The sequence below is a fragment of the Macaca fascicularis genome, chromosome 9 (assembly GCF_037993035.2).
Source record: "Macaca fascicularis isolate 582-1 chromosome 9, T2T-MFA8v1.1".
Classification (NCBI taxonomy): Eukaryota; Metazoa; Chordata; class Mammalia; order Primates; family Cercopithecidae; genus Macaca; species Macaca fascicularis.
Genome location: NC_088383.1, coordinates 139,432,171 through 139,504,259, shown reverse-complemented (window position 1 = coordinate 139,504,259; position 72,089 = coordinate 139,432,171). Strand labels below are relative to the sequence as shown.

Genomic DNA, 72,089 nt, shown 5'->3' with positions numbered 1-72,089 from the left:
GATACTTTCTTGTCATTATTCCCTAAACAATACAGTACAACAGCTATTTATATAGCACTTACATTATATTAGGGATTATACATAATCTAGAGATTATTTAAAGTATATGGGAGGATGTGTATAGGTTACATGCATAGGATGTGCCATTTAACATAAGAGACACAAGCATCCATGGATTTTGGTATCCGTGAGGGCTCCTGGAAACAATCACCCATAAACACTGAGACAACTGTTGTGTGTTCAGCAGTTATTTGGTTAGTTCTCCACCGCCTCCCCCCCCACTTCAGTATGCTCATTTTATTCATTGTGGAAAACAAGTCACTTCATTTATTTTCTTTTTGTATTCCATCGTAGATTGTTTACACACCCATTCTTGTTGATTTCGTTGATTTTCTTTTTGGAGTAAGTAAAATATTAACATGGTTCCAGAAGTCAGACGGCACAATAGGACTGACACTAAGAAGTGTCACCACCTACACCCCTTGTTTTCTATTTTTCATCTTTCCGCTCAATCCAACCCACCCCAAGTAGGCGCCAATTTTATTGTATGGGTCTCTGGTTCATCCTTCTTTGTGTGTAATTGCATTTTCCATTTTTTCATAAATGAACAAATGGATGTAAATTTTTAGTTCCCCTTTTTCTTACACAAAAATGTAACATACTGCATTCTTCTGCACTTTGCTTACTTTTTCCTACGTAATAATATATCCTCATGAATCACTCCCTATTCTTCCCAGAAGTCTTCCTCATTACTTCTTTTTTGTTTTTTTTTTGAGACAGAATCTTGCTCTGTCACCTAGGCTGGAGTGCAGTAGCACAATCTCAGTTCACTGCAGCCTCCGCCTCCCAGGTTCCTGCGATTCTTCTGCCTCAGCTTCCTGGGTAGCTGGGATTACAGGCACATACCACCATACCTGGCTAATTTTTGTATTTTTTTAGTAGAGGCAGGGTTTCACCATGTTGGCCAGGCTGGTTTTGAACTCCTGACCTCAAGTCATCTGCCTGCCTCAACCTCCCAAAGTGCTGGGATTACAGGTGTGAACCACCACACCCAGCCATGGGTTTCCTTTTTAGATGCACATAGACTGCATTGTATTAATGGTTTCCCTAATATTAAACGACATTTGCACTAAGAGAGAAAAAACCTACAGCCCTAGCATTAGACTCTGCTGGCTTATTTCTGTTTTTATCTTTAATATTTTAATGTTTCCTTACTTGTGATGTCTTTTGGTTTGCTTGGTGATTTTTTTCTAACTCTTTGAAAAGGAAAATTAACTCAGTTCTTTTCTTTCACTTTTGTTTATAAAACATATTTAAGGCTATACATTTTCCTCTTTCTGAATATATACTACAAATTCTGATATGTAGTGTTTTCATTACTATTGTTTATGAATTCTTTAATTTTGGTTTGTATTCCTCTTTTATTCAAGTGTAATAGGATTTTAAAATTTTTTTTTGGGGGGGGGACGGAGTCTCACTCTGTCCCCCAGGCTGGAGTGCAGTGGCATGGTCTCGGCTCACTGCAAGCTCCGCCTCCCAGGTTCACGCCATTCTTCTGCCTCAGCCTCCTGAGTAGCTGGGACTACAGGCGTCCACCACCGCGCCCAGCTAATTTTTTTGTATTTTTTAGTAGAGACAGGGTTTCACAGTGTTAGCCAGGATGGTCTTGATCTCCTGACCTCGTGATCTGCCTGCCTTGGCCTCCCAAAGTGCTAAATTACAGGTGTGAGCCACCGCGCCCGGCCTAGGATTTTAAATTTTCTAATGAAAAGGCCATTTTAATTTTGGTTAATACTTTCTACTTGTATTATAATCAGAGAGTGTTGTTTATAGAATTCTTACTCCATGAATCTTACTGTTTTGTGACCTAATGTGTGATCAGTCCTTATTAATGTTTCATGTGTGTTGTATGTAAATATGCATTGACAATTATCAGGTTGTAGAATATGATACGTACAGAAATCTACCTTAAGGCTTGTATTTTTTAGGTCTTCTATATTCTAATTTATTGTTTGTGCCTTTGTCTGTCTTGTACTGAGAGTGATGTCTTAAAGTCTTCCTGTCCTATTTAGGATTCTTTGCATTTCTTCTAAATTCTGCCTTTTCAAGTTGGTTGTTATTTGGTAAATAAATATTTATAATTATTATTACTTCATTATAAATTATGGCTTTCAGCAGTAAAATGTGTCCTTTATTATTTGCATTTTTTGTCAATTTCTAAATGCTTTGTTATTTCCAAAAGCTTTGCATTTGGAATTTTACTAGGTCTGAAGCAAGTATTGCTACTCTGATTTTCCTGTCTCCAATTGTATAGCACATCTTTGTAAATTTCTTTATTTTCATCATTCTCAAATAATTTTATTCTAGATGAGTCTCTTGCATATAGCATACATGTGGGACTTTCTCTCTGAAGTGAATTGGAAAACATTTTCTTTTATGCAATAAGTTAAACCCATTTACCTGTATTGACAAAACTGGTATGTTTGGTTTCAACCCTGTCAGATTCTTATTTTTTAATGGCTTTATGGAGGTATAATTAACATTTCATAAAATTGACCTACATTATATACAAATTTCAACAATTTTTAAATAAATTTATGGAGCAGTGGAACCCTTACCACAATCTAATTTTAGAAATTGTAATCACCCCCAAAAAATAACCTCCGGCCCATTTGACCTCATTCTTATTTCCATTCCCAGCTCAGGGAACTACTAATCTACTATCTGTCTATAGATTACCTTTTCTGGATATTTCATATAGGTAGGCTCACATAAAATGTATTTTTTGTCTTGTTTCTTTCTCTTAAAATAGTGTTTCTGAGGTTCTTCCATGTTGTAGTACATATCAATATTTCTTATGTCTTGATTTATGAATAACATTCCATTGTAAGGATATGCCGCATTTTATTTGTCCACTCACCAGCTGATGACATTCTGTGTTGTTTCCACTTTCTAGCTGGTATTAGTAACACTGCTATAGACATTCACATGCAATATTTTATGTGGGCATGGGTTTTTCTTTCTCCTAGCTAGGTACCTAGTAGGATCTCTGGGTCTTATGGTGAATAAATGTTTAACTTTTTCAGGAACTGCCAAGCTATATTCTAAAGTCACGGTATGATTGGCCTTCCTACCACAGCCCAGGAGTTCCCTGTGTCCCACCTCCTTGCCAGTAGGAGTTATTGTCTATTCAGTTAGAGCCATGTAGGGTATGGGGGAAGGGGTATCCTCACTGTGATTAGAATTTGCATTTCCCTGATGGTTAATGGTGTTCCTCATCTTTTCATGTACTTATTCAGCATTCATGTATCTACTTAGGTGAAATGTCTGTTCAAATTTTGCACCCATTTTAATCATGCGTGTGTGTGTGTGTGTGTGTTAGAGAGAGACAGAGCGAAAGAGAGAGAGAGATGGCATTGTAAGAGCTCTTTATACACTCTGGATACAAAGCTTTAGTCAAGTACATGATTTGCAAATACTTTCTCCCAGCTTGCAGATTGTCTTTTTATTTTCTTGACAGTGTCTTTTGACGTGCCAAAGTTTTTAATTTTGATGATGCCTAAGTTATTGTTTTTTTCTTTCATGGATTGTTTCTGTAATAGTTCATCTAAGAAATCTGTGCCTAACCCAAGGTCATAAAGACCTTCTCTTTAAAAATTTCTTCCAACAAGTTTAATTTTTACATTTAGATTTATGGTACATTTTGAGTTAACTTTTGTGAATGATATAGAAAGAAACCTAAGTGTCTTTCTGCATGTCAATGTCCAATTGTACCGGGATATTTGTTGAAATGTGTATTATGTATTTATTCATTAAAATTGTACTTGTGTATATTGTATTCATCCTTTTGTTTAACCGATGCATTCTATTAGCTCTTTTATTTATAATTTATGTCTTTTGGTATTTACAACACTTTTTATTTTTGTTCTAGAGGTTACTTTTGTACTCATATCTTTTTAAATGTCTTATTCAGATTTTCTTATACAAATTTTCACAATTTGTTTTGGTGTTTGTTTGGGGGTTTTTTTGTTTTTGTTTTTTTTGGGGGGGGGGTTTCTTTGGTGGTGGTAGGTTGTTTTTTTTTTTGTTTTTTTTTTTTGTTGTTTTTTTTTTTTGAGAGATAGGGGTTTCGCCGTGTTAGCCAGGCTGTCTCGAACTCCTGATCTCAGGTGATCCGCCCACCTCAGCCTCCCAAAGTGCTGGGATTATAGGCATGAGCCACAGCCCTCGTTTTGTTTTAAGAGTATTCTACCTATCACTTATTGCCCATATGGCAATCAATGATCAATGGGTGTGTTCTTCTTTCTTCTGTCTTTTTTATCTCTCCACTTCATTTGCATCACACACACACACACACACACACACACACACACACGAGAAAGAGAGAGCCCTAGATCCATCTTTGCAACATCATTTAAGCTTCTATCTACCTACAACTACTAGATACAAATATTCAATATATAAAATACCAATAGTCTTTGTTCTGAAGTCTCCACAGTCATCTCTTGGCAATATAAATTTACTTTTGGTGTATTATTTATGAAAGCTCCTGCATGCTGCATGTTAAAACTACTGTTTGAATAGTCTGGACATTGGAGGGACTGCTTAGCCAGATATCAAGTCCTTGGTTCACATTTTCTTACTTGGAGTACTTTGAAAATTCTGCTACATTGTTGCTTTCATTTGTATGTGTTTTGAAATGTCTAAGTTTAGTCTATTTTTTTGTCCATTTTAAGTTGGTTTATCCAGTCATTTTGCTAGGGGGTGTACTGAAGTTAATGCTTCCAAGTCAGTTTTCCCCGGTACCCAGGGGTCCTTTTCAATATGTAAATTCAGATATTACTTCATTACTAAGCATCTTCCCCTAGATTACAATTTTAAATAGTAGCTCTGCCCACTGTTTTTGTTTTGTTTTGTTGTATCTGTCTTTATAGGTAAATCGAGTATTTTTCCCAATAATCCATTTCATCCACTTTCTCTTTGTATTTACTTTCTTGCTTTTTTCCTCATTTTCATTGTCTTGGTCTGTTTTCACCTTTTTTTCAATGTATTTTCATTGAAAATGTATATTTTCATTCTAATCTATTTTTATTGGATGCCTTGTAATTTGGACTTCATTGTTGATATGATTTTGTCTTTATTTTCCAGCTTCATCTCTCATTTCATTTTTCTTTTGTCTTTTTATACCCATTTCTGTTCTTAGTTTTTGAACTTCTGGTTGAGGATGTTCTGCAGACCTCTCCAGGCTGTTTAAGTGGGTCTAATTTTGAGTATAACATAATAGTTTTCTTCTGCTTTGTTACTGATTTTGTAAGGGGGATTTTACCAGCTAAATTGTTTGGAATCCCACCTTTTGTTTTCCTTTTTGGTAGATTTGTGTAGAGAAAGACTGTCTGTGCCTCTGCATTTATGTGGACCGGGCGAGCAATCTAGTTTGGTTCATGAGATATTTACTTCAAGACTATCCTTGCCTACTTTCCGTCAGTGCAATAAAGTGTAGTTTCTTTACTGAATAGATAATTCTTTCTCTCTGTCTTCTTTGTCAATATTTTTGGAGGTGGCAGTGAGAAGAGGGAGTGCGTGTCCTTTGATTCTTTTTCTTACAGGACTCCCCGCTCCTTCTTTTGCTCTTCTCTGCGCAGCGTTCAGCACGCCGCCCCTTTTTGTTAACCCTTTCCACCTCCCAAGCATGACCTTTTCCAGGTTACGTCCTCACGTCCACCACACAGTTAAAGGCTCTTCTTTATAGTCAGTGCTTTGATCTGCCAGGAATGGCATTTTCATGCTTAAGGCGACTTCCTCTTTCCAGGGGTGGATTCAGATCCGTTTCCGACCTGAACCTGCTCTCCCTGTTCTGTGAGCTGCACTTACCCTGCAAACACCTGCAGAATGTGGGGACAGCACCTGCATTGTGCTGGAGGAATTTCTCATATTTGATCATTCTCTGTCTTTGAGTTACGCTGAAGATGCTGGTTTTGCATAGCTTTGTTATTCTCCCTCTTTATTTTATTTAGAAGAGATGTGCAAAGTTTCATATTTATGTAGTTGCCATTACCTCGACTACCCAAAATTCCCCAGTGAATTTATTCTTTAAACTCCAACTTACATTAGAAAAGACATATACGTACTTATTCAGTATGTATAAATGAATGCAAAACAATTAGAATAAATATTGCTGTATCATGTATCACCTACAGTCCCCCAACAGAACCCCCCTGTTGCATCCTCTTGGGGAGACACTGGCCGCACTTGTTCATTCCCATCCCTGACAACCTCCACCACTGCACTCACAGTTGATAAACCCAACATGTCTTTCCAGGCCTCTTCAGTGGCCACATCTTCCGTGAGCCTCTCCTGTGAGCCAACTGTGGCATCCTCCCCCCGCCCTTCAGTGGGGTTATCCTCAGAGGAGTTACTTCCCTTCTTCCTTGGTTACCACCATTTACCTGGTAGCCATAACTTTTCTTATCTATTTTTATTCTCATAGCACTGAGCACATAATAGGTACTCAATAAGTGCCCACTAAATCATTTTATTTCCTGCTGCTCTGGGCCATCAGGAAGAAGTGAATACTGGTAAATGCTCAAGATGACAAGTATAAATGATGTCACCATCCTAAGAGGATGATATCACTTCTACCAGCGGTTCTGGATTTTTTCAAACTTCTAGCACATTAATCTTAGTAGAAACTCAATAACTGTTTTTCAGATAAGGTGATAGAATGACAGAGAAGATAGGGAAGAAGATGGGAAGTCCTTCCCACTGCTGGAAATGTCCCCGATGCTGAAGGCAAGGGCTGCCACAGGCCATGCCACACACGTCAGCCTGGCCAGGACCTCCTATCCACAGACAACCTGGAAATGGAGTCATCTTTGACTCATGGTGGGCTGACCTACTGTGAGCTCTGGCAGGTTTGTGAGCATTAGGGATGGACTGAGTGAAAGCAAAAAGGTTCCTTGCAATGCAAGTTCCCCTGTGCTTACCAGAATCTGATCATGGGGAGATATTTCAAAGCCCCTTTTGAGAACACCCATGGGCAGCTGACTTTGGGGCCCAGTGCAGACATTCTGGCCAGAGAGACACCTTATGTTGTGCAGGGAGAACCCCAGAATTGCAGAGCTGGATGTGGTCTGAGTCAGCCTGTGCTCAGTCCCTCACCCTGGGGGTGATGGAGAGGAAGCCTGGACTAGGCTGTGCCCCCAAATCAGTCTTAAAGGCCAGCAGGTGCAAATCCCCACCTGCCTCTGTGAGGCCTTCAGCTTCTTCCCTTTGCCAGGTCCCTGTGCCTGTGACTCTGCTGTTTATGGGGCACTACCATCTTCCCATCAGGGAGCCAGGTGCGCCTGGTACACCTGCAGAGGTGTGCAAATGGAGCCAGGTGGGCAGGCATGAGGGCCATGGATAGGCAGCATCACCTCCTGCGCCAGCATCCTACACCTGGGGTCCCCAGGGTGAGGGACCCAACTCACTTGATGCCACAGACACTTCTTATCCAGAAGTTTCTGATGACTTGAGAGATGGCTTGGCAAGGGAGAAGAGGCAGGGACAGAAGAAATGGGACTTCCACTGGAAAGAAAAAAACAGGACTCATTTTGGTTCCTTCTTCCATTTCAGTGGTTGATGTGGGGGTTTTCCCTGTAACTGGCACCATACTTTAAGTATAGAATAAGATGCAAGATCACCTAACTTATAATAATACATGTATTTCACATATTTACAGAACCCTTTTCGTAGAAACGAGAGGGATTTGCACTGAGGCTTAACACCTTCAGGGATACCCTGTAAGGATAACAGGACCTAAGGAAAAAATGGAAATTACCTAGAACCTGTTACCCTCCCCACAAAGAGGCTTCCAGGCACTGCTCTGAAGGGCACTTGTGACCAGTATAGTCACTCATGCGATGGTCAAGAGGGGTTGATTAAACTAAAAACAGGAAAAAACAAAAGAGCCGAAGCATCGTTAAATTCATGAAGTCCCATTTGCCTCTTAAGCTTTAGGTTGCATGTTTCCAACCCAACTCACGTGAATTCAAATCCAATCATCACTGCCATCAAATAGGGTTTACGAGCTGCCACCTGTGCTTCCCAGACACAGAGCCCAATGCTCAGGTGGTGCCTCCTCCCGGAGCCTGAGCCTTCACTTACCTTTTTGAGGATCTGTTCCATGTACTTGTGCTCCTCTTGAATGCCATCTCTGGATCTCACGAAACAGGGCACAGGCAAGCTGTTCATGGGCTTGACATAGGTAATTCCTTCATTGTTCCCTCTGGGGTTCCACTTGTCAACCTTAAACCCTCACAGAGGTCCAGGATCTGGCATCCAAGCTGGGGCCAAAGATGAACTTGAAGGGGTCATGGCCTGGGTGTGTTTGACAAGACACCATCAGGGTGCCGCAGGATGTCAGATCAATGGGGGTCCAGAAGGGCTCTCAAAACAAGAAACAGACTCTCTGAAGCAGGCACGTGTGGGTGACAGCACTCACGCCATCTCACGTGGACGGCTGGCTCCTGTGAGGCTGCCAAGCCAGGGGGCACCCACCATGCTGCCAGGGGCATCCTCAGTAAGACTCATGTGGACGTCCCCTGTAATTGGGCAAAGAAATGGAGCTGAGTGTCCCTCACCAAGCTGAAGGATTGAGGGCAAAGGTTAGCTCAATCATCCATAAAAGACAAAGGTTGGCATGACAACCAGCTGGTATCTGGGGAACCTCGCGGGCATCTCACCTCCGCAGACAAACAGTGGTTTCACTCCTCATGCATTGCACTGAAAGTGTTCAAAGAAAGGGGGACAGAGGAGGTCCCAGCAGGCGCCACCATCACCTAGGAGAGCTCCACTCCAGCAGGGGATCTGCGTGCACCTAATCGAGGGAGCTGCGCCCTGCTCACAAGCTTAGCAAGGTGCACAGCGAAAGCCAGGGTGCAGACTCGGGGGTGTCAAATCTGAGCCTGTCTATAGATTACGGTGGATTTTGATAGCATACCACCAAAAAAAAAAAAAAAAAAAAAGGCAAGAATCACCATAGTTGGACTGAGATTTTAGCATCTCTCTCTTTCAATAGAGACTCTTCACAGGAGCCATATGTATACGATTTGTGTCGCTAACACCTTCTCCTACTCTGGGGCTTGCATTTTACCCTCATAGTGGTCTCCTTTCATGACCAGAAGTTCTCAGTTATGACATAATCTAACTGGCAAATCTTGTCCTTGATGGATAGAACTTTATTTTTTTTTTTTCCTTTTGCCTTTCATGTTGAAGCTCACTGTGTGGCTGGCATTTGTTTATGTGGTGAGGCAAGGCTGACTTTTTCCCACATAGATATTCAGAGAACCCAGTGTTGTTTGATGGAAAAAAAAAATCTGTACCTGCTCCACCATTAAAATCAAATGTCCACATATGTATGGATTTATTCCTGGATTTCATTATGTTCCTTTTGTCTATCTAACACTATTGTAAATGGCAAAGACTTTTTCATTTTATTTTCTAATATTTGTTGGTAGTATCCAGAAAACAATTAACACTCAATTCAGTGTCCTTACTGAACCACTATCTGTATTAGTCAAGGTTCTCTAGAGGAACAGGACAAACAGTATGGATGAATATATGAAGGGGAGTTCATTAAGGAGTATTGACTCACATGATCACAAAGTGAAGTCCCACAATGGGCTGTCTGCAAGTTGAAGATCCAGGAAGCCAGTTCGCCCCAAAACCTCACAAGTAGGGAAGCTGACAGTGCAGCCTTCAGTCTGTGGCCGAAGGCCTGAGAGCATCTGCCAGATCACTGGCGTAAGTCGAAGAGTCCAAAAGCTGAAGAACTTGGAGCTGATGTTCAAGGGCATGAAACATCCAACATGGGAGAAAGATGAAACCCGGAAGACTCAGCACATCTGTTCTTTCCAGCTTCTCCTGCCTGCTTTATTCCAGCCATGCTGGCAGCTGATTAGGTGGTGCCCACCCAGACTGAGGGTGTGTCTGCCTCTCCCAGTCCACTGACTCAAATATTAATCTCCTCTGGCAACACCCTCACAGACACACCCAGGAACAATACTTGGCATCCTTCAATCCAATCAAGTTGACACTCACATTAACCATCCCACTATCTTAAATCTAATAATTTCCCCATCGATTACTTGAAGTGTTTTGTATACACTCCAGATAATATTCATATAATGACAGTTTTATTTCTTGCAACTATGATGTTATTTTTAAGTTTTTCCCTATTGCACTGGTTATGAATTCTAGCATAATGTTAAATGGAAATGGTATTTTAAAAAAGAACATTCTTGTTTGCTTCCAGTCTTAGGGGAAAATATTTGAATATTTCACTATTTAATATGATGTTCTATGTGACCATCAGGTTAAATTCTATATCTTTACTTCCTTATTTTCTAAGAGTTTTTATCAAAGGCTTTTCCCTCATCTACTGAAATGTCGTGAGTTGTCTTTTTTGTTCTGGTCCCTTGGTGACTTACACTGATTGACTTTCAAATGTTAAATCAATCCTGTATTCCAAAATAAATGTGAGTTGGATGTCATGTATGATCACTTTATTCATTGCTAGACTTGGTTAGCTAATGTTTTGCTGAGGATTTTAAAATCTACATTTGTGAGTGACATCAAACTCAATTTTTATTTTCTTGTAATGTCTTTGTCAAATTTCCACTTACACGTTATTTGACTCTTATGAAAGAAATTGGAATCTGTAGCTTCTTTTTTTGTTCTCTTGGGTGGGATTGGAATAATTTATTCCATCAGAGTTTGATAGGATCTGCTGCTGAAACCTTTTGAACATGAAGTGTATTGTGTGTGTGTGTGTGTGTGTATAAAAATATAAATTTGTCATATTTAATTCTGCAAAGAATACTCAAAGATTTTATTTTCCCATGGGTCTGTTTTTCTATTTGTTTCCAGGAATTTAATAATTTTATCCCAATGTTCAAATTTATCTCTGTGAAATTTCTCCCAGGGATTGGTCACCTGTGATCCGTGTGGTGGCTACAGGGTCCGTGACACTAACCCCTTTGCAGTCCTGAATTCTCGTGGTACCAGGCAGGGATTTGCCCCTTTTCAAAGATTCCACTTTTGCTTCATTAAATCTCTGTACTGTATATTTATTTTATATTACACTAATTTATACTCATAATTATTTCCAGCCTTCTACTTTCTTAGGGTTTAATTTGCTTCTGTAGGTGGATTTTTTAATGATTAATTATTAGCTTTTTTCCTAATATGTGCATTTATTTCCTTCTAATTAGGACACATTAGCTCCATTAGTCACCCTCCAACTTGTATACTATTGAGTTTATGTATTTTAGGACTCTATACTTGTTAAAACCCATTAAACATTATTATTATATTCTTTTAAATATACCCACATAGTTACTTTTCTCTTTGTTCTTAGTTCCTCTCTGTATCACTCAACTTCCATCTGGGATCATTGCTCTTCTGCCTGCATAATAACTGTTTCTATTACTGTTATCTGTGCTGATATTTTTCTTTGTCTCAAAAATCTTAATTTGTCTTCATTTTTGAAAAATATTGTTACAGCATGCAGAATTCTAGATAAGCAGTTATTTTCCTTCAACACTTTAAACATATATTTTTGTTGCTGCCTGTGTTTCACCATTTTCGTTAAAATGTCAGCTATCAATCTTGTTTTTCTGAACGTAAGAAGTGGGTTGTTTTTGTTTGTTGTTTTGTCTCCTTTTAAGAATTTCTCTTTGTCTTTGATTTCAGCAGTTTTGCTATACTTTGCTTACTGCAGTTTTCTTAGTATTTACCCCAGGTTTTATAGTACTCCTTACACTGTCTGACCCACGGTAGTTTGAGTGACTACTTTGGGAAAATTATACCCCAGTCCTGATGTTTGTTCTTGTACAAACACCCATAGTTATCCCGGATACACATGTAAAACTCGGAGGTTCGAGGGAGCTCAGCCATTTGAATTGCTAATAGTTCCTATGCCTCTGTTCCTACCGTGGCGGGCAGGGTTATTCCACCACCTGCTGTGTGCTGCCCTCAGCTAAGAACAGAACGTGGTGCTGCTGTTCAAATAAAAGAAGTGCTGCATTGAAACCAAAAATGAGAATAATCAGCATAGGAGTCTGGATTTAAGCAAACGCTGGTGTGTTTTTTATCCTCCAATGCAGTCAAGCAAGATCGCCAACACAATTAAGCAGCTGTTTAAGAGAAAGCAACAAAAAAGAAATCCACTTGCAACCAGAAAATAAAATGGGCCGTTCTTCACACTTTATTCCTGTTATAATTGTTCATTTTCAGCAGGCCCTTAGAAGACTATTTTAAGAAGAGATTTCATCCAGTATGGTCAGAGAGCAGTGCTTCTCCACCGCTTTCCAGGCTAAAAGTTGGCTTTTATTTTAAACAACACTCAGGGAAACTGCTATGTGACTAGGACGATGGTGGCCAATGCAAGTGGTGGCACCCACCTCCCCTGTGTGCAGTGGGAAGAGCTGCTCTCCTTTCTCTGAGGGCACACAAGGACACAAGGGCTCAATTTCATAGGAGGAGGGTCTGTAAGGTGCTCCCCTTGTTTCTAAGAAGCCAACTTCCAAGGGGGAGGGAGCGGATGCCTGGGAACTGCAGATACGGCGACCTGCAGTCCTGGGTGCCACCCAGTCCCCAGAGCTGAGCTCCCAGACTATGCCAAGAGATATCAGAAGGCTTTGGTCCGGAAAGTCCTGCTTCTCTTTGTGCCACCTCCTGTCCCTCCCACGTCGTCTGCCTCCCTTCCCCCACTCTGTCCTCTGGATCCTTCCCTTCCTTCTTTAATGGAGGAGAGGAAGGAGAGCCCTGCTGGCTTCCTGGAGGGAACGCTGACTCCTCCCGCCATTGGAATGAATTTGCTCCTCACCCTTGGACACTCTCCCCACCCCGCTCACGGAGAAAACTGCGGGCTGCTCCTGATCCGTGGGCCCAATTTGGTGCACAAGCCTTGTCAACTCACTTTTAACCCCACAGGTGTACAAGTCTGTGTTTATTAGCAATGCCCATAGCTTCCACAAAAATAGCAGGGAACTTAGGGCAATCTAAATGTGAATGTGGCCTGGGAGCTAAGTAGGATTTCACCTTCATCTTCCTCAGCCCAGAGAGTCCAATTTGTACCCATGGACCAGGCTGGCACCCACTCAATGCCAGCCAGCGAGAGAACCCACAACTGCAACTTGGCACCAGCCTCTCTCCAGGACAAGCACCTGAGCAGCTGGTTCCTGATGCAGGACAAGTTCCTGCATCCTGGATGCCGTGTCCTCCTCCTAGAAAGTGCAGTCCCGGGAGGAAGAGGAGAAGCCGCAGGTCAGGGGTTTGTAGGACAGGAGAGGCCGTGATCATCCCCATGCTGGTCCAGTCTCCACACCCCAAGCCTACTCTCGGGGGAGCCGCTTCTGGGATGAATGCATGAACACGGCCTCCACAGTGCCAGCCTGAACCCCCACCTCTTTAGACACAACTTTGCGTCCTGGTGAACATCTTCCCAGGGATCTGATCAGAAGCAATTATTTGGTTTTCCAGTTTTCCCAGGAGGAAGGTGGCCTACCAGGTTGGGACAGATAGATAGCATTCAAACACCAAGGACGATGAGCTCACTGCCCTCCAGGTCCTATCGCGTTCTGGGGACCTGAGCGGCTCGGGACGTGGAGCACACCTCCAGAACAGGAGAGTACATTCCAAACCCTTTACTAACTGGCACTGAAGAGAGTGCGAGCCATTGCCAGCATTCTCTGTTCTGACATTCTCCGAAGTTTTTAGTAGTTACAAGATTCTTAATTTCATATAAAATATTTCAGAAAAATCAAATTGGCCCTTGTCAAGTGAATTTTGACTTTTAAAAAGGAGTCATATAATTATTCAAACCCTAAGTATCAGTACAGAGCTAGGAAAAATAACTTTAAAATACATACTGAATTTTTGGAAGGGCTGCTTACTCTCACCAGTATTTTAAAGTTATTTCTCCCCGAAGCATGAACAGAAATTTTATAAAATGCAAATGTCAGGACATCTGAACTCAATGAATTCTTTTCTATTACCCTAACATTCTCCACTTCTTTCCCTCAGCCTAGCCATCACTCTAATTAATAATTAAATAAAGTAGGACTCATCACTTGCTAAATGCAAGCTTTCACCTTGGCAGGAAGCTTATGTTACATCTAATGCATTAGAAGTTGAAAAAAAAATTCTTACAAAAAGCAGCAAATCATAACAGTTGCTAAATTTTCCCTGACAGGAAAAAATGCATTTTAAAGTAAGTGGGGCCAAATGCGGTGGCTCACACCTGTAATCCCAGCACTCAGGGAGGCCGAGGCGGGCAGATCACTTGAGATCAGGAGTTCGAGACCAACCTGGCCAACATGGCAAAAACCCATCTCTACTAAAAATACAAAAATTAGCCTGGTATGGTGGCAGATGCCTGTAATCCTAGCTACTGGGGAGGCTGAGGCAGGAGAATCACTTGAACCCGGGAAGCAGAGGTTTCCGTGAGCCAAGATAGTGCCACTGCACTCCAGCCTGGGTGACAAAGCAAGACTCCATCTCAACAAAATAAAAAATAGAAAATAAAATAAAGTAAGTGGTATATTTCCTTCCTTCTCCTTAACTTGAAATTTCCCTTGGTAAAACTCAGGAGAACAGAGCCCAATATGCCCATCCATCACAGATCAATCGACTTTCTGGAGGCATTTTTCTCCATGAGAAAAGACCCCCATTTGCTCTACTCATTTTGGATTTTTTTGCCTGACATAACACTCGTTTCCCAGGGACAAACTAAATAACCAAGTTCCATGAAGGCAGCGCACTGCCTTGACAAGGCAACAGAAAACGTTTTTGCACCAAAAGGCTGGCTTCATCCCTCAACAAGTGACATCTTAAAAGCAAAACTGGAGGACTCAGAAAGCTGTGTTTGCTCAAGAAAGAAAACCCAGTTCACTTATTCTATTAAGGTAATGAAGGAGGCATTTTATAATACAGAACTCTTGTTAGTTTTAACACCTGGTAAAACCTGACCCAACATGTCTGTGAGGAGAGGCTAGGGAGCAACGTGGAGACAAATAAGCTCGAAAGCACAGCGGCTTCCAACAGTGCAGTGTGCTCCTCACTCACCGCACACCCAGTGTGGTCAGCAGAGCAGCAGGAGCCGTGGGCGTGGGGCCTGGACGTCACTTTTACCAAACCGGTGGCCAGAGTTGGTCTCCTGGCCAAATCAACTTCACGGGCTGAGGAAGCTCAGTTCTGCTGGGCACCCCAAAGAAGGGCACCCTGGTGATATTGGGGAGCACTCATAATTGCACCTGAGTTGCTGCCATCTTTCCCAATTATGAGTCATAAAAACCTGACATTTAAGACATTTGAGTTATCAATGCTAACCACTCAATAATAGCATGGGGGAAGCTTTCACGAAACACCTGCCCAGACCCCTCCCAGGTCAACAAATTCCAAATCTCAGGGTGGAACCCAGCCATCTTTATCGTTTCAAAGCTCCAACGCTTTGATTTCAATACATAGTGGGTTTAAGAATCCCAGCAAGTGTCTTACAGCCTCCCCCATCCCGCACATGGCGTAGGAGTGTCCATTCCTCCTTGTGATGACACCACCAAGCACAGCATCTCTGCAAGCTTCAGCTTGAAGCAGAGAGTGAACCAGCCAGCATCAGTGTCTCCAAACTCCAGTGTACAGAGAATCACCTGAAGTGTTGCTTAGAACCCCATGCTAGAGTGCCCCAGCACCCCCAGTTCCGATCCGTGGCAGCCAGTGGAATCCCCCAGCCCAGAAATCCACATTTTGGCAGATGCCCCACTTAAATACAGAGCTAAGGAGTTTTCGACCTCCCTGTGCTGACTCTGGACAGAATGCTTCTGTTCTAGTGGGTGGAAACTGCCTGAGAACAGCACCCAGCCTGAGGACTTCCAGTGGGTGCCCTGGCTCACACCGTCATTCATTCAGCCGTGCACACCTGGACTTAGCAGGTACCAGCCAGGTGCCAGGTCGTAGACCAGGGAGGAGTCCCGGTGGCTTTTCTCCCCCAGCAGCCTCGTGGGTGCTGTGAGCCGTTGCTCATACCAGGGTGCCAGCTAGTTCAGACCAAGGGGCTCAGTGGCAGCAGGGGTCCACTAGTCACCGGTTGTAGGCTTGGCCTCACTGCTGCCGTCAACTCCCCACTGTGACAGAGAACTCAGGACAGCAGAACCTCAGAGTCCACGGAGCTGTGCTCTGGCACAGGGACAACAAGTGGCATTTGCAGACAAAGAGTCTCTGCTCTTCTCACTGGCCATACCCCACTTTTTCCTTCCCACCTCAACACTGGGCACCAGCAAGCAGAGAGAAGAACAGCAGGTATTTCTGAGCCAAAGCCTGTCTGCACCGCACGCAGCACACAGTAGACCCTGAACTCTGTCAGCAGCATCACTGCTGTGCTGTGGTCTGTAGGTGTGTCTTGAGCTGAGAGTTGCCAGAGGTGCCGAGGATACACTGAGTACTGTCATTAAGCAGCCCCACCTCCTACCTCTTCCCAACAGGATGGCATTGCCCTCCTCAAGCCAGACTCTGGGCCCTAGTGCCACCAGGAGCCATGCGAGCAGCTGTAGCTCTAGTCCAAAGGACAGCTTGCACCAAGCCTGCATCCACACTTGCCTGCTCAGGGCATCTGCAATTAGGGATGGGGCCTGGATTGGCAGAGTGTGTGCCCGTTCCCACAGACCGCTGGGTGGCCCAGCCCGGACAGTGCACGGGAGCTCATTGGGCAGCAGGAACCCCTGAGAGACAGTCTCACTTTATACTTCAGGGAATCAGTGGGGCTTCTGCCCTAACTCCACCTGTGCCCACAAAGTCAAGTCCACAGCAGGATCCCAATGTCATGCTAAGTCCATTTCCACACATCCCTTCTCCAGTCCCAACAACAGCTCTGCCAGGGAGCACCACACATCCAATGTGGACAGAGGAGGAGGCCAGGACTCAGACAGGCTGCCCAGCCCCGGGTCACATGGCTGAGCAGCACCCAAGCCAAGATGTGAATGCTGGCCCAAAGCTGCCCTCTTCCCACAGTACTTCGTGGCCCCAGGAGCAGGTGCAAGGGGCTGAATGTCTGTGTCCCCAGCAGATTGATATGTTGAAACCTAACCCCTAAGGGGATGGCGTTACATGGTGGGGTTTTTAGGAGGTGATTAGGTCATGAGGGTGGGGCCTCAGGGATGGGACAGCGCCTTATAAAAGGGGCCCCAGGGAGCTCTCGCCCCAGCCTGTGAGGACGCAGCAAGAAGGTGGCTGCCTGCAACCCAGAAGAGCCCTCCCCAGAACCCAACCATGCTGGCATCCTGACCACAGACCTGCCTCCAGAACTGTGAGAAATACATCTCTGATGTTGAAACCACCCAGTCAGCAGGACTTCGTTACGGCAGCCCACGTGAACTGAGAAACCGCACTGATATTTTCCAGCTGGGTCTGCGTCTGCCTCTGCTTGGCACAGGCTGCTGTTCATCCGTCTCTGGCTAGATGGAATCACACTCAGACACACAGCAGCTGCCCTCACTCACAGCACTATGGTTAAAGTTGGCTCACAAGTATCATTTCTTTTCTTTTACCCATGCATTATTCCCCTCCTCAACCTCTTCTTCCCCAAAATAATGCAAAGTAATTCAATCAGATAATATACTGACAGTAATGCAGAATTGAGGAGGTCATAATTTGAAAGAGGAGAGAGATACCACCGTCCTAACCAGGGATGCCCAGTCTCTCTCCATGATTGTGAATCCAGCTGGACTCCGAATGTCCTGAAGGCCAGAGCAAGGAGGGAAATGAGTGAGGAGCAGAAAGCGCTTCAGAAAATAATCACAGGTGCGATGGCTCATGCCTATAATCCCAGCACTTTGGAAGGCCAAGGCAGGGGGATCAGCTGAGGTCAGGAGTCTTAGACCAGCCTGGCCACCATGGCAAAACCCTGTCTCTACTAAAAATACAAAAATTAGCTGGGCATGGTGGTGGGATCCTGTAGTCACAGCTATTTGGGAGGCTGAGACAGGAGGATCACTTGAACCCAGGAGGCGGAGGTTGCGGTGAGCTGAGATTATGCCACTGCACTCCAGCCTGGGCAACAGAGTGAGACTCTGTCTCCAAAAAGAAAAGAACCACAGGGAAAGCGTGTCTTCCTGGTGCCTGCAGATGGTGAGTGAGCCCTGGAACAACTGCTTTTCTTCCTGTCGAAGGCATTTGCCCCTCCAGACATGAACGTGATTTGTCCCCAGTGACTGACGGATAAGGAAATAAAAGTGACCTGCAAAGACTCAGTTCTTCAAGCCTATTAGCACACTGTGGGTCACAGAGGGAACCGAACACAAAGGGGAACATGGGGAACCCAGAGCGTGGACAAACCGGCCCTGGCCCAGCATTCACACGAAGAGTCCACTCATTCCTGCCTGAATCACTGTCCGAGCACCTGTCAACAGGCACACACAGGCCTGAATCACTGTCTCCGAACACCTGTCAACAGGCACACACCGGGAGGGACACAACCTCTCTCTGTGCTTGTCTCCGCTCCCGCTGCGAGGGCAGGACACTAAAACATGACTGAGGAGACTCAAATCTGAGGCTTCAGGAAAATGGAGCAAACGGCTCCCTCTCTGATAGAAAATGCTGTTTTGGCCACAGAATCCAAGTAGTTTTTCCACATTTCATAGAGACCTGGGAACTGATTCCCTCAGTGACTTTGAAAATGACCCGTTATTGTGAAATGTTAGCCAAAATCTTGAGTGGAAATGTGTCCCCAGCATCCACCATTCCAGGAAGGAAGCGAAGTAGAGGGGACGTTGTCTGGGAACGGGGTCTGCTGAGCTGTCACTGTGGTGTGGGCAGCTGCTGCGGTCCCAGTCAGCTACTGCCTCGCAGACGCCCACATGGCCTGATGGATAAACACACATGGACAGCGGGGAGCTGGATTAGCTGGAGTCACAGCAAGAGGACCTGGTCCCAGTGGGGCCCAAAGTGCTTTACAAACCGTCTATGTGGGTCTGCCCCTCCTACCAGTGGACACTGGGCACCTGTCCAGCATTTACAAAGCCCTCTCCGGCTCAATGTGACGAGTTCTGAGGAAAGAAAGGCCCCATCTCACCACCACAGAGGCCTCGGGGGCATCCAGGCATGGCCCTTGGGGACGGGCTCATCAGCACCTGCTCCAAGTCCTCTCCTTGTTCCCACGGTCACAGAGAGGGCAAGACCACACACCCTGCCCCATGGACGACCAGTACCCTTCAACCCGAGCAAGTCCCGAGGATTCAACCCATTCCCGACCTCACCTGGCTTCTGGTTTCCTAACATCTTGCAGAGGGAAGAGAATAAGAGCTTCGGCTTGCTTCGTGGGACTGGTTTCCCATGCAGGAGACGGGAAAGCCAGAGGAAATGCTGGCCCCGGGGTCTGACCAGGAGCAGGAGAGGGGGGGAAGGGCTTTGTCACTCCTGGATCCCTCGGGCTTGCCAAATTTCAGGCCTAACCCGGAAGCCTTGAGTACGAGGCGAGGGAGAAATAAATCACCTGGGGGCCAACCCCTCCCTCCAAGCAGGGGTGGGGCAGGGGCTGCTGCCCAGGCCTTGTCCTCTGCTGACCCCACACCTGCCCCTGCTCAGAGTTGAGAAGAGCGTGTGTGAACTCCGAGGAAAACCTCCACTTAGAGCCTAAGGCTTAACTAAGCCTGAGGATACTGTCAGCTGCTACAGCCCTTCCCGGAGACAGAGAGTCCCTGAGATGACTCTCGGACCCAGGCCTCCAGCCCTCCGCCCTCTCCCAGCTCTGATGCACCATCCCACCTGCTGCCTCACACCCAAAGGCACGTCTGGGATGTTCACAGCCCACCAGTCCCAGGCGCTGCCTCTCCCCTCTGCCCTCGCTGGCGCCTCCTGGTTTCTTCCTTCTGTAGAGTGTCACCCTCCACCTCGGGCCCTGTCAGACTCCCAGAGCCGCCCCCTACTTCTCTACCAGCCTTACCCACCTATGCAGGGGTTTGCCAAGTGCTACAGTCCCGCGAAGTACCCTTACCTGCTCCTTCCTTCTATCCCCAATTTCGGCAGCTCATCTGCTGCCCCAACCACGATGACACTCCCAGCTCCACGTTTCGCTTCACTTCATCCGGCCCATACCTGCCAGAGCTTCCTAACGTCTTATGATTATCATCATCTCATCAGGCCCCCTTTCCTGTGAAAAATCTCCAGCCTGCCCGGCCTCTACCTGCCAGTCCCAGCAGGCCCTTATCTCAGTACAGTCCCAAGGAGATCTCCAGCTCTGGCAGCCGCCACGTGTAAATCCCACCCACCTCCTGTGAGCGGCAGGATGGCAGAACAGCTTCCCTGAGTGGCCCTCTCACAGGGGATACTTACAATGGTGCGTGAGGACTCTGTCATTTTAGTGCTGGCTGCATACAGTATTCTGTGAAGACAAAAACAATATGTAAATGGAAGCCAGGGGAGGTAGGACCAAAGCTGGTCTTGCCCTGGGGTTTCTGCAGAGCCTTGGGAGCCTGGAGTTTCTCCTTTGCTGGCTGCACGGGACACACATGGGGGCAGCAGACAAAACCCAAGGACCACTGGGTAATCCCAAGGGAGGTTTCCATATTAAGCTAGAACTCAGAGGGCTGTGTCCACCTTTACATACAGCAAGCAATAACCCTTGCCGCACAGAAAACAAATAAATGTGCTTGTCTCAACTCTCACATGGGGGAAGGAGAAAAACTTTCCCAGAAAACCACAAGACAGTCCTCTTCCAGGTCTGCTGTCTGAATTCACTGTAGAATAGATCAAAAAACTTCAAACAGGAAATTTTAATTACTTCGGTGCCTAGTGGAAATGCCCCGGACAATAGGAAGAAGTAAGTGTGCAGCCTCTGGAGGAAATAAATCTCAACCCACCTCTCAAAGAAGTTCGTGGGTAGCGTTGAGGGAAAACAGCAACCTGTCTCCTAAGTAAGAAAATAAATCGCGTGAGTGCAAAGCAACAGAAGCAGACATGCAGACGTTTATTATGATTGATATTTTAAAGAAATAAAAGAAGAAAGCTGTAAACAAGGAGCACAAATGATTTTTAAAAAAGAATTTCTAAAGATGAAAAATATGATGATTAAAATAAAAAGCTCAGTGATCTCCAGGTCCAGGAAGTTGGAACGGAGGCATCATTCCACCTGCCGAGTGTAACTAAAGACGCTGGACGTTGTTCTTGGAAACACACAGTTTCTGAAGGGTAAAGAAAAGACAGATGGATGAGGGACCCTGGGACCTGAAGAACAACAGAGTGGTGAGTTCTCAGGGCTTTCTTTCACTTTACATATCTCAGACTTCAGGTGGAAGCAGCCAGCAATCTGGAAATACCCACAGGTGCAGACAAAGAAAGCCCCAACTAAAGTTTGCTCCCTGCAAGCAGTAGATCAGGACAGAGGCAGCCTGGAAAGACAGAAAACTTTTAGGAGCTCCACTCTAGCTGACTATCACAGAAAAAAAATCTGTGTCACCCCTCCCCTACCCACCACCTCGGCCACTGATACTAGCCAAGGCCAAGTGGGGAGCCTGGACTTCCACTTTCACGTGGTTTGATGGAGGTGCCTCAACCTCCCCACTGCAAGACAGTGTCAGAGAAGACCTCATAGGGAGCTGGAACATTTATATCCAGAGGCAGAAGAAGGACCCCTTTAGGATATCCATGGAGCCCATAAGGGGAGCCTCAACCTTCACCCCACCCAGCAGGAACAAGACACCCTCCCCTCCCCTTCTTGCTGTTTGGGATTTGGGAAGCCCGAGGGATCCAGGAATGAGAAAGTCCTTCCCCACCCCCTCCTGCTCCTTGCTTGGGTGGTGTCAGGACACCTAGTAGGAAGTCAGGAATCTTACCAGCATCCAGTGGAAACAAGGCTGGCCCTCCTCCTCTGGGGCCACATGGGGAGAAGTAATGAGGAACTCCCACACTCCACACCCGAACTGAGCAGTCATCAGTGGGTGCCTAGTGGGGACTTGGAACTTCCACCCCAACCCACAGTCATGAGGCGCAGCCCCTTAGAAGCCAATGGAGCTCAAATAGGAAGCCTGGAGTTCCAGCCTCACCTGGCAATAACAGGACAGCAGCCCCTTTTCCTGCCAGAGTGGCGTCAGGGAAAGCCAGCTGTGACTCCTGTTTCAAATAAGATTCAGAGTCGTACAACATAGTACCTAAAATGTTCAGGATTCCATTTTTTTTTAATCGTTTATGATAACAAGAACCAAGAAGCTCTGAAAGTGAATGAAAAGAAGACAATCCATGGTTAACACTGAGGTGACAGAGATGCTAGAATTACCTGACAAAAGACTTCTTAAAGCAACCATCAAAAAATGTTTTGGACGTGCTTGAAATAGAGTCTCATATAATAAATCAAAAGTCTTAACAAATACAAGATGTAAATAAAAACCAAATGAACATTTTGGAACTGAAAAAAATATATAGTGGTTAAAATGTTAAAAGCCCAAAGGATGGGCTTACCAAGAGAATGGAGGGAACAAAGGAAAGAATTAGTAGAACAAAAGAAACTGCCCGATCTGACCAACAGAGAGAAAATAGACTAAAACAGGTGAGCAGAGCCTCGGGGACCTGCGAGGCTGTAACAGGCGTCCTAGCATGGGTGCCACCAAGGGCAGGTGGAAACAGAATTGGAAGTAACAATCGATGGAAACTTCCCACATTTGGCAAAACACATAAACCTAAAACTTCCAGTGCTAAGCAAACCCTAAAAGATAAATCCAAAGAAATCCATACAAAGCCACATTATAGTCAAGTTTCCAAAAACTAATGAGAAGGGAAATATCTTGAAAGCAGAGAAGAGAAACGGCACCTTACCTCCAGGGGAAAACTATTGGAATGACAGTGGATTTCACAGCAGCAACTGTGAAAGGAAGAAAGGAAGCATCACACATTGTTCAGTAATGAAAATTCTCTATCCAGTGAAAATATTTTTCAAGAATGATGGGGAAATAAGACCTTCTTGGAGAACAGAAGTAAGAGAATGTTGTTGCCGGAAGACCTATTGAAAAGAATGACTGAAGGAAATTTTCTAAACAGGAAGGAAGAGAATCAGGGGACTTGGAACATCACGATGGAAGAACGCACTCGGCATGCAAAAGCATAGGCAAATATAATATATTTTATTTTCTTCTCAAATCTTGTAAGTTATGTTTGAGGGTTAATCCAAAAATCATAACTCTGCCTAATGTGGCTCTGAATACATGTAGAGAAAATTTTAAGAAAAGTATATTATATATGAGGGAGGGTAAAGGGATAAAAGGAGAGGTGAGGTTTCTTATACTTTACTCGAACTGATAAATGGCCCACACCAGTGGGCTGTGACAGCTTATATAATACCTAGATAAACCAACTTAAAAAGCTATACAAAGGGATACAACCAAAAATACTATGGTTAAAGCCAAAATAGAATTCTAAAATATTCTCATGGAAGCCACAAGAAGACAGAAAAAATAGCAAACAGAGAAAAAAAAAAAAGAACAAACAGAAAACAAAAATTAAAATGACATTGAAATCCTAACATTTCAATATTTACATTAAATGAAAGTGGTCAAAATACACCAATTAGAAGAGAGAAATTGGCAAAGTATGTTTAAAAACATGATCCAACTATATATTGTCTAAAAGAAACTTACTTCAAATATAATGAAATAAACAGACTAAAAGTAAACAGATGGGAAAAGACATTTCAGACAAGTATCAATCAAAAGAAAGGAGTGGCTGTGTTAATTTCAGACCAAGAATACTTCAGAGCAAAGAAAATTACCAGAGATAGAAAGGAATATTATGTAATAATAAAACAATTCACCAAGAAGACATAGCAATCCTAAATGTGTATGCATCAAACAGCAGAACTGCAAAATTCGTGGAGTTAAAAATTGATAGCACTGACAGGAGAAATAAACAATCTACATTGTAGTTGGCAATTTCATTACCCCTCTCTCAACTGTGATAGAAAAATTAAACATAAAATCAGCAATAATACAAAAAAGTTTAAAATATCACCAAGCAATATAACATATACAATATTTATAGCACATTCTGCCAAACAACAGCAGGATTCACGTTTTTAAGCCAGTCAAATTTAACAGCAGGGGGTTGTATACCAACTTTAGTGACACTAATGTTAATAAGTTCTGATGGCCTGTTACCATCAGACCAACAGAATACACATCTTTATTATGTGTCCATGGGATATATTGTAATAGGATACCTCATGGGCCATAAAACAGATCCCAACAGATTTAAAAGATTGTATTCTTCAACCACAATGGAATCAAATTAGAAATCGATAGCAGAAAAATAGCACAAAAATATAGAAACATTTGGAAATGAAATGACACCCTTCTAAATAATTCACGGTTCAAAAGAACATTCTCAAATAAAATAAAAATTTATGCTGAACTGAATAAAAATGAAAATACAACATATCAAAATTTGTAGGACAAAGCTACTGCCATGCAGAGAGGGAAATTCACAGTATTAGATGCTTACATTAGAAAAGATGAAGGGTCTCAAATCAGTAATCTAAGCCTACATCTCAAGCCCCGTGATAAAGAAGAGCAAAATAAATGAAAACAAGCAGAAGGTAGAAAGGTAACAATAAAGATAAAAGCAGAAATTAATGAAATTGAAAACAGAAAACAGAGAAAACTAATGAAGCAAAGAGTTTGTTCTTTGAAGAGATCAATAAAATTGACAAACTTCCTAAAAGATTGGCAAAGAGAAATGAGAGAAGACACAAATTACCAATATCAGGAATATCACAAAAAATCTTGCAGACTTCAAAAAATAATAAAGGAATAAAACAAAGAAAGCTCCACAAGATACATTTGAAATCTTAAACAAAATGGACCAGTTCCTCAAAAAAAACAAACTACCACAGCTCACCCAATATGAAATAGATCATTTGCATAGCTCTGGGTTTAGAAAATTGAATTTCTACTTTAAAAAACTACCCCCCACAAAAACAAATAAATAAATAAATCTCCAGATCCAGGAATTGCATTACTGGGCATTTATCTCAGAAAAGTATAGTAAAGGGAGAAGTATAGAATAATCCACTGAAATTTTAAGTTCACACAAAAACGCATCCACAAATGTTTATTGCAATTTTGTTTGTAAAAGTCCCAAACTGGAAACAAGCCAGATGTCCTTCAGCAGGTGAATGGATAGGCAGGCTGTGGTGCATCTGTTCATACCATGGAATACTTCTCAGCAATAAGAAGGAATAAACTATTGATAACAAGGAAGAACCTGGATGAATCTGCAGAGAATTATGCTCCGGAAGAAAGCCAATCTCAAAAGGTTATGCATTATACTATCTCATTTATAGAATTCTCAAAATGACAAAATTATGGAACTGGAGAACAGATTAGTGGTTGCCAGTGATCAGGTATGAGGCTGGGGATGGAAGTAGGCATGGGCCTAAAAGGGAAACCTGAGGGATCCGGTGGGATGGAAATGACTGTATCAATGTCGATATCCTGGCTGTAACATTGTACTATGGTCTTTCAAGCTGTTACCACTGGGGGAAACTGGGTAAAGAATATGCGTGATTTCCCTGTATTCTTTTTTTCCAACCATATATGAACCTACAATCATCTCAGAATAAAAAGGTTAATTAAAAATAACTCAATAATCGGATTAATTGGTGGATTAAATGCAGATGAAGAAAAAATTAGTGAACTAGAAGAGAGATCCAGAAAAATCATCTAAGTCATATCATGGGGCTAGCAGAATCTCAATATGAAAAGCAGACAGGGACCAGAAAGGAAAATTGCAGGCCAATTTCACTTGTGAACATAGACGCAAACTCCTACAGAATATTATCAAAGTGAATACGACAGTGCCTAAAAACATTCAAAAACACGTGGGCCTCTCATCAGAACTCTCTGAATGTTCTTACAGCTCGAAGAACAAATGAATGTCCTTACAATCTGTCTTCCCCCAGAATAAGTAATCAGAGAAAGAGAAGAGGAAGAGGAGGGAGAGGAGAAGGAGGGAAGGGGGAGAAAAGAGAGAGAGAGCCCAAAGCCATGGTGCACTTTGCAACCTTGTCCCTGGATTCACACACTGTCGGTTCAGCTTTCATCTTTTCATCAGAAGCAAATAGATAAATCCAGTTCACTTTCAAGGGATGGGGAGTTAAGCCCCACCTCTGGAAAAGAGAAATATAGACTAATTTGTTGATATAATTTAGGACCATCACGATGTTACTTGTGACAGCAATATAAATATGAAGTATCCAGAAATAAACATAACCAAATATCCACAAGCATCTTTCAGAGAAAGTTACAAAACTTTATTTAAAAGAGCTAAAGAAGACCCAGAGGAGGGATAAAGACCATAGTACTAGACAGGAAACCTCAAGATTCCACAGAGCTTGTTTCTCCTCACCTTGATGTACCATCCAGTGCAAATTTAACCCAAATCCCCAGGAGACTTGCTTTCCATATGGAACTTGAAAAGATTATTGTAAATCATACATGGAGAAATAAATGGCCAAGAATAGCCCAACACACTCCTGCAAAAGGATACCATGGTGATCAGTGTTGGGCAGGGCAATTCCTTGAACAGATATCAAGACTGACTATGATCCTGAAGCATCGCATGCCTTTAGAGAAGGCGGGAAACCTTGAAGGCCCCAGCATGAAGATGACATGGATCAACAGGCTCTTGTCCCCACTGGGGGGAAAGCAAAGAGCTGCTTCCTTTTTGCTGAAAGTTTGACATCACCTAATAGGTTAAATGTGTCCCTATCAAAACCCCAGCAAGCAAAGGCGCCTAGGCATAGGCCCTTGAAAAGGCTGCCCAGTGCACCAGAAGATACATAGGAGAATGTCTGGAGCAGTACAATTCACAGGTAAGACAGGCAGAATATACCCAAATGCCCATCTACCAACAATAAGTGCAGTATACTCAGACGAGAGAATGTTCTCCAGCAGTGAAAATAGATTTGCCATATGCACAGACATGGATGAATCTCAAAATCACCACATCAAGCAAAAGAAGCAAACAAATTCCAGACTGTGCAGTTACCTGTGTGTAACTTCAAAAAGAGAGAAACTAAGCAGTCTATTGTTTAGAGACACACATAGAGGTGGGGCAACCGTAAGGAAGGACAAGGGATTCAGTTGACTTTGAGGGCAGTGTTTGGTGGGTAGAGAGTTGGAGAGAAAGACAGAGGGAAAGGTGATCGGGGTGGAACACTGGGAGGTAGGATGGCCAACTGCCCGGTTTTGCCAAGAAATGAGAAATTTCCTAAGGTTTAGAAATGGGAAATTTCCTAAGATTTGGAAATGGGAAATTTCCTACGGTTTAGAAATTTCAATGCTACAACCAGCACAGTCTTGGGCAAAGTGGAACTATTGGCTACCCTACACCAAAAGCTTCTAAGTTTCCAGAACATTCTGATTTAGCCCTGTGGCTCTTTATCTTACCATTATTTTTAAACTAGATGTAGCAGGTGAAATGGTACCCTCTAAAGATATACCCACATCTTATACCCCATTACACTGCGAAGTGACCTTATTTGGGAAAAGAAAAAAAAGCATCTCTGCAGATGAAAATAAATGACGACTCTGAAGAGATCATTTGGTTAACCAAGTGAGTCCTAAGTAAAAAATAAGTATCCTTATATGAGACAGAAGTGGAGAAGACACAGAGAGAAGGAGAGAGCCGTGTGAAGATGGAGGCAGAGTCTGGAGCAATGTGGCCACAAGCTCAGGGACACCTGGAGCCCCCAGAAGCTGGAAGGGGCAGGGAAACCTTCTCCCCTAGAGCCTCCAGAGGGAGCATGGCTCTGCTGACACCTCAATTTTGGACTTGTGGCCTCCAGAACCATAAGAGAATCAATCTCTTTTGTTTTAACCCAGCAGATTCATGGTAATCTTTTGTGGCAGTCACAGTGAACCAATTCACTGAGTGCATATATTTTTACACCCTGTTTTGGTTACATAATATATTTTAAAATAGAAAGAAAAATGTTGACACTGCCCCCCGCCCCCCCTGCTTCCTTCCAGGTAGCAGCTGACACACCACCCCTCCCACCACCCATAACCCCCTCCCCAGAGTAGGTCTGCAGTGCATGTTTGAAAGTCCCCTATTTTGGCTTCTTGTGCATATGTAAGTAAATGCTTCTAATCTTCCCTGCCAGATGTAAATATCCTTGAAAACACCTATCAAGACTTAGGCAATGTTCATACCCCACAGTGTCTAGACCAGTGTCAATCAAACAATAGTGCGCAATCAACGCTGCTGAGCGAATGAATCAGTAAATTAGTGTCAGCAAAACTCTATGAGGCAACAACCAAGCCGGGTGAGACTCCGGATGCACACCGGATGTCGGCGGCCCCTGGCACACCCTGCGGATGCAGCCTGGAACCAGCAGGCTGCAGTTCTCAGCAGTGCCCGGTCTGCCTTCCATCTTCCATTTCCAAATTGCCCGCTCATCCCCCGCCCCCTGCCTGCCCTCCCATGTGCTGTGTCTGCGTCCACCTCTGAGATGCTGGTATTCACCGCTCAGCCATGGTATTTCCCATCCCATGAACCACAAGCACACATTGCAGACGGTTCCCAGCACTGTCTGTGGATTCTCATGGCCAGCATGTGAGGTCCCAGGCTCTGGGTTTCCCCTTTGCTCACACCCGTGTCTCCCAGGCTTGGGCAGCCCATGCACAGTTATTAGGATGAGCCAGAGAGGCCAACACACCTCAAACCTGTGTCCCAAAGACAGTGAGAGCAAATGGCTGGTTCACTTGTGGACAGGGACACTGCAGCAAGCCCAGGATGCCACAGCTGCCTCCACCTCCTCGTGCAGCACACAGCTTCTGTTTCTGCAAAAGCACTCGTCACCCTTCCCCACCAGGTGCTGCATAGCAGCCCACCCGCAAGGCTTCACCAGGCTACCTGCCTGGCTTCCAGGTGGGCTCAGCCACTGGGAAGCCCTGTCAGGAGATGGGAGGGAGGCAGTGGGGGAGGAGAGAGAAGGGGGAGTATTTATCCACACTACCCATCCTTGCTCTCTGCCTGCAGGGCTCCCGCAGACTGGGTGCTTTCCTTGGGTGAAGGACACAGCTCCTGCAAGATTCCCCATGCCCCTCATTTCCACCAGCTGTTCTTCCCCCTTCTCTCTTCAATCCACAGCATGGTACATGCCCCGCGATCCCATGTCCAGCACAAAGCACTGTGCCCGCCCCACACTCCGCCCACCTTCACATTATCCTCTTATTAAACTCTCCTTAAATTCCACAAACTGAGGATGCATCTGTTTCCCACGAGGACTCAGGCTGGCCCAGCACCCGCGACATTCCCCAGGAGGGCACATGGTGGGATCTCTTTCAATCTTCCAAGCCAGTGGGGCACCAGGACACACTTACTCCCAGGTAGGTCCTCAGGATACCACAGGCCAGAACTTAGAGAAAAAACTCCTGGTCAGAGATCACATGGGCAGCGAGAAGGAGCAGTGGGTTCTGAGAAAGGAGAGTGGACAGGCTGCCAGGATCCCCATTCAGGCCCGCTAACCCACCCGTCTTAACCAGGAGAGCAAGGCCCAGCCAGGCGGTGAGGCTCAGCCCAATCTGTGTGTTCCAGGACTACGTCTGCTCTGCCTCCCAGATACCGTGTCCTTACAGAGATTGAACTGGCATCACCAGTTCAAACCCTAGCCAGTGAGATCTGCTAAGAGATGGGGACAGTGAAGAGCTGAGATTGAATCTCAGGTCAGAAAATACCAGCAAACCACCCAGGGGGGATTTCCAGTGAAATTAGACATAAGACGGACAGGGAGTTTCTGGGGCTGCAGTGGAGAAGGGCAGGATGGCAGCAGGAACCACTAGTGCAGGAGTCCTGTGGCCACGACCACCTTTGCTCTGCCTGGGGCACAGTTTATGATAAGAAAATGATGGCATCCTGCTTTGGGATCTTGGGTGTCCAGGGTAGGGAATTACACGAAAGGGTTCTATTTTTGTCATTTGTCATTTATATTAACCAGCAAGTCAATGATCTTATACACACACACACACACACACACACACACACAATTGTCAATCACTCCCTTGTCCAGACACTCCTTAGGAGAGAACCAAGGCCAATCTCGAATCCAGCACTTGCCTGGCCTGGGCCCTGAGTCCACAGAGCCAGATCCTCTCCTGGACCTCACATGTCAGAATTCCCTCCTGGACACCTGGCCCGGATCCACGTCATCTTCTGCCTCACAACAAGCAGTGCACTTCCTGGACGTGAAGTCGCTGTTCATTAACAGAGGCCAGGGAGCGCGCTCAGTTTGGTAGGGAAGAGTTTAGGGAAGAGTTACGACGGCCACGACTTCATCTCATGAGAGAAGCAGCTTCCCAGCAAAAAGTGATGAATTGAGTCTGCTGTGACTTTTCTCCTGGGAGTAAACCAGATGCCCTGGGTCCCTCGGGCAGCTCCCATCATTGAACCTGTTCGAAGCTTGTATTTGGAGTTGAAGGGGTTGCTATTACTGAACAATAACCACACACAAATATTTGTGAGGATTTTAGCAGTGATCAATGACTACATCTGAACAGTCCCGTTAGATGACCCCAAAGCATAATTAGCCCATGTTAGATCATCAGGTATTACCACATTTAGCTAAACTTTGGAGGCTAAATTTACTACATATTCTGATTTTGACCTATTTCAAGTAAAGAAGAGATACAATTGTTTACAAAAATGAAAATTATGTCCCCACAGATTATTTCTGCTTGTTAAATGATTATTTCTTCCCATAGAGTAAGTTTGGAAGACTCTAAGAACAACCACAGGACAATGCATTGAGCATTTACAATGGAACAGGCACTGCACATTCTCATTAACCCTCGTGAGAAAGCCACAAGGCAGATAATGCCAACATTCCCATTTCATGGATGAGGAAACTGAGGCAGGTCAAGACCGAGCAGCTGCTCAAGGAGGCAGAGCCAGGACCTGACTGTGGCCCTTTCCTCTGTGAGCTCACAGGTTTAGTCCTCACTCTATGTGACCAATCTCCTGAAAGACCACACCTTGTCTTTCCAACATGCAGTGGGGCCCTGCCTCTGAGCCCAAACCCCCTGGGGGGAATTATCCCCAGAGCGAGCACGGCAGTGGTGCCCCCATCACTACCTCACCAAGGAGGCACCAGTGTCTCACATTGAAGCATCCCTTCCTGGAGTTTGAGTCCTGACCAGAAGCATCTCAGGACCTTTCCGGTTCCAGCCCCCAGGGCCGCTGCCTCACCCCAGGTTTCTTCATCCCACCACCACTTTATGCAGACAATTCTGATTCCAAGAAGGGACCATCCCTTGAGATCTGGCACCAGCCTCCACATATCTGGGTGTAGACCTACGCTGATGAACCATCTCACCATGCTGAGCACATGTACCTTTTTCCCTTCTACAGCTCAGGTACCTCCAGAGAGCACGAACCACAGCTCATTGTTTTTGCATCTCCAGAACCTGGACCAGGTCTTGGCACAGAGAAGGCAGCAAGCGTTTCCCAATGAATGAATAAAATGTAGAATCTGGTGAAATTCTTGCTATAGGAACCAATGATTATGTGGTTGATTCATAAAATGGTGCATAAAAAAATGGAAATATCCTCCATGTTTCTAAGATAAAAGCCTCACTTTGGCCGTGGCCTGGACCATCCACACGGGCCTGGTTGCACAGGGCTAGTGCCAGGCATACCATAGACCTTCCCTGAACCTCTTCCCTGCTCTAGGCTGAGCCCGGCCACAGGGTTCCTAAAGCGACAGACTTCCCACAACCTCCAGGTGTGTCTGGCCACATGTCATCCTTGCCTGTCAGAGGCCATGCCTCTGCTGTAACCCCAGAATGTTTTGAATGCTTGTACTCAGAAAATCCAGATAGCCTGGAGTGACCCCAGGACGCACTCCCACAGCATCCCCATTGGCTAGATGTCCGTCTGCAGGACATGATCCCCTTCCACACCCCTACACCCATGCTGACACCCACCTGTCCCAGGACAACCAGTTCAAAGGCAGAGAGGTCGAAGCAGGAGCCAGCGGCCCTGCCTCAATATATAACGGCCAGAGCCACCCGCTCCCCTGCACCTGCTCTTGGGGCCTTCAGGCCTCTCTGAGCAGCCAGGGATATGGAGGCAGCTCTGGGTCAGCGATGCAGAGAATCTGGAATCTTCCGGCTCTGTACCCAAGGCCCACTTCTGCCGCACAGCTGGGAAGTACTTGTCTCCAGGCTTTTGAAGTGTACAAGAGTCACACACTCCTGAACCCATTCTATACTGCTGACCCAGGAAGACTAGACGCTTGGATGACTTTCCACTCACTGTGCCGTGGGTCTGTGCAGCACACCGTAAAATCCATGGGATTTTACATCAGAATGTTCTGCAAAATAAATAAGAAAATAACTTTAGAGTCTGAGTAAACCACCATCGTAAATAAAGTGTAAGATGTAACGAGTTTACTGAAAGCTAAATGTTCCGCCTTTTCAGTGTGCTTTTCTGCCCTAGGGTTCAAACAATCAGCCAGCTGTCCCCGCCAGCAACAAAACCTTCATAGGCTGAAACTGTCGGATTGCAAGACTGCATGAGGGATGCAGTTTACTCATATAAGATGCCATCGATAATACATAAAAAGTATCTGATTCCTAGACCTGAGTCTAAGGAACTAGGAAGGAAGCTTGTTGGATGTTCTACAAGTGTGGGGATTCCAGATTCATGCAGAAAAGGCACAGGGTGAAATGCTGCAAATGGCTTAAGAGGAAACCCTTCCCTTCCATCCCATGTACTAGTGAAGTCATCATGCAGAAGGTTGCTCTCTGAATGAACTGGAAGGACACTTTTCTCCATGCTCATCCTCCTTTGATCACGATTGGACGTGTGGAGGGAAAGGGCCCCGCATCCGCCAGCATGCTTGACTGACAGCAGGCAGGCCTTGAGACAGGCCCTGGGTCCACAGGAGCACAGGCAGCCAGCAACTGTCCTGCCGGCTCAGGCCAGGGCTGCCATGTCACTCAGAATCCACGGGGAAACGGTGGGGCTGGTTCGAGCCAGGGCCGCCGTGTCACTCAGAATCCACAGGGAAACTGTGGGACTCGCAGTTCTGTAGGTCCAGCAGCTCCTCGGCTTGGCTGCCCCAACCATGTCCTGGAAACTGTGGATTTGGGAGGAAAAGAGAAACAGAGCTAAATGGTCAGTGAAAATTACCCATTTCATCAAAAAATTTCCAAATTCAGACCCCAATAAATTACCTGGGATCCGGCAGCTGCTGTGCACAGCATATTAAGGGATCGACAGAAGTCTTCTTCCCCCTTCCTCTCCATTATTCGCTTGGAAGTGTCCAACCAGTGTGTGGGCTGCAGGAGCCACAGACAAGGCCCGGCTGGCACTCTGAGGCCAGCTCCACCACCCCAAGGCTGCTCTTCTGAGCCTGGTGGGCTTTCCCTGAGCAATGCACCCAGCTCACCCCTCTGACCCTGGCCTGTGGGGGACTGGGCAGGGACCTCGGGGAGGGACACAGATGCTCAAAGGCCCAACCTGGGTCGGCTTCCCCTTCTGCCCCTGCCATTCCTTCCCTATCTTTGCATTTCTCCCTGCAGCTGGGAACAGTGTGAATGCACGCTTCCACCCTGTGCCCGTGGGGTTCCTGAATGCTGGCGATCTGGACTATGAATTTCCAAGGTGAAGGAGAAGTTCATCCTTCCTTCAGTTTCACTTTCCTGAAAGGCCTTCCGGCAAACCATGGCCAACTCAATCACCTTTCCTAGAGTGCCAGGCTGGAGAGCCTGGGCTCCTCTCCCAGAGAAAAGACAGCTGTGGGCCGTGTCTGAGCTCACATGCAGGAGGCATGGCCAGACACCTGGGGCAAGTGTCCGGGAAAGCACCAGCCCTGAAGCTCCACCAGACTGAGTCACTGCCACCTGCCCTGAGCATCCCTGTGTCACCTGGCTGGTTTCCCCACAAACTGCCTTCTCACTGGTCCTCATGGGGGACGATCGCCCCATGGAAGGAGGCTTCTAAATGGGCCACTAGCCCCAAGAAGCACAAGCTCAGTCTCTACCACACTTGGGTTTGCCGTTTTGAAGCACTGTGCTCTCGGGCTTGATGCCACGTGGCTGGTTCACTACAGCATTCAGAGCGCCCTGTGCGGGCCCAGCACCTAGGAGGTGCTCAAGAAACATGAACTGTGCAAAACATCACCTAACGCAGGCTATGGCAATACCAGAAGCAAGCCTGGCCGAGTTTTACTTTTTGTTTAATTCTTTACTGCAATCATACATAAAACAAAACAAAGGCAATTAAATGTAAAGAGAAGAATGGCAACCATAAACCATCATCTACAGGGCTGAAACAAGGCTTCTGTCTCTATTTTTCAGATGAGCCCCTCCATCCAATATTACAATTAGTTGCTTGGATTTATGGAACAGAGCACCATCACATACCACACACCATAACAAACCCTGGGCTTGCTCTTTGTAAGCATTGGAGAACGATTATTTTCTTACATACATATAAATGCATATGCACTTATATACACAGTAAATACATTTTTGCTCACACAGTATGCACATGTGTGTTCACATGTACACAAATATGTGTACACACATAAATTCATGTTCACACACACAGGCACCTGAACACATATATGCATGCAAACACACACAAATCCATGCATGTGTGTATGTACACTTAAACACAGTTACACACAACTACACATACCTGCACATACAGACAAGGCTCTGGAGAAAAGCGGCTGCTTGTGGCATGATTGCTGAGATTTCTCTGGGTCTAAATTGATACTGCCTCCTGTGTCAAAAGAGTCGTGCCTACAGCCAGACAGACTGAGGAAATGCCAACCCTCTGTCTTCCAGCACAGCCCTGAAGCCAGGCTCCACCCCTCTACACTCCAAAAAGGGAGACATCCAAAGGTTGATTCAAACCAGAAAATACTTCTATACTTCTTGTGTGTTATCCCTAGGTCAGTCTTTATTTCTCCATCTATATGATAATATGCCTCAACTTTGCTTCTTATAGAAATGTTCAAACATGCATGAAAATAGAGAAAAGCATCAACTCAGCCCCTCACATCTATCACTCCGGATCCAGCCCCACTCCACGTCCATGCTCCTATTCTCTCTCCTCTGCTATCAGTTGAGGCAAGTGGAGAGCCAACAGATAAGGTGGAGCAGGGCGGTCTGTAGAGGACTTCATGCTTGCAAACAGGGTGTTCCCCATAAGTCCTGCTCTCGCAAACGAAGCAGGGCGTTCCCGATAAGTCCTGCTCTTGCAAACGAAGCAGAGCGTTGGGGGCTTGTTTATGTGTAAACATCTTGAAAATCCAGAAAGTCAGGGAAAGGTCAGAAAAACAACAATGTGTCTTGTGACTTGGCAACATTCCACAAATGACCGTATAAAATAAAGCAGAGCGCGCCATTCGAGGCGGCCGCCATGTTTGTCTTGTCTTGTGTTGTCTTGCGTGTTCATTCCTTTGTTTAGGAAACACGCGGACCCCAACAGCAGTCCTCCCGAGCCCCGGGGCTGCATCCTGGCTTGGCCTCACATAAGCTGTGAGGTCAGGCCAGCCAGCCGCTTAGCTGAGATCGCTTCTCCCCCATAATCCAGATGACAATGTTCACTCCCAGGGCCATTTGAGGTTAAATTTTAAAATGCACACAAGGCTTCATGCAGTGTGTAGCACCTTATAAGCATTTCATGAACAGTAGTTAAAATTAGTAATTGTATTGTTAGCTGTACTTCCAAACACCAGAGCACAGACAGCAGAGGAGCTAGCCCAAGGTCACAGGCCCATGAGGGGCAGATGGGCTGGGCCCCAAGATTCTGCGTCTGCTCCTCGGGCCCTCCTGAGTGGGAGGAGGTAGCTTTGTCTTCAGGCCCTGAGGCCCCTTGGATTCAGCAGAAGCCTAAGAAGCAGAGCCGTGTGTATTTTAACTCCAAAAAGTTATGCTGAAAAACAGATGCATTCTTGAGGCATTATTTTTGTGAGTTTAGCAAATGCCTGAAAGGTACCTTCCATGAAGTGTGAAAGTCCAAACACAATTTGTTTAACTCAGTTTTTAACTCTCAAGGAAGCGTTCCTTTCTCAGCGCTCTGAGCCCAGTTATGGTTGTGAAATCCCGGCCCATCTTCCACCGAGCGGAAGGATCCCTGCCCGCCTTCCTCAGTGTCTGCAAGGAGGAGGGCTTATCTTCAGAAGGGCCAGGACAGCCCCACGTGGACAGGTGCCTCAAATTCCCTGTGGCGCAATTTCTTCTGCTGAGCATTCCACCCTGATGGATTTGACAACCTGCTCCCCAGGTTCGGAGCAGCCCAGAGCTGTCCCCGGGCTGCAGCGGGAAGAGGGATGAACCCACACGTGAGGGCTCCTGACTTCAGACAAGGGAAGGAGGAATCCAGAGATTCACAAGAGAATTAAGCAAAATCAAGCATCCTAGAACCCTCAGCGTGGGTGCCAACCAGGACCTCAGGCCTCAGGAGGCTCGTAGGGAGGGAGGGAGAGGCTTACCCACTCACAGAGCAGATCTGAGCCTGGAGCACACCAGCCAGCACTGGGCCACACGGGGTCCCAGACCCACGTCCATTGCCCAGGGTCCATACCCCATACCCAGTGTCCACACCCAGGCTCCACACCCAGTTTCCACCACACCGAGGGTCTACACCCAGGGTTTACACCCAGTGTCCACACCCAGATTCCACACTCAGTGACCCAAACCCAGTGTTCACACCCAGAGTTTACAGCCAGTGTCCACTACGCCCCGTGTTCACCACATCCAGGGTCCACACCCAGTGTTCACCACACCCAGGATCCACACCCAGTAACTCACTTCCAAGTTCCACACCCCATGTCCACACCCAGGGTTTACACCCAGAGTCCACTACACCCAGGGTCCGCACCCAGTGTCCACCACATCCAGGGTTTACAGACAGTGTCCACCACACCCAGTGTCCACCACACCCAGGGTCCACCACACCCAGGATCCATACCCAGTAACTCACATCCAAGGTCCACACCCCATGTCTACATCCAGGGTTTACACCCAGAGTCCACCACACCCAGGGTCTGCACCCAGGGTCCACACCCAGTAACTCACATCCAAGGTCCACACCCTGTGTCCACATCCAAGGTCCACACCCAGTGTCCATCACACCCAGTGTCCACCACACCCAGGGTCTGCACCCAGTGTCCAAACCCAGGGTCCACACCCAGTAACTCACATCCAAGGTCCACACCCTATGTCCACACCCAGGGTTTACAGCCAGTGTCCACCACACCCAGTGTCCACCACACCCAGGGTCCGCACCCAGCGTCCACACCTGGTGTCCACACACAGGATTTACAGTGTCCCACACCCCTGTCCATACTCAGGGTCCACACCGAGCCCCATAGACAGATAACGAGGGAGAGACCAGCAGACTCCCAGGCAGGATGTCTGAACCCAGCGGCTGTGCTGTACCCCACGCTCTCCTGCTCTGCTCCCCCAAGCTCAAACCTTTTATGATGTTTGTTCTTGTGACTGGTTTATTAATTACTCGGAGGGGCTGGGACATTGGTTGAGAGGATGCGCAAGGAAGTCAACGCTCCTGGATTAAATAAAGCACATCCTAATTCTGTGTTTCCAGCCCTAGAGTGAGCGTTTTTCCAGTACGAGCTGGGGAAGCATTTATTGTTCTGAATGTATTTACCTTAGAAAATGCATTGCAACTGGATCCGCTGAGCCCTGGCTCTCCGGCCGGCTGTCCCCACACAGCAGTAGCTGGTTTTACAGGGTGAGCCAGGGCCCAGCACTTAGCACAATTCCCTGACCACATTAAACATTCAGTAAAGACTGGGTGCACAGAATCCTAATGCCGTTCATTCTCATAGGGCTTTTCCTGGCTCAAAAATGGTTCCTTAACCACAAATTCATTTCAAGAGACATGTCCAATGAAATTAACATTCTCCCTGCGACTGGAGATCATTCCTCAGTCACAACCGAGCTCCGTGTACTTAATGACATGCTTTTAAAAAAAATGATGGCTCTAGTTAAAGTTGAGTGGTCATTTCATTCCCAACTCATCTTTACGGCTCTTAAAGAATGTTTAAAATTCCTTCAGCTGAGCCTCAGGCTAAATGTGAATTTTTTAAGAAAGTAAACAAACATTGAGATTCCCATTTGGGAATTAGTGAGGAATGAGCCATTCACAGCTTGGTTTCAAAGTAATGGCTCAGACTCCAGCTTTGGCAGAAGTTGGAAAATGTAGACTGGGCCCTTTGAGAAAAGACTTTTTTTTCCTCCAAATAAATAATTGTTTGAAAGCAAGTGAGGTGGTAGGCAAAGTAATTCTTCCAATGCAAGGCTCCAGACAGCAGGAAGAGGCCCCTGGGAAGGTCCAAATCAAAAATCAAGCCTAGGCCGCGGCAGGTAGCCAGGACCACCAACCACCAACAGGGAGCAGCCCCCAGGCCATGGACTCTCTGGGCCCTGTCACCAAGCTCCGGGCTGTAGGACATTTACAAGGCCCTGTAGGTCAATGTCCCAACTCAAAACATATTCCTACAGGGTCACCCCCTTTCTATGTCAGGAGTCAAACTTATATAATTGGTTATTTTCTTATTTTCCTAGATAATTTGAGACATTAGACCCACAGTTCTCAACAATAACTGCACACCGGAAATAGCTGGAGAGATTAAGAAACACAAGGCCTGGCTGTCGCCCACAGAGGTTCTGATTTAGTTGGTCTAGAGTACACCTGGTCGCAGCATCCCGATTCAAATGTGCAGCCGCAGCCAAGAAATCCCTTGTTAAAGGAATCCATGAGTTACCAATGCCAGCCAAAGGTGAGCGCCTGGAAGGAGAGCAGGAAGGAGGAGAGAGAGGGAGAAGAGGATGAGGAGCAGGGAGAAATATACCTTGCAAAAGATGGATCAATGTTCCTAGACCAAATCCCCTGAGGATCAGAAGGAAATTTCCCAGGCGTACTTCATGCTTGAGAAGGCTATAATAGGAACAGAAATGCAATAAAAATAGTCACTCAAAGGCAAGATTATCAAACAAGGAAATAAGATGAAAACAGAAATTGCAGACTCCAGGAAACAAGTTGACCCAAAACACCATCATTACAGGAATCCTACAGAGAGTCAAAACATTGAGAAAAGAGGCTACCCGCAACCAACACCAAATTAGTGACTCAGGAAAAAGGCTGTGGTCACCACGGTGGAGGCCAGTGCAGACATAGCAGGGAGTGAAGCAAAGAGAGAGAATTGACCCCAGAGACAGCGATAGTCAAGCATAAGGAAAACTGGCTCCCCAAAAAAGAGCCCAACCTGTGGAAGCAAGGCAGTGCAGGAGAAAAGGAATGATTCACAGAAGAAATGCCTTGTGATTCTACAGCTCATATCAGGTTTCAGCATAAAATTATACAGAACAATCTACCAGACATATCCTGGTGAAGGTCCTGATTTTCAAGGTGAAAGAAATGATTCTTGAGGCATCCAGGTAGATAAATAATTCACCAACAAGGCTGAAAATAATCAGGCTGGCTTGGAGTTCTCCGCAGCCAAAGTCTATTCAGTCTGCGGGAGGCAACGGGGCAAAGGCTGCAAAGCGCCTGGGAAGGGAGCGTGAGACACCAGGATGTTCGCTCCAGCTAAGGTCATTTAACGTCAAAGACAATGAGCAGGCACTCTCAAAACTGCCCAAACTCCAGAACTCAGGGACCAGGCAACACCCGTGGGCCCTTCTCGGAAGAGCTGCTCAGTCAGAAAGTTCAGGAGATGAGAACGCCGGCAGAAGGGCCTTCCTAGGACTTCGTGCTGGATGCCAGAAGACCGAGGAGAGGCTCTACAGAGTGCTGAGGTGAGGACGGAAGGCCCACTGCAGGTTCAGGGTGCATATGGAAAGAGACAGCGTCCCCATGCTCCCAGGACCTCAGGGAGTATGGTCACTGGGTTCTTCTAAGAAAAAAATCACTGGCACCAAATCTCGCAAACCATGAAATGAATAAAAACGACCTAGGAAGGGAGATGTCTTCATGAAAGCCCTGGTGAGGAAGGGCAAGTCCACAAAATACAGAGCTGAGACTAAACATCTACGTGAAGTCAAGTTACCAAGTGATTGTGCAGGCTATGAGCTTTGGTAACGTTCGAATCATAGCTAACAAAACATTGAAGGTGGGGGAAGGAGACAGGAACTGTGGCTACATCCATTCCTATGTCTTTCTTAGTAGAGAATGGGAAAATGAAAACACATGGTTAAAACCGTATGTCTCCACCATTACCATCTCCCACAGTTATTTTCAGAACCTAGGAGGCATCATTGCATCACCAATATCTCTTCTAATTAGAAACATGCATCAGAAATCCAGCAGTCACTTCGGCTTTGCTTTCTGTTGTTGTCTTCATGTAAAACTGAATGGGTACATATGTTAGAAGATGGCACATATCGGATCATCTCATGTCATCATATATAGCAAGCGACCTACGCCAGCCTCCCTGCTCCTGTGCGCCGTGGATGGGCTCACCAAATGTTACCCAAGTAATGGGCAAGTGAGTCAGTGCCTTTTTTAACTTTCTTATGCATATCTCTCTTTATGGCTTAGCTCTTTAGAAGAGAGTATGTCTGGCTAGGCACGGTGGCTCATGCTTGTAATCTCAGGACTTTGGGAGGCCAAGGTGGGTGGATCACCTGAGGTCAGGAGTTCGAGACCACCCTGGCCAACATGGTGAAACCCTGTCTCTACTAAAAATAGAAAAACTAGCTTGGCGTGGTGGCAGGTTCCTGTAATCCCAGCTACTTGGGAGGCTAAGGCAGAATAATCACTTGAACCTGGGAGGCAGAGGTTGCAGTGAGCTGAGATCGCACCACTGTACTCTGGCCTGGGCAATAGAGCAAGACTCCATCTCAAAAAAAAAAAAAAAAAAAGGAAGAGAATATATCATTGTTCTAAATACAGTCAAGTCCAAAAGGTAAAGCTTTTTCCGCTAGACAAAACCTATAGAGTACCAATTGCCCAAATTGCCCACTGTGGCTTCATTCACCTCCAAGTGGAGCCCTTGTCCTGCCTCTTCCTCAATCCCCAGGACCCCACTGCCTCTCCCATCAGTCTACACCCCGCCTCTGCCCTCAGACAGTGAGTCTTGGGGATCTAGGACTATGGAACCTCAACCTCCTCAGACAGACTGAATACAGGCTGGTTGGTGGAATCCACCCCCTTTCCTTCACTAATCTACACACTCCCCAAGAACGGAGATGGCACCTCTCTCTCCAAATACCTAGGAGACTGACTGGTGCCGGATACATGCTTTAGTGAAAGTCAATTAAAAAGTCAGTCACAAGACTACTTACGAACTCTATGCCCATGAATATCACGGTGCGGCCAAAAGTATTTTCTCATAACATTTAAAATACGAAATTGATACGGTAAATATTTGCTAAGAGCTTATTTTCTATAAATAGAGGGAAAGTTTTCAATAGTTAAAAAAAGGAAAAAAATGTGTCCTGCCATTTTTCGGAAAAGATGGACCTCAAGTAGCAGGAAGACCAGAACGGTGCGAATGAGGGGCAAGCACAGGCCACACCTGCGCCCGCTCACAGCCAGGCCCTGCAACCTGACTTGGGTCTTTTCGCCAAGTGGTATTTGGTGCAGCCTAATTGTGATCAGGTGGGGGTTTCACAGGTCTAGCTGCATCCTGGGAAGATCTCCCACCTGTCTGGACCAGAGCACAACCTCAGAACACAGTTCTGGAAGGACCTGAGGCTAAGGAAGGCGCCACCCGGCCCTGGAAATGCAAGCCCCAGGGTCTGGGGTGGGGCCTCTCAGGGTCAGCTCCTCCAGCGCCAGGCCGGTGTGGCAGGCCAGGTCTCACTAACGCAGGCCTCCATAACGACTGCGTCTGCACTGACTGAATGGTTAAGTTAAATATTAAAAACTGAAAGAGCCAGTGCTTGTATTCAAAGGCTGGAATGTAACAAAAGCCCACCCAGAGCTGTGCCTAGGCCTTTCCTGGGCCTTAAAGCATGACAAAATAACGAAGGGCTTTGTCCTGTTGTGCTTATCTGTTGCATGCGTAACAGATATGCACCTGTTAACAGGACCCATTTAGGATTAAACAAGCTTTATTGTAGGTCTGAAGAAACTCCCCAGGCCTCCACAAGCGAGTTGATTGGGGGTCTGAAGGAACTCCGTCAAGCGCATCTGTGTGAAGAGACCACCAAACAGGCTTTGTGTGAGCAATAAAGCTGTTATTCACTTGGGTGCAAGTGGGCTGAGTCCAAAAAGAGAGTCAGCGAAGGGAGATGGGGAAGGGATTGCTTTATAGGAGTTGGATAGGTAATGGAAAATTACAATAAAAGGTGGTTATCTATTGTTAGCAGAGGAGGAGGTTGCAAGGTGCATGGTGGAGAGATCATAAGACTTACTGTCCAGAAAAAGAATGTCACAGAGTCGACTGATCAGCTAACGTAGGGCAGGGACAAGTCACAGCAGTAAAATATTGTAATTTCAGTTAATCAGTTAAGGCAGGAACTGGCTGTTTTACTTCTTTGGAGTTTCTTTGGCTGCTCCAGACTTCTCGGCTCCTGCAAGCCACCTGGATGTGTATGTGGAGGTCACAGGGGTTATAATGGCTGAGCTTCGGCTCAGAGGCCTGACACTCCCCAAACCTCCGTGATTTAGCAGGAGACAAGGGCAATCACCCCAGCACCTGGACCCATTTAGCGTAAGTAAATTTACTCACACTCCAGAGGAAGGGCTTCAGGACTCAAACCCCAGTTATACATTAGAAGTTAATCGCTTATGTCTTTAGATGAATATACACTTACACATAGACATGAAGCTTCGACGGTATATAAGCCCTGGAAAACTTTGTAATTTTGAGTTGGTCCAGCAATATTTTCCAGGCCTTCTCCCTGTAACCAGTTACAGAAATAACAACTCCCTCCTGTCCCCATTCATCTGCATCACATTTCCGGGCCTCGAGAATAAGCAACCCGACCCTCCATTTGTTCAGGGGACACTGTCATGCCCAGGGAGGGGACACTCTGTTTCCCAATCACTGTCCACCCCTTGCCAGGTGGCGGCTTTCATGCCTGAGGCCGGAATGCTTCTACAGAGGTGGGGTGAGGCCATCTGGAGAACAAGGGATGGCCCCCCAGGGTGGCTTGGTGGCTGAAGAGCAGTGAAACTGGGGGAGACCAGAGTCCCGGGGTCCACCAAGAGCTGAACCTGAGGTGGAAGCCTGTTTGTCCTGGGAGGCTGAACAGGGCTCGGTCCCATTCACACATTCTGAACTATTTCCCCTGCACGGGGTTGAATGGCACCGCCGGGAAGTTGGTGCCCACCTGGAACCACAGAGTGGGATCTTATCTGAAAATAGGGTCTTAGCAGATGTTTTGAGTTAAGATGAGGCCATACTGGATTAGGGTGAGCCCTAAATCCAATGACTGGTGTCCTTATAGGAAGGCCACGTGATGGCAGAGACTGGGGGGCTCTGCCGCTGCCAGCCAAAAAGTGCCAAGGACTGCTGGCCACCACCAGGAGTGGAGAGGCAGGAAGGGGCCCAGGTGGAGCCGCCAGCGGGAGCGCGGCCCCGCCCACGCCCTGATTTCAAACGCAGCCCCAGAGCTGTGAGGCAACAGGTGTCTGTTGTTCTAATCCACTCGTTTGTGACACTGTGTTAAAGCCGACCTAGGGAAAGACGCCATGGGGAGGACGTGTGGAGAGAAAGGTTCCGTAGGAGCGTCCCAGGGCCTGCGGCTGGGGGAGTTGGGGGCAGCGGAGCTGGCCGGAGTCATCCCATCCTCTCTACGGCTGCCGCGCTGTCGACGCCCTGCCGCCCTCACTTCACCAGCAACATCCACAGCTTTCCAGTCGCGTCCAGCTCTCCAAACTTCACCCCGCCCCGTCTGTGCTATTTCAGAGCTCCCGTGGCTACCCACGCATGCCCCCGCGCCACCCCATTGCAGCCTGGCCCCAGCTGGGAGGCAGGACCCCCTTTCTCCCAGCCTGTTCCCGGGCATTCACAGGCGTGCACACCCTTCCTCAGGGGCACTCAGCCCTTCCCATCGGACTCTCCCAGTCTTCAGTGCCACCCTGAACCCACTGCTGCCCTCAACAATGCCTTGCTGGGACCAGCTGGGACCAAGACAGACCATGCCCACGCCCATGCCCCTGCCCCATCGATGGGACCGTCTAATCGGCCCCATCACTTCGGTGACGCAAACTGCCTGCACCGGGCGCAAACCTTCCGTCTCACACTTTTGCCGGGCCCACCTCCCTTCCCAGGCCCACTGGCAGCCCAGGGGTGGGGGTGGGCGTGGGGGTGTTGCACCCTTTAGGGCCTTCTCTCCACGGATGGGAGGAGGAGGTGAAGACACCCTGACCAGTTCCTCCAATCCCATCCTGCTGGGCTGAGGTCTGGAGGGAGCCCACCCAGGTGAGTTCTGCTCTCCCCTCTCACTTTTGCACATGGGTTGTCTGCAGTCTTCGCTGCCTCGTGGGTGTGGCCATGCAGCTGGGGTGTGTGGCAACCTAGGGTGGCATCTAGCTTTTCTCCGACCCATTACTGTTGGTTGAATTGTGTTTATTTAAAAAAAAAAAAAAAAAAGTTGGAGCCCTAACCCTCAGTAACTCAACACGTGACCTTCGAAGACAGGTCTCTGTGGAGGTAATGAAGATGAAGCCATTAGGATGGGCCCTAGTCCAATGTGACTGGTGTCCCTATAAAAAGAGGAGATGGGACAGAGAGAAAGGCAGGCACAGAGGAAGGACTGTGGAGACACCGGGAGAAGGCCACGCAGCAGTGGAGGGTTACAGGGATGCAGCTACTCTGAAGGACTCCAGGGGCCACCAGAGCTGGGAGAGAAACAGGAGGGAGATCTTTCCCGGGGCCTTCGGAGGGAGCGTGTTCCTGTGACACCTTGATTTCAGACCTGTGGCCTCCCAGAAACATGAGACAATAAACTCTGTTGCTCTGAGCCCCCAGTCTTGGTAGTTTGTTTCAGGGTTACTAACACTCCCCTGCCTGTCTAGCAGCATCTCCGAGAGGCTCGGGGTGGCTGTCTTTAGCCCCTGCAGTGGGGACCACACCAGACCCTCCCTCAGCAGCCCAGACCAGCCTCTCCTCCTCCTGTTCCTCACTTGGAGTCACAGGAACCCGCAGGGTCTCCCCCGCCTGCCCTCAGCCTGCAGGGCAGCAGATCTTCCTCTTCTCCTGGGCACAATAGTTCCTGTGTCCTCCTCAACTGCTGGTGCGGCCTCAGCCCTCACAGGTCCCCAGCAGAGGGAAGACACAGGTGTGCAGGCCACACGTCCCAGGTCCACGTCTTCCAGAGCAGCTCAGGTGCAGCCAGCGAGCTCCTCCTGCCGGGGCTGGGGGCACGCAAGCCCCACTGCTGGTTCTTCTCTAGGACACCTCCCCAGGCCACTTCCTGGCTTCCAGGGTGGGGCTTGCGAGCCCAGTCTTCCCTAACAGATTGGAAGGGGAAAGACAGTTTCTCACTGCCATGGATCTTGGTAAGACCAAGGACACTCCATGGACTCCCAGCCCCTCCCCTCCTCTTATACCTCCAGATCACCTTATTCCCAATGCCTCGCCTGGAAAGGGGCTGCAGACATGGCCCCCCTGCAAGTCAGTGACCCTGAGCTGGAGGCACCCACCCTCCCCGTGTCTTACCCTCAGTTCAGGGAAGAAGAGTCTGGGTTCTCAGAGGTTTCCTGTTAGCACTTGGCTTGCTCCCCATTAGCCTGTCTGGGTTAAGGACTGTAGGGTGCTGAGGGTTTTCTACACCAGAGGGTCCAGCTGTGCCCAACCCTTCACCAAGAAGGCCCTTCACTCCCTGCCTGCTTTGAACAGGGCTCTTCTGCCCTGGAACCTTCTCGGTGGCATTTCCCTTAACACGGTTAAGTAGGTTAAAATAAAGACAAACGGAACAAGCCTCTGAAGTGCCGTGGAAAGATGCCAAAGAAAATCAACTACGTGCTAAGAGCTCGGATTCTCCTTTAGGAGCCTACAATATGCTGTCCAAATGGTGCCCGACTTTCCAGCCCATTACTCCCCATCACCGGCCCATCGTGCAGACCTCAGCTCACTGGGCTGGGGAGCTTTATGTCACCGCAGGCCTCAGAAGTTATCAGGTAAAGGGCGCCCTTCTGCCAAGCTCCAGGAAGTCCTGCTGTGTTTCCCAAAGCCCAGGAACTCTGCCCCCGCTGTGGACAGCAGGAGCTGTAAGAAGAGAACAGCAGCAGCACCCCCAAAAACAGGGGGAAGGGGATTCCCCCAATGGCGAGCTAATGGAATGGAAGTGGCTTCCTTCCCATGAGGCCGGAGCAAGTGACCATGGTCAGGAGGCAGGGGACACTGCATTGCCCCTGAGACTGGGACCTGCCTGGACAAAAGCCCCTGGTCTCCCTCCCCTGTGTCACCCCACACACAGGGGACCCTGCCTGACCGTAGACGCACAAACCTCCTGTCAGGGCTGCTCAGCAGGTTGGGATGGCCAGACCTCAGCGAGGGTCTCAGCACAAGAAGGGGCAGCTCCGCGCTGGGTGGTCCCAGCTTCACTATCACACATAGTGCAGTGCAACTGACCTGCGTGATAGGCTGTTTCTCAGCTATTTGGAATATGAGAGGACTTGTGTTTTGACATTTTCACGTGCAGAATTACAGAATCCAACAAACAGGACCCAGTCAGGTGTTTACTTAGAGAAATAAACGCTCTCGCCACAGGTCTTTCTTCTTCAAAAGCAAACAGCCACAGGATCCATCATACTCCAGGAGCAGCCCTCGAAGCCTGGGCTGTTGAGAATGTGCATCCTGGCCCGCGGTGACAGCCGTCAGATGGAGAGGGGACCCACGCCACAGCGCCGGCAGCAGGGCCTGGGAGCTGCACGGGGGAGAGCTCCATAAGCAGCATCATGAGTATAGTGGGTCCATTGACAAGGTGCAGTCCCCACGGTGGTGTCTAACGACAAAATGACATCGTGCCAGCTGCAAAAAAAAGGAAAAGTGATCAGAGGCGAGCTTGTCAGAAAAGCTTTGAACTAGGTGACTGCACCAGACATCTCAGAGGAGGAAGAGTGCCTCCCCCTCCTTGGGTCTCCGACCTGGTGCCCTGAGCTCATCATCCCTCCTCTCCTGGCCCATGCTGTCAATATCCAGGGCCTTTTCGAAACGACAATGGGTCCGAAGGCTTTGGGACCACGTTTGACACCTCCCCTTTACACAGTGCCCATACCTCCTTAGTGTTCAGCTGCTGGTCAGCTCCATATGCCCTGTGGCCCCTGCCCTCCCAAAGCCTGTGAACAAATGCTTAGTCCCAGATCAGAGTCTATGGCAATCTGGGATGTGAGCTGAGTGGCACCTGTCGTGAACGTGCACGTACATGGGCATTTTGTCAGTCTGCACCAGTGAATAAATGTCGCTGCAGTTGCTGGCTGAGTGTCACCAGGCTCCAGGTCTCATTACACATCAGGAATTGTGTCCAATTCTCCTGGATATGCTGATTGGACCTGAGGGATCCCTGACTCAAGCTCTGCCAAACAGACTTACCTCATAGAATTTGGATTTGGGATGGGAAAGGGCCTGAGGGATCCCAGGGAGGCTGAGATGAGCGAGACGTGGCGTGTTGGAGAGCCCGTTTCAGAGCGAGCCTGCAAAGCTGCCAGCTAAGGTTTCCCTTTGGAGCAAAGCCAGCTCCTGTCCTTCTGGCTTGGCTTTTCCTAGGGTTCTGGGCAGAGCAGAATCCTCAGCATAAACCCCGTTTTCACGAGCTATCGCAATGGGTTTCTGTCCCTTATAACCAAATGACTCCCGACCAAGAGGTGCCCTCCTGCCACGTTCTCTCTAGGGCAGCAATGTCTGGCACTGGGTCTGGATGGTTCCTGCACCACGATTAAGCTTTATGACCCCTTAATAAAGGAGGCAGTGGAGTCAGCCTAAGCCTGGCCGTTCTGCTTCTCCAGCTCGGACGCTAGGTCAGAGGTGACTGGGTGTCCACTCAGGCAGCCAGGAGGAAGTCAGGGACTGGTCCCTCTGCAGGCGAGCAAACCTGGACCTGCGGCTGCCTGGACACCCAGGCACGGTACTTGGTTCCCATGCAGGCTGAGCCTCCATTCAAGCTCTGGCCCCAGTTTACCGGTTCTCAGTGCGACCATTGCCGGCCAGTACTGATGGTTCCCACACAGACAGGGGTGCCCAGCAGAAGCAAGCCTGTTCCAGCCACATGCACGCTGGCAGAGAGGGCAGCTTCCAGCAGATGAGGGCCCTGGAGACACCTGGCCCTGTGCCTGGCATCACAGAGACAGTGGCATTCATTTTCTCCAAACATCATGAGTCCTTCTCACGTGCTCTCCCTGGTGCCAGTGAGGTGGAGTTCTCCCAGCTTGGCACTGCTGGGGCCCTGGGAGGAGGGCCACCCCGACTCAGCAGCACTGGGGACCACAGGGCCCAAATGTGTTCAGTGCAGAGCTTCAAACAGTCGGAGGAGGCTCCGCAAGTCCCGAAGGAGAGAAACAGGCTGAGCCTGAAGCAGAAACATCTGGCAGGGCTGCAGAGGGCAGCAGAGACGATGCCCCAGGAAGGTGGCATGGGGGTGGCCCTGACGGCTGGCTGAGACCCCGCCGGCGGGTGTGGGGGACCTGCTGACAAATCCCATTGTTCCCAGGGAAACAGATCTGCCCTCATTGCACCTCCCGGGGCTCTGCACTAGCAGCAGACTTTCAGACAGTGGTTAGAACCTTTTCCTCTTTCCTCCCAAAATATTTTATTTTTCCCACTTTGGTCACTATTTCTAAAAGACAGTTGCCTATTTCTATAAGGCATTTTTAGTGTCCTTGACACGGGAATCACATCTCCAGGGACAAGTCAGGGGCCCGGCCTCGATGCTGGAGTACATCTTCCGAGGACGATGGGATGGTGGAGCACACACCTCCAGCTCTCAAGAACACCGCATTTGCGACAAAGGCAGGAATAAAATGCAGAAAGTGTCTTCCGGTGCCAGACTGGGAAGCCGGACAGGGAGCTGGAGAACTTTGGGGCCCATGCCCAGTACCTGGATCACCTGGGCGCCTCCCTTTGCCTCCTGGTCTCCCATTCCATAAAGGCTCACTGATGGGGGAGGACCGGAGGCACCTGGGATTCCCCCGCAAAACCAGTCAGATGGGAGGGCGATACTCACTCCCATCCCAACGCCCATGCGTTGGGAAACCAGATGGGTGCAGAGGCGCTGCTCACCACTGAGATGTGGGGCCAGCGTGTGATGGGTGCGGGTCTGTCTGTCTCTCAGTAGAGCAGGGAAAAGCTCTTCACGGCCAACTCCTAGGGAACTAGAGAGTGCAGCACTGGCTGGGCACCCCCCCGTGGGCCAGCTGCTGGCAAACCCTGTTCATCCCTTAGGTGATTTAATTCTTATGACTGTCCCTTAAGGGGTTGGTCTGTTTACTGCCACTTCATAGCTGAGGACTCAGGCTCAGAGACGTCTGGTCACTTGCTCATGGTCACACAGCTTAGAAGCACTAGAGCCCGGACTGAATTCCAGGCTACTCCAAGGCCAAACCCTAGCTCTTCTCCCCATGTCAGGTTATGTCTACATAGATGTATCCTCACAGCTGTGATTCTGTTCAGAGGATGCACAATGGACAGACGGTGTGAGCTGACGTGGAGCTCAAGGACACTGGCCAAGGCAAAGCTTTGCTCTAAGTTCAGTAAACATTCATTGGCTGAGCGCATGCACAGACGGAAGAATGTCGTCTCCTTTGTCACCACACAGAGATTTTGCCTGAACTAAGTCCACTGGAACCCCCAGGCAACACGACTCCTCTCCTGCACCCACCTCTGCTCCCAAGAGCTGACAACCATCCACTTCTCGGGATCCAGAAAAGAACGTATTTCAGCAAATCAACCCCCTAGATTCATTTGCTTCAATCCTCTTGTAAAACTAATAAACATGCAAAGTATTACCATAATTAAAGTTTTAAAATTATACCAAAATAAGTTAAATAGTTCCCATTACTCATATCATTTTTCAGAATGATATAAAAGATAATATTTACTATCTAGTAGTCATAATGAAAACTAATCTTTTAAGCGCTTAATGGATTTTCTGATACAACTCAACCCGCTCCCCCAATTATTCTTAAGCAGCTCCAATTTCAAATGCTGTCCTTACTGTAGCTGATGTCAGGAACTCCCAGATGGCACTGAGGAGAATATGGATTTCAGGAACACAGTGACAGCGGCTCAAATCACGTCACCCGGGGAGGCTGCACCCACCTGCCAGCGCCTCCCTCAGGCTGCGATGCGAACCAGGAGTCACCACGTCAAGCCATCTCTCTGTCTGCCTGTGAATCCCACCCCGGGCAGGGAAGAACCTGCCTTCCTCGGATGCCCCGGGAGCTCTATTGTGCTGCAGCATATTCCAGGAAGACAGCCAATCAGGAGGGAGGGTCACAGGCGGGGCCGGGAGGAGGCCACATGCTGGCTTCCTCATCCTCTTTTCCTCCCACAACGGGCCACACGGAGCTCACTTTGCCCCAGCCAGTGAGTGAGGTTTCTACCTGAGGTTTTTACTAGGGGCTGGTCAGGTAGGTGCCCTAGTAGATCTGCCAGGACAGGAATAGGCAAAGCTGCCCCCTATTAAAAACAATCCCTCACTCTCCAATGTTAAATGGAGATGGCATTCTAGGGGAACCAGGAGTCACTGCTTGAATGTGCCCCCAAAAACTGGGAGCAGTCAGACCCTATCCATAGACCACTGCCCGCTGCCCAGCAAGCTGCCCAGGCCCCACCTTGAACAAGGCAGTGCCTTCTCTGATTGCTTCCCCAACCACTCTATTGTTGGAGCACAAAGGCACAGGCAAGCAAGAGGACAAAGCTCTGTGGGCCAAGTCCTACAGGTAGGCATTTCAGGCCCTAGCAGCGAATTCCCAGCCCGAGTCCCTTCGGTTTTCAACTAAACTGTCTTCCGAGGACTGGCGTCATCAGGGTAGCAGCAGGATGACTGTTGCAAGATGATCCCTGAAAAGAGCTCAAGTTTAACGCTGTGCTGCCCCGAAACCGCCACTTGGCTCTCCTGGGAAAAGCGCTGTGTTTCCGGGCACTGTGGTCCCACTGAGCTTGGGGAATGTCCTTGGCTCTAGTCTTAGACTGAAGACCCCCTGTGGCAGTGATGTCATCTGTGTGGCTGTCCCTGAGAAGTGACTCAGAGGGTCACTTGAGGAAAAAACTGTCATTGCAACAGGGTCTATAATGAGGAAAATAAATGTGTATGGTAAATTTGGCATTTTCCTTAAAATCCCCAGCAGACACTAACTTCACGTGTTGTAGCAAACCCAGCTCTGTATCCAACCAATGGCATTATTCAGTTTTATTGTTTTTCTCTCAATTAAACATTGCTCACTGGGGCCAGTTTCACTTAGGAGGGAAAAACGGGTTTAATGAGCTGTTAAAGGCTTATCTATGCGCAGTTACAACTACTTCCAGCACCTGATTATTTCCAACTTCAGAAGCTCACAGTCTCTCACACAGATCATCAATACCCATCATTTCACAATAATCACATTGATTCCGAGGTTAAGGGATTACCTTTGACTTTTAATGCTCTGCGGCTTTATCAGTATTTCTGAATAAAATTTTAGGATCCACACAAGCCTTAGCCACTGGAATTTCATGCACACTAGTGCGAATGTTCGGTATTTCCAACTGGTCATGCTTTTTGGACTAGAAATCAAGACAGACATTGGAGGGCAGTTTAGAAAAACGTTGTTAGAAAAATAAGGATGCTGATGATGCCTTTTTTTGTTTTTGAAAAAAAGCTGTTTTCCATAGAAATGAAGTTCCTCTGAGAAACAGTGAATGTCTCAGTGCGGAGAGGGCTGCATAGCAGCCTGACTGCTCTCTGGAGAAAGGTCCGCTTGCAAGGTCAGCTTGCAGCTGCATCTGGGCACTTGGGTTTAGGGTGGGTTCCCACCACTGTCTGTGCCAAAACTGCATGTACAAGGAGGTTGGTGCTGGATGTCAGCTTTTCTCCAGGAAGTCTGGAATTCAAGTGCCTGCTGGGAAGAGGGCACCTACCTGACCAGCCCCTAGTAGAAACCTCCCGCACAGGCTGCTGCATTGCTGTCGCAGGGAGGAGGGAGCTCCGTGTGACCCGCATGGCAGGAAGAGAGGAGAAGGAAACCAGCATGTGGACTCATCCAGTGTCGCCTGTGTCCCTCCCTCCTGATGGGCTGTGTGTACTCTGTGCTTCTGTGCTGCCGTCATCCATCCTAACCATGAGTCCCAGTGAATCTCTGCATGTGGGGGTGATCGGAGGCCCTGACACAGTCCCCGTCCCCTAACTCAGGTCTGGCTGTGTGCAGGTGATGGCCCTCTTTCCCAGCAGCCTGGCCATGGGTTTTGTCCTGCACCTTTTTCTTGGGTTCTAAAGCTGAGGAGCTGTGGGAGGAACTTCAGCTGCCTTGCCCCTGCTATGCCCTGGGGCACCCTGGAGTGGACACCTCCTTTGATTTTGCTGTAGAGCATAGTCTGTTCAGGTTTCCAGGCAAAACCAGTCTTCTACAGGATGCCAATCAAAAAGGCAGAGCCCCTCCCTCCCAGGAGCTGACCATGGCCCCTCTGCCTGGGAGGAGGGATGATGGCTCCCTCCCCAGAGAGACAGAGCCTCCCGCTTAGCAGTCAGGGCAAGCTGGCTTAGTGTCATTGCCGTGAGAAAATGGCAGAGGCAAGAAAAAGGAACCTGAAATAAGAGTAAGGACTGCAGCCACAGAGGGGAGCTCGGTGCAGTTAGGGGCGACACGAGCCGTGTGCTCGTGTTCCCAAAATGCATAGGTTGAAACCCAACCCCCAAGGTGATGGTGTTAGGAGGTGGGAGTTTGGGGAGAAGACCAGGTCGTGAGAGTGAAGCCCCCATGGATAGAATCAGTGCCTTATAAAAGGCACACAGAGGGCTTTATCGCCCTCTTTTCTCCAAGCGAGGAGGATCCAGGAGAGGGCAGCCATCTGCAGCCTGGAGGAGGCCAACCCTGCTGGCACCGTGAGCTCAGACCTCCAGCCTCCAAAATGGTGAGACGATGATGCTGGTGGCTGATAAGCCCTCAGTCCATGGGACTTTGTCGAAGCAGCCCAACCGGACTGACGGGAGCAAGTCCCGGTGCCCTAATAACACAACCTTCAATTGGCTCCAAAGAGAAAACACGAGAGACTGAGGCCAGACGGCCCAGGAGGATCATCAAGAAGGGGACACAGGAGCCGGGAGGACACAGGGAAGCAGCAGGGGAGAGGCGAGAGGGCTGCCGAGGCTGGCTGGGGTATCCTGTCTCAATGGTGGAGGCAGTGGTGGGGAACAAAGGCCTCCCTAAGGGCTCCACGCTGGATTCTAGTTTGCTGGCTACTAGTTGTTAAATACATGCACACATTTGCTGAGAGCTTGACTGTGTTACTTCCAATCAATTCTTTTTTTCCTTTAAGATCTGGAAATCCAATTGGCTAACACAGCATGAGGTCAGCACAGCCAGGTCCAGACCTGCACTACAGCTGCAGCCGCATCACCGCTGTAAAGCTGACACAGGGATGCCCCCACACAGCCAGGGATGGAGGCCGTTTCCCCAGTGTCGTCCCAGGATGCCAGGCATCTGCAGAGCCTTCATCTGGGCTGAGGTTCCCATGCGAATGTCAACAACACATCCTCAGGCTCCTCCCTTTGAAGCACACGAGAGAACGGACACACCAACCCCCACCAGAAGCAGGTCAGAAAATAATTTAGTGGAATAATTGATAACAATGTTGATACATTCCTACACCTTTGGAAACATGTTTATTATCACAAAAAATACAAACGTAGTCTGAGCTTCTATCTGGGGCTAAAGGAACTTGCCACCTCCTTTCAACCCACAGTGAACAGGAGTATCAGCGGGACAGCAGGACCCTTCGAGTGTGTGGAATGTCCCATGTCATCCTACAAAAGTGTGGGGCTGAGCGTCACATCCCAGCACGGCACAACATCAACAGTTTCCTGCTACAGTGACCTCCAAAGGAGGCCTGAGACAGAACAGAAGTTGGAGGTTACCTCCAACATCGAACTCACCAAGTAGGAGTTTCCATCAAAGGAAGCCTGTGCCAGTATGTTTCTGTGTCCGTTGACGTGTGAAGAAGCTCCTGCGGATGGAGACGGAAGATGAACTCTGTGGTTCTTCCAGCAGGGGGCGTGGTGGAGGCCAAGTCTTCAAGTCTCCAAGTGAGGGGAGCACAGTCGTGGTGGGTTCTGCACTGGCTGGGGATGGGCATGTTTTGTGGAAATGCATTCTTCTCTTTTCTTTTTTCTTTTCTTTTTTTTTTGAAATGGAGTCTTACTCTATTACCCAGACTAGAATGCAGTGGTGCAATCTCTACTCACTGCAACCTCCGTGGGTTCAAGCAATTCTCCTGCCTCAGCCTCCTGAGTAGCTGGGATTACAGGCACCCTCCACCATGCCTGGCTCAGTTTTGTATGTTTAGTAGAGACGGGGTTTCACCACGTTGGCCAGGCTTGTCTCGAACTCCTGACCTCAGGTGATCCGCCCGCCTCAGCCTCCCAAAGTGCTGGGATTACAGGCGTGAGCCCCTGGGCCAGGCCTGGAAATGCATTCTTAAGGCGTTATCCTGGAATCGTATCTCCCCCATGGGCTGGAGGAGCCTGGAGAGAAAGGGCTGCCTTTCCAAGTGGCCTTGTTTATGACAGTGGAATTTAGAATTTGCAGCTGAATTTTCCAAGCTCTGCGATTCTTTCTTTCCTGTTCTTCCCTGTCCATTTCATTACCTGCAGCACAGACAGAAGAAAAAATGCTGGAGAAAAGGGCGAGATGCAAAACTGACCACGCAGATTACCCCTCGTACCTGCCATAAAAATTGCATGGCAGAGCTTGAAAGAAAAGGCACTAATGAGGTTTGGGGTCATCCACGGCTCCCTGCCTCCCGGAGAACAATAACCAAGACTTCATCACATTATCCTAAACCACGGAGGAACCAACAACTAAATGATAATGATAAAAAATAATGACTATTTCCCTATTAAGTGCTCATTTCAATATCGCACTCTGAGTATTCTATGTTTATGCATTTCAGAAACGAAAAATTGATCATTTATGAGTCAGACAGGTCCAGATACAGGGGTGGAAACATAATGAATTAAGATGACATGTTTACTGACTCTGTGCCAAGTGCGGATATATTTCGAAATAACTGTTGTGTCTACCATAATTTAGGAGAGAAGGGCCAATTGAGCCTTCACTGCATAAGGTCATGTATTATTTCACCAAAAGTTACATCTGAGATTGGAAAGTATTTATAAATATTAAGCAGCACAAAATAATCAAGCTATTATTCCTTGGGAATGAAATGTGTTTCCCCACCCCCTCCATACTGCCTAGGAAATGTCGGAAGATTCGATACAGAAGCCATTATAAGAACATAATGTGTTTGCAGTTAGACACTTGGACGGAATCCGGACCCCAGCACTAATTCAGAGTTGGGTCTTCAGCTAGGCTGACCTGGGCTGCCTCTGCCAAAGATAGGGACAAGCCTCTATGCAGAAGGGCCCCCCAGGTGGAGGATTTGAGTCTTTAGCACAGAACCCAGCATGGAGTAAGCACTCACAATGATGAGAGGGAGACATTATCTCCTATTTACACAGAACGGCAACCCTCCATTTGACATCTTGTACCAGAGTCTGCATTTCTCTTAAAGACGACCGTGGCTTCCTGTCCTCTCTTGTCAGAGAAGCTGACCCTCTTCCAAGGGAACTGAGTTTGCCTCGAAGACTTCTCTTCTCAAAAGCAAAACTCACTCGCTGGCATGCCCTGGCCTGTCTGGTGCCCCCACAAAGAACGTTCACTAAAACATCCCAAGCCTGAACCCCCAAGTAATACCCAAGACCCTGATTCTGTGGGTCCCGAGAAGGCTGGTTCTGGGACCAGAGGTGGCACCAAGATGGGATGGCACGTTCGTCATCCTTTCCCCGCTGGTCACTCGCCAGCTACTCAGGCGGTAAGGGGTCCTCTGTCTGTGGTGGCCACGTTCGTGGAAGGTCCAGGTGCCGGCGGGCCTTGTCTTCCCGGACAGGTAGATAAAGAGTAAATGCACGCTCTGGGTATCTGTTACCCATCGTAGGTTCTACTTACCCAGTCTTCTAGTAAGTGTGTGTTGTGTGTGTGCATTTGCACACACATGTGACTAGCTCCTGATGTCAAAGTCATTGTTAATGACGGATCTGGTCAAGGAAGTGTGGAGGCCTCTGGTCTAGAAGGAAGGAACTGGCTCTGGGTGGTTGACTCTGTTCCCTAGTCCACTGGGATAATTTGCCATCCTAGAATACCATAAACTCTCTTCCATGTGGTTTCTGTGTGTGGCTACTGGAGGTGGGCAGCTCTGGACACCCCCTGCCATTTCCCCCTGGGGATGACACATGGCCTCCACTCTGGATGGGTCCCTCTTGTCCTCAGACGGTTCCTATCTGGCCCGGGACTGCTGGACTCTCTCCCACTTTCCTATGACGCTTCTTTCTTGCTTGTACAAAAACAAATCCATCTCCACACATCAGAGATGGGAACATAGCTGAGAAGGGACTGAAGACGCCATGAATCCACCACTTCTGAAGCATGTGCTGCCCTGTTCGCTCCTGTCTGCTAGGAGAACCCCCTTTACACACACTCCCCGTTAATCTTTTCCTCTTGTGCTTCGTGGTGACTCACGGCATGTGCAGACTCATTTCTGCCCCTTAACCTTCGGCTTTCTCGTCTTCCCATCGTCACATTGGCTGACGGTGCCCTGCCAGCTGGCTCCTTCATCCTTTCCACTCTGTCCTTGCCCTTCAGGAAAGGATTGTCTCTTTCTGGCAACAGGAAGGCTGTGTTCAGGGACAGGAATGCTCCAAGCCACCCTCATCTTTTCCCGCTTCGAGGCTGAAAGACAGCAGTTGCCCTGCAAGGAGTCCTGGTTGCAGTTATTGGAAAATAACACCAGGAACCACAAGAGGTTGCACAGGTGGTGGGGAGGCGCAGACACACCGCTGTTGCTGTTCCACGATGGAGCTGAAGCCTTTTAAGTGTCTGAATTCACCTTAATTTTTCCAAATTTCACATATTTTTAGGGCTTTGTATTTTTATATAGTATAAGGCATTATCAACGATGAAGATTTTTGCTGTGCTGATAGTACAAAGGAAATAAAAGGAATTATCCATGGGGGCCCTTTGGATGGATGCAGGCTGTGCCCCCAGGAGTGCCAACCGAGGCCTTGAGGCTGAGCCAGGTAGGCATGTTACCTGTCACCTGCTGGGCCACCATCTCCCTCATTCATTTCATTCAACAAATACCTTCTGAGGACCTGCTTCTGCCTCTGTCATGCGCCGATCCAGGCTGTTGTTGAGCAGCCCAGATGGGGGATGGCTGGCAGAAAGTGACAGCTTCAAGCTCTGTTTCCGCCTGCGCCCCTCACACTGATCCCCACGTGGCTCTGCATTCCCAGCTCTCGTCCCTCCTGCTTTTATGGACGGGACATTTAATGAGTCTTTAATCCAGCCTAATTCTCCCCATTTAGGTCACTATCTCCTTGGGGAAGCTGCTTCACGCTTGGAAACAGCCAGAGAAAGCTCTGGTCCTGCCCGCAGACCCAGCCTTCCAAAGTCGTCATTTATCCCCAGTTCTCCAGCCGACACCAAGAACTCAGGGAGAGACTTGCTGCCTCTCTGACTGACGACTTCTCCAGGGAAGCTATGGGTGGCACCCAGGCTGACACAGTCACCATGGCTCGCTTGTGGACAGGGGATGGACCCCCAACAATTTCTGTTTCCAGGAGAAACACCAACCCCGTGCTTGCCTCTGAGAGCTTATAGATACTGATATGTCACCTTCATGAAAGCTACCCAAGATTCTATGGCAACCGAGCCTGACTCCTCTTCATTTACCAGCATTTTCCTATGGGCAGCACTAACCATGTGACAGAAGTCCATGAACTGTATGAGCAAATTCACACTGGACTCCTGGGGTTCACTGCGGATCAGTAAAGGTCACTCTATGCCCCAAAGAGTCCCTTACCACCCAGATAGCACCAAGACAGAAGGCAATCAGTCTTGCCTAACGGGCCACTGGATCTTCCCAGCCCACACACACACACACGCAAACATGCACACACATACATTTGTACACATGCAAACACACACATGCATGTGCACACACACATGAAACACACACACTTAAACCTAGAAAGAGCAAGCACAAAAACAGCTACCTGTTCACAGACTTTTCATGAAAGAAGGACCATTAAGATCACTCCATGAGGCGGAGCTTGCAGTGAGCTGAGATCACGCCACCGGACTCCAGCCTGGAGGACACAGCGAGACTCCGTCTCAGAAAAACAAAAACATCACTCCGTGATCTAAGACCGTGCACATAAAGTGCTTACTGCAGAGCCTATTGCAGAGCCAGTTCTACAAGGATGTTTCTTTTCTACGTTCGGTTAAAAACAGGTCAGAAAATTCACATCTAGTATAAAATTATTAATGTTTTCCACAGAAGTTGGTGTCTAAATATTCAAACAGACCCGAGGCTGTCGCCCCTACACTCCGTGTCTTTAATCAGAACAAGGACAGCCCCATCTCATGTGACTTCTCCCGGATGAGCTAAACCCCAGGAAGCTGAGAGTACCTAGGGCTAGGGCTTCTGCAAGGAGTAGCCCTCATACATTTTCACTTCCAATCTTACATTTTCATTTTGCGGTGCAGCTACTCAGGTTTCCCAGAGATGAATAAACAGTCTATTTCCTTAAAGGCTCTGCTTGTCCTCAGAGACAAGTGCCCAGGGGTACAAGCAATGGAAACCTGACAAATGGCCAAATCAAGAAATCAAGAGCACTTTGGGGAGTCAGCGATGATTTCCTGCACACAGATCAGCATGGTGGCGGGGCTGAGTGGCTGCCAGGCGGCCCGCTCCATCGCTGTTAATGTGATGTGGCGAGGCTATTTCTCTCCCCCAGTCAGTGGCTGGGCAGTCGCAAGAGACTTGACTCAACTGCATAAGTCAGTCCACTGGAAATTAAGTATTAAACAGGGCAAAACAAACCTTGTCTTTGGTGCTGAGACACATTTTCAGAGGGAAAAAGTCTTTGTGGTGAAATAGCTTCAAAATAACTCCATGGGGTCAAACTCTGCTGCAGCCCTGTGGCGAACAAACTCTTGTCCTAATTTCTTTCCCATTATTTGGTTGCATTGCTTTTCCAAGTTGAGATTGGGGCGTAAATAACACACAGGCCAGTGCACTGATGGAGCTCCCAACAGCTGCAGGTGTCTCTCGTGAATTTCTCTTGCTCCTGATTTCAGACTTCACCCAGTTCTTCTGGAGGATAGGGAACGACTCTGTTCCCACTTTTCGAGAGATGAAAGAAAGCCAAATCGAAAGAGTGAAACTCTTGAATCCTCAGAGCAACCCGGAGCAGAAACGGAAATGCAAACCTGTCATTCTGCCGTTTGTAGTAAGACTCCCATTATCAAGGGAAGCTGAAATGTTTAGAACAAAAGATTTGCTCAGTGTAAGCATTTGCTGAGCAGCAACTGTGCACCAGGCATCGGGGTTACCAAGAGGGATATGACATGGACTCTGCCACAAAGAGCCTCCATTCGAAGGGAGGAGACAAACCAGCGCCGTGTGAGACAGGAGGTGTAAGTGCTGAGATAAGAATGGAGAGACCAGGATGGGAAAGACATGGCCGGGCAGTTATTGTCTAACTTAAGTTAGAGGAAGGACAAGAAGAATGCCCACAGGTCCAGAGGGAGTGGAGATGGCAGTGGTTTAAGGCAGGGGACCAGCAGGGACAAGGAAGGGAGCCCACAGGTCTGCAGAGATCAGACACAAACCATTGTTCTAATCCCAGAGAGTAGCATTGATGGTGGTGGAGCAGACAGCAAAGACAAAGTTGGGAAAAAGAGCAAGACTTGGTGACTGATTAGATGGGAAGAGAAGGAACGGGTGAGAAGGAGAATTCGAAGATGACATTGAGGTTGGGTCTTACATGAATATGATTCCTCATCCAAGACAGAAAGTCAAAGACAAGGGTCAGTATGAGAAATGTGGCATTTGAGGTGTCATTAGGGTATGGACAGGTATGTCAGCCAGGAGCCCAGGAGACAGATCTCTGTTGGAACTGCACCTCATGTGGGTGTAAATCACTGGGATCAGTGGATGAGAGGGTGTCCACGTGGAAGTGGACCACAAATGGAGCTCTATGCCACTCCCCACCCATAGCACGTGTGAAGGAGGGGAAGGGTGGGCTGAGACAGTGAGAAAACTAAAAAAGTCTCATCAGAAACATGTGATGCACCAAGAGTCTAGATAGCAGCTGGATAAGTGCCCCTGTATGGTAATGACACAATTGTCCCTCCAATATCATTCGGCATCTTCCATGATAAAGGGACCAGATGATTGGGTCACCCTAGTTGGGCAATCAACTCCATCTGTAGGCTTCTACTCTTCTAGGTGCTGTGAGGGACACAAAAGCATCACCTCCAGGGTCAAGAACCCACCATCTAATAGGAGACAAGACTTAGACACATGAAATATATTGATAACAGAGCATGGATATTCTGGATTCATGTCTAAATTTTTCAGAAAGAAAACACACACACACACAGCAGGTTGGAATTTGGTGAGTTGTAAAGGAAGGGAGGTAAATTATTTAAGGAAATGACATACAAAGATAACTAGAGAACAATAAACTACTAGCAATAGGGTAGTTTTAAATTCAGCATTAAGAATAATCACATTAAATAGAAATGGTCTAAAAAACAACTAAAAGACAGAGATGATCAGACAATAAAGAAGTATGATCAAAATATATGCAATCTACAAAAAACTCACTTTGTAGACAAGCATACATATATGTATAAAATTATATGATACATATACATGCTAAATGCAAAAGAATGGAGAAATATATACTGTATAAACACTAATAAAAAGAAAGAGACTTGTCCTGCTTATATTAATGCCAGAAAAAATATACTACAGAATGGGGACAATTACCAGAGACAAAGAAGGACATTACATGAGAATAGGGTCAGCTCCTCAAGAAGACATAACAATCCTAACGGTCCATGCACCTAACAACAAAGCTTCAATGTACATGAAGCAAAATCTGAGAGAACTGAAAGGCAAAAGTACACAGATCTATAAAGAGAATTGGAAACATCAGTGGCTCTCTTTGAGTAATTGAGAAAACAAGTGGACAAAAAACCAGCAAGGATATGGAATATCTGAATAACACCATCAGCCAACTTAACCTGACTGGCACTTATAGGATATTCCACACAATGACAGTGGAATCACATTCTTTTCCAGATTAAATTAAATATTCATTAAGATAGGCCATATTCTGGACCTTAAAACCTCAACAAACATAAAGGAAAAAAAATCATACAAAGTAGGTTCTCTAACCCAAATTAAGTTAAACTAGAAATCAATAACAGAAAGATGTCTGGAAAATGCCTCAAAATGCTAAATTAAATAACACACTTCTAAATAATGTGTGGGCCAAAGAGGAAGTCACAAGGAAAATTTGAAAATATCTTTAATTGAACGAAAATAAAAACACAGTGTTATCAAATGTGCTGATGAAGCCAGGGCAATGCTTTAACAATAAGGTCACATAGAAAGGAAAATGTCTCAATCAATCATCGAATCTTCCACCACTAGAAAACAGAAAAAGAACAAGTGCAAGGAAGCAGAAGGTACAAAGTAATAAAGAGAAGCACAAAAATTACAGTTTGAAAACAGAAAAATGATGGCAAGAGAGATCACTGCTCTTTTCACTGTATGCTCTCACGACCTCAAGACCCAAAACTGGGCTTCCAGCCCAGCTGCTTCCCTTGAACAGAACCAACAGGTCCCTCACGTGCACTCACCTTTCTCCCCAGCTGGCTCCTCTTCCTGGGTTCCCACCACCACTCCCCCATCACTCATCCAAGCCCAAATCCTGCAGGTTGTCCTTTTCTTCTCTCTCACCAACCTCCACATCCACACAGGTACCAAATCCTATTAATCGTATCTCCCTAAAGCTCCCCTTCCTCCGCATCCCTATACATACATACCACCCTGTTTCAAGCCTTTACCTTCTAACATCCAGTAGTCAATGGCCTCCTAAGTGATGCCCCAATCCAGCTACCAGCTCAGACTGCAGCCTCCGGGATCTCCTGAAGGTAAATCTGACCAAGGACACATGGTTCAGTGTTTAATAGAATTAACAGGATTGAAACTGGAAGGAGCCCACTCCAAATGCAGGGATGGATGACGCCTAAACTGCCCTGCAAACAACACTGCCAAATGTTTCCACTCTGACACTTAGGAGAACTGCACCTGTGAATAGTAACTGACATATTTTCTTAAATCCAATAGATAGTGCCCATCAATAAGCCACAATGCAGCAATTCCTGTTAAAGAAACCAAAAAGTAGTTTTCAGTCATTGACTTCACACCGTGCTAAGACCTTGGGTCTAAAAAGGCAACATAGAATGACATCACATTTGAAAATGTCAACTCTAAGGTCCCAGAGCTGCTGATGCAGGAGGGCCGGGGGCAGGCCTGCAGCAGGCGTCTCGCCATGCCATATGGGTGGATGCACACGGAAACACACGGGATGTTTCTACCCAAAGCAGCAGCTCGGTTTTGGAGTTGCTGTTGTTTTTCTTTTTTAACTGAATTAAACTGACTATTTAGCTGAATGATCAAGAGTTTCTTTTTTGCTTGCTTGTTTCAGTTTGTTAATTTTGATGGTGGAGAGGCAGTTAGACTAAATTGGTTATCTTAATGTAGGTGTTGTCAGGGAGGGATTGGCAGTCTGGGCACTGTTAGGCCCACACAGCAGCCTTGACCCAGGCCCTAGGATGTATTAATATCTACAGAGCCCAGCGTGCAGGCTACGGCCCACGCCCTCATATACGGTGCAGCTGGTATATCACGATGACCTCACAGGACCCAAGAATGGAAACCTGTGTCTAAGTTATCAATAACCAAAAATAGCTCACAGGGGGAAGGCATTTAAAAAAAAAAACTGAATAGAGGCTGGGTGCGATGGCTCATACCTGTAATCCCAGCACTTTGGGAGGCCAAGGTGGGCAGATCGCTTGAGCTCAGGAGTTCAAGACCAGCCTGGCCAACATGGTGAAACCCCGTTTCTACTATAAATACAAAAAATAGCCAGGTGTGGTGGCACACAACTGTAATCCCAGCTACTCGGGAGGCTGAGGCACTAGAATCACTTGAACCCAGGAGGTGTGAGGCTGCAGTGAGCTGAGATTGTGCCACTGCACTCCAGGCTGGGCGACAGGGCGAGACCCTGTCTCAAAACAAAACACCGAATAGAAAAGGAAAGCAAAGAACCATCAATCTAAAGAAAGCTTTATCTGGTCCAAAGTTAGTTATTTTCACCTTCGACTAGCTTGTACTTAGGTGTCTGTCATCGACTGGACCTATCTGTTGAAAGTGAAACTCCTTCGCTGAGAGCCTCTGCTACCTAACCTACAACGACCTTCATTTTATCCAATGTCAAGGGCCACATCCACGGAAGAAAAGCCAACATCAGGGGACCCAAACTTCCAGAGATGTCTCCATGGGCAAGGAGAAGAGCTGGAGTCCCCCCGGCTCATGTGTCCCCAGCCTCCCCTGACATCTACCGTGTGTCTGCTCCCTCTAATAGCGGGGAAGAAACTAGGTATTCATTTGCATTTCTGTGAGTCAAGCAGGAGCTAAAGCAGTGTTTTCCAGTTTAGACAGAAATGTCAACAGAGCATTCTTGAACCTGCTGGAGTCTATCTGGATCACAATGGAAACTGAAAATTACATATTTGAACACACCATTTTGTAGCTAAAATACGTGCATATAGCCAAGAACATCGACTCCTTGATGTAACGGTATACGATTCAAGTAATAAAATAGAAGCCAGATTTTTGGGAGATGTGGCCGTGCCATAGACACAGACCCCAAACTCACTCAGGCCTCAAGTCCAGAGCGCTCCACTTCCCTAGTCCACAGATAACCTGCAGGACATGGTTCAGAGTGAGATCCCTCAGGAATTCCCTCACCCCACTGTGCCCTCTGTGGATTGCAGTTAGGTGGGGCAGAGGTTACCAAAGTGGGGACGGAGGTGCTCTCCGTGTGGACATGCTTCCCGGTGTCAGCAGGAAGAATTCAATCCTAGAAGTCAATAAACAAACCCAATACCACCCTCATCCCTCGCTGCTCTGGTTGAGGTGGAAATAAGAATGGCTTTCAGAATAGCGGGGCAAAAGAAAGGAACAGTATGCCTTCATTCTAAGACATAGAGATTAGGACTTTAATTTAAAGGGGATCATACCCAATTTTGGAGGAAGAAACTGCCATGGTCTGAAGGAACAAAGGATATTGAATATTGATCATTTAGATGAACACAGAATGCTAGGTTGTATTTTTCGTAATCATGTGTGGGAAATCTTTGCTTATGGCCTTGTCCTACATCCCAGATCAGGGTTCTCCTTGCATTCTCATTTCATTATGTTGTCCTAATGTGTCCCTGAAGATAATTCCGACCACACTGGGCATAGAGCTCAATAGTAAACTCAGTGCGTTTTTCCCTGAGAACTTTAGAACCAGAAAGAGGGTCTTCAACGGCCTGGCAGGTGGCTCCAGTGACCTCTGTGGTGTCTGCCGGCCCAGGCCCATGAGGTGTGGGTTTATGAACACACATGAAGAGCAGATGGGACATTTTCTTCAAAATAAGTGAAAATTCTTTCCTCATTGTCTCTCTACCCACTCCACCAGAGGAAAGGCCTCACCCCTCCAGGCGGCATAAACAGAGGGTAGATGTCAGCACAGGAAGAGGCACCTGCCAGGGCAGCCCAGCCTCCATGGGGGACCCTAGGAAGACACAGACAGGCAGCAATAATGGCTTAGCATGGGCTTCGCTCCAGTGACTACCCAAAAGTGCTGCACTGAAGATCTGAGGAGCCCAGGAGAGGGAGTTACTTAAGCCAAATCCATCAGTCATGAATGTTCCAGAAAGTAGACAGAAGGCATACTGACGAATAAGAACAATGCTGTAAGGAACATGGCTGCACTGCAGCCGAGCGGGCATAGGCTGAGGTAAATATCCTGTGTACTCAGCGAGTTTCGAGCGCAGGTGTGTACCTCCACTTGTTATCACAGTCATGTAGCCGTAACACGGAAGGCCATCACTTGGCTCTAAGCCACTACTGTTTGTAAAAGGTATAACTGCCCTGCCTGCACCGTACAGATGCTCTTGGGCTCGGCTCAGTTCTTGGGCATGACTCCACATGGTTCTTGCTGCTGGCACCCAGGGAAAGAGAGAACCAGAGCTGTCCATCTTGCAGATGGACCGAGGGGAGCCAGGGCACGGCATGGCTCAGCATGGCTCCACGTGGCTCGTGCTCATGCCCAGAGAGAGAAAGAGTTAAGCTGCTGACCCTGAAGGCAAGGGAGAGCTGGCCGTGCAGCTGTGCATGGGAGCCAGCTGCTGAGAGGAGCCACAGAACCGGAGCAGACAGCCGAGATAAAGGCAGACAGTGTCAGAGAGCTGCTGATGAGACAGCTGCTGAATAAAGCCACGTCTCATTTACCTGCTGTCTCTCGAGTGTTCTTCCAGCTCCCTGCACCCTGACCACCCACTCCCCTCAGACCTCAGCTGGGGCTGGAACCTGACAGACTCCTACTTTCAGGTACTTACTGTGTGCCAGGCAGTGTGCTCAGCACTTCCCATGCACCAGCTCCTGACTGCCCAGTGCTGTGGGAGGAGGGCACTGGCATTGTCTTCATGACACAGACAGGGAAACTGAGGTTTAAAGGGGTGAAGTTCCCTGCCTGATGTTACTCGGCTGGTACCTACCAGAGCCAGGGTTCTGACCGGTGACTTCCACAGTCCCTCCTAAATCCAGGGCCCTGAGAATGGAGCTATTCAGCCAGGGCACTGCACAGTACAGGGGAGTGGAGCCCTTGGCACCATCTACAGACACCGACCCCAGTTGAACCTGGGCACATGAGTTGGTCTCTCTGAGTGTCCCTGTGCTAGGCTGTGGGGTTTGCACAGAGGTCTGACCTTGGCCTTCTTCTGCAGCTGCTCCAGGTGACCTCATCTGCCCTTCGATTTTAACCATCTCCACACCATTACCTCCAAAGGATCCTGACCTTTAACCTTGCCACCTTTAATCCTGACCTTTCCCACAATCCCAGACCCATATTTCTAACCATACATGGGATGCCCAACAGGTACCTGAAACTTAGCTTGGTTAAAGGTAACCCACCTTATTCCCCCAAGTCTGCACATCACTCTCGTCAGCCATCAGCCATCCCAGCCAGGACCCACAGTCACCCCACCCCACCCCTGTCCCTCTCCATGTCTTGAGGCTACTCTAGAAATATCCGCCCATCCCACCTCACCCCCACCGCTGCAGTGCACATCTCCATCACTCCTCATGGCCCATCACCGGAGCCTTCCACCTGTGTCCACTTCAACAGGGCCTCCACACTCAAAGGTAGCTACATCTTGTGATATTGGAGGCGGGCTTTGCATTGGTGAGAGGGGACCACACACACACACACGCACAGGCATTCAAGTTAGACGGGGCTCCCGACACAGAAATGCTAAGGTGATCAAACCACCCAGTGCAGACAGATGCACGAGCTTCCCTAGTTTCTGAAATCCCTAATGGAGGCTGGGGGAAGGGCACACAGCTGCTGTTGATATCACCACAAATTAGCAAATTAGGGTCTTAATAGACCGAAGAACCTAACTCTTCTTGTATCAAGTTTCCTTGATGCTGGGAGGTCTGTACTAATTATGAAGGACTTACACAAATCATCTTGCCCTTCACGGAAATTCTTGCAGCTCTCAAACAATGTCACGGTTCTCAAGGCTCATGAGGCCTGCATCACTCCTCTGACTCCAGGGAGCAGAGTCAGGGCTGGGGCATCTTTAAATAGCACCTCCAACTTCCTGCCATCCCAGAAAGCTCCCTTCCCCATGGGTCCTGTGCCTCACTTAAGCCTCTTTTAGCTGGCAAGTTTGCTGTTGAACTGGTACCAAGACCTTCATTGCATCCCCCAGGATCTGATAAGTGGGCATTTGTCAAGAAACTGTGAGTCTTATATGTATAGTTTCTATAATTTGAAACTGATCAATGACTCCCATTAAGTTTCTCTGTTCTTTTTCTAGCATAATTATATTTTTCACCCCTTTTGAATATCACCTTGGACCTACAGATACTTACAGATTCAGCTGTAATCACCAGGGCCTGTCATAATTTTGTTTCTGAAGTTGAAATGGCCACATTACTTGGTGATGTCCCCTCAAATCTGACTCCACTGTCACCATCTCCCCATATTTGAGTGCATCCTTGTTTTCTCAGAACAGAGGTTCCAGGCCCATCTTCGGTTCTCTTCCTCCAAATGTGGGAGTCAGTAATTCTTGAAGTAGCCCTGGTTCCTTTTAGCAGAAAATGGCACGAGACGCCCACATCTGAGCCCCAGGAGAGCACAGTAGATTGTGTCACATCAGAGCAGAACAAGCTTCCCTTTTCAAAAGGCTACAGGTTCATGTTGATATTTTCCATTTACCTCTCTATTTACGGAGCACATCCGAGGGCATGCTCATTCCTCCTTCTGATTAGACTTCCTGGTCTTTGTGCATTGCCTTGGACACACTGTTACAGAGCCTCACATCAAGATGGGCTTAAACTACTGTGATGCCAAAAACTGTGCAATATTTCACTTTCTTGTCTCTGTTTGACCCGTGGGTCAAGCACCCGGGACTGAACTTCAAAGTGTGAAGTCTAGACAACCTCCCGTCATCACCTCTCAAGTTTCCACGGAAAGAAAATGAAATTCCATCCTCTTCAGGGCACAGGGTATTGAGAAAAACTTCTGAAGCTATGGTAGAGAAAGGAAAACTACAGACACAGCACCCTTGAACTCTTCATTCTCATGAGCCGTGATATCGTTACTTGTCTGTTATCTCATGTGGGTTGGTGTGCATTCCAGTTTCTTTTAACTGTTGGATAAATACAAATACTTCACCAGTCCATCATCACAAAAAAAAAAAAAAAAAAAAAAAAAATAGCACTGTCAGAAAATACCACAAGGTAATGGTCATGAATCTATCGCAATTTTTAAATCTTTACCAAAAAAATTTAAGATTACCATATCATTTGCAGAATTATATTGAGGTTCTAGAAGAACCAGATTACAAAAGATATCCAAAATTATTTTCATTATATTTTTCAATTTTAATTTTGTTTGTTCGTTTGTTTGAGACAGAGTCTTGCTCTGTCACCCAGGCTGGAGTGCAGTGGCCCAGTCTCAGCTCACTGCAAGCTCTGCCTCCCGGGTTCATGCCATTCTCCTGCCTCAGCCTCCCTAGTAGCTGGGACTATAGGCACCCGCCACCAGGTCCGGCTAATTTTTTATATTTTTAGTAGAGAAGGGGTTTCACCATGTTAGCCAGGATGGTCTCAATCTGCTGACCTTGTGATCCACCTGCCTCAGCCTCCCAAAGTGCTGGGATTACAGGTGTGAGCCACCACACCTGGCCTTTTAATTTATGTTTAGATTATATCTATATAACTTCAGCCACCAAGTTAGAGGTATAGTTTGACGTTTCTCATAGAAACTGACATAGGAACTTTGGAACATTACAGCCTTGGAAAATTATTGCACAAAACATCCAAATGATTGAATGGAATGAAATATACCAACCCATACCCCTAATTTTGTCTAATAGAAATAAAATTTATCTGGGTAAATTGGTAGATAGAAGGCAATAAAATACCAATTATGGGTACAGTCCTGCCAAAACCCAGCCCAGCCCTGAGGGGCTGAGATTTCCTCTTGGATCTAGATGGGGCCAGGGAGCTGGGATGTCCCGACGACCCACGTGCTGCTGCTGCTGCTGGTCCTTGTGGCTCGCCCAGGATGTAGCTGTTTCCTACAAGCTGTCACTTGGGGCTGGCAACAGTGACTGGCCCCATTCCATGTGTCAAATAAATGCTGGATGATGAGATGTTCCTGGGGCAGTGACCACGTTGCTGAGCACGTTCACACCTAAAACACATTTAGGCGGGAGAGGCCTGGGAGTGTGGAAGGCTTTGGCTGCCTCAGGAAGGAGTCAGAAAGCTCTGCTTTGGGAAGTGAGCTCCCCACAGAGCAGTTCTCCTCAGAGCCCACACCTCCCTCTCGTGAGAGTTGGAGAATATCCGTCACTCTTCACCTCGGATAACACCCCTCCCTCTTCACCTCGGAGAACACCCCTCCCTCTTCACCTCGGGGAACACCCCTCCCTCTTCACCTCGGAGGACACCCCTCCCTCTTCACCTCGGATGACACCCCTCCCTCTTCACCTTGGAGAATCCCCCTCCCTCTTCACCTCGGAAACACCCCTCCCTCTTCACCTCGGAGGACACCCCTCCCTCTTCACCTCGGGGAACACCCCTCCCTCTTCACCTCGGATGACACCCCTCCCTCTTCACCTCGGGGAACACCCCTCCCTCTTCACCTCGGATGACACCCCTCCCTCTTCACCTCGGATGACACCCCTCCCTCTTCACCTCGGGGAACACCCCTCCCTCTTCACCTCGGGGAACACCCCTCCCTCTTCACCTCGGATGACACCCCTCCCTCTTCACCTCGGATGACACCCCTCCCTCTTCACCTCGGATGACACCCCTCCCTCTTCACCTCGGATGACACCCCTCCCTCTTCACCTCGGAGAACACCCCTCCCTCTTCACCTCGGGGAACACCCCTCCCTCTTCACCTCGGGGAACACCCCTCCCTCTTCACCTCGGATGACACCCCTCCCTCTTCACCTCGGATGACACCCCTCCCTCTTCACCTCGGATGACACCCCTCCCTCTTCACCTCGGATGACACCCCTCCCTCTTCACCTCGGAGAACACCCCTCCCTCTTCACCTCGGGGAACACCCCTCCCTCTTCACCTCGGATGACACCCCTCCCTCTTCACCTCGGGGAACACCCCTCCCTCTTCACCTCGGATGACACCCCTCCCTCTTCACCTCGGAGGACACCCCTCCCTCTTCACCTCGGGGAACACCCCTCCCTCTTCACCTCGGATGACACCCCTCCCTCTTCACCTTGGAGAATCCCCCTCCCTCTTCACCTCGGAGAACACCCCTCCCTCTTCACCTCGGAGGACACCCCTCCCTCTTCACCTCGGGGAACACACCTCCCTCTTCACCTCGGATGACACCCCTCCCTCTTCACCTCGGATGACACCCCTCCCTCTTCACCTCGGGGAACACCCCTCCCTCTTCACCTCGGATGACACCCCTCCCTCTTCACCTCGGATGACACCCCTCCCTCTTCACCTCGGGGAACACCCCTCCCTCTTCACCTCGGGGAACACTCCTCCCTCTTCACCTTGGATGACACCCCTCCCTCTTCACCTCGGGGAACACTCCTCCCTCTTCACCTCGGGGAACACTCCTCCCTCTTCACCTCGGATGACACCCCTCCCTCTTCACCTCGGAGAACACCCCTCCCTCTTCACCTCGGGGAACACCCCTCCCTCTTCACCTCGGGGAACACCCCTCCCTCTTCACCTCGGATGACACCCCTCCCTCTTCACCTCGGAGAACACCCCTCCCTCTTCACCTCGGGGAACACCCCTCCCTCTTCACCTCGGGGAACACCCCTCCCTCTTCACCTCGGATGACACCCCTCCCTCTTCACCTCGGGGAACACTCCTCCCTCTTCACCTTGGATGACACCCCTCCCTCTTCACCTCGGAGGACACCCCTCCCTCTTCACCTCGGAGAACACCCCTCCCTCTTCACCTCGGATGACACCCCTCCCTCTTCACCTCGGATGACACCCCTCCCTCTTCACCTTGGAGAATCCCCCTCCCTCTTCACCTCGGGGAACACCCCTCCCTCTTCACCTCGGAGGACACCCCTCCCTCTTCACCTCGGAGGACACCCCTCCCTCTTCACCTCGGAGGACACCCCTCCCTCTTCACCTCGGGGAACACCCCTCCCTCTGTACCTTCTCCTGCCTCCACCCCTCCGACTTCCCTGGGCTTGGTTGGGTCTTGATTGTGTCAGGGTGGGAGTTTCACGCCCCTTTAGTTTGGTGTTGCAGGGACAAGCACCAGCGAGGGCCCCTGGGCTTGGCTCCCCCAGCTCTGAGGGAGCCTTCACCTGCCCCTCCACCCACTCCTGCCTGTCCAGCTGCTGGGCCACACCAAGAGGCAGGAAACTCCCCTCTCTCCCAGAGCTCAGAGACTTGTAACTTCTCATGAGTCTCTTCAGTTTTTTAACCACTTTAGTGAGGTCTGATTGACATACAAAAAGCTGTGAATATTTAATGTGTACAACTTGATGAGTTCAGAGATAGGTACACACTCGTGAAACCATCCTCCCAGTCTATGCTGTAAGCATATCCGTCACCTCCAGAAGGCTTTTTGCTTATTATTGTATATGATAATTTCACGTCAGATCTCACCTAGGAGCAAATGTGTAAGTGCACAACACAGCACTGCTAGCAGTAGGCACTGTGCTGCTCGGTCGGGCTCCAGGACTTACTCATCTTGGTAACTGAACCTTGGTACCCACTGACTCCGGATTTCCACCCTCTGATTCCTGAGTGTGACTGTTTTAGGTCCCTCACGTTAGTGGGGTCCTGTCGTATCTGTCCTTCTGTGCCTGGCTTATTTCACGTAGCACCAGGTCCTGGTTCATCCATGTTGTTGCAAACAGTGGGATTTCCTTCCTTTTTAAGGCTGAATAATAGTCCATCATTTGGATAGACCACGTTTTATTTATCCATTCATCTGGGCATCCAGCCTCTTTTCCTTAACTCCCCCTTTTCAGATTAAAATTCATATCTCTTTTTATGATATTTCTCTGCATTTTAAAATTTCAACTTATAAGTGCAAGTATCTTTAATTTTTTTTAATTATACAAAAGGAATGAGAGTTGGTCAACCTTTTTTCTCCACTCAGAAACCACAGAAATCATGAGCAACTGCAAAGCAAGTTGTAGAGAGAACAAAGGAGGGAAGCGAGGCAGTGAC

The 72,089-nt window shown here is 47.8% G+C and overlaps 3 long non-coding RNA genes across 3 annotated transcripts; all 3 read right to left on the bottom strand.

Annotated features, from left to right (window-relative positions):
- Window positions 1-20,278: 20,278 nt before the first annotated feature.
- On the bottom strand, window positions 20,279-32,218 carry LOC135965210 (uncharacterized). Its single transcript, XR_010578126.2, has 3 exons — window positions 32,001-32,218; window positions 20,892-20,941; window positions 20,279-20,413 (listed from the first exon to the last, which is right to left on the bottom strand). It is a non-coding gene; the product is annotated as an uncharacterized lncRNA (long non-coding RNA).
- A 229-nt stretch (window positions 32,219-32,447) lies between these two features.
- LOC141407616 (uncharacterized) lies at window positions 32,448-37,785 on the bottom strand. The gene is made up of 2 exons (XR_012417299.1): window positions 37,705-37,785; window positions 32,448-33,157 (listed from the first exon to the last, which is right to left on the bottom strand). It is a non-coding gene; the product is annotated as an uncharacterized lncRNA (long non-coding RNA).
- Window positions 37,786-46,682: 8,897 nt separating this feature from the next.
- LOC141407615 (uncharacterized) lies at window positions 46,683-50,396 on the bottom strand. Its single transcript, XR_012417298.1, has 2 exons — window positions 50,166-50,396; window positions 46,683-46,987 (listed from the first exon to the last, which is right to left on the bottom strand). It is a non-coding gene; the product is annotated as an uncharacterized lncRNA (long non-coding RNA).
- Window positions 50,397-72,089: the final 21,693 nt, after the last annotated feature.